Here is a 69,507-nt window from a genome sequence, read left to right as displayed (position 1 = left end):
CGGGGAGCCTGCTTCCTCCTCTCTCTCTGCCTGCCTCTCTGCCTACTTGTGATCTCTGTCTGCCAAATAAATAAGTAAAATCTTTCAAAAAATTAACTTTCTAGCCGTGTGCTCCCTGTATATGGAAATGCAGTTCAGTTTCAGACACTGGTGTCCAACAACCTTGATAAATTCAGTTAGTGATCCTCATGGCTTTTAAAAGTATTCTTTTAGGTTTCCCATGTTTACGGTCTTTTCTGTCTGGAAGGCCAGCTGTGTTTGTCTGCTTCCAGTCCCCTCGCCTTGCTGGGTGCCTTGCTGGTCCCGGTGGTCTCTCCATGGCACGTTTCCCTCGGTGACCCCTCGCACCTCAGGCGGCCGCTTCACACTCACACAGGTGCCAACAGCCTGCGTGTCCGAGCGAGCACCAGCGAGGCCCCGTGGAGATGCGGGGGGGCTCTGTGACTCTTCTCCCCTGTCCCGGCTGCGGGTTTTGGTTTATTTCCTAGTTTAAAAGTCTTGGACTCGATGTGTCTTCTCGGTTGACAGTCCTCCACATTTGCGTTATTTCAGTCCTTTTTCTACTGGTTTTAATCATCCTTATCAGAAAACTGAGCCTTGATTTTGGGCAGAAGTGGTTTTCCTGGTGACTTATTTCCCGTTTCCCGGGAACACATGTTGGCTACGCCCAGTTGGAGATGTTGCGTCCATCATCCTCCCGGCAAACAGCAAAAAGTCCCACGTAGAATTTCCTGTCACCGTGACTCCCTCCCCTGTGTGTCCCTGGAGTTTGGGGGCTTCTCTCTCGGGGCCTGTTCTCTTTCCTCTGTCCATGCCCGGGTTTTCCTGTGATTTGGTCGCCCTGGAATTTAGTCACCTCAGCTGCATCTCATTTCGTCTCTGGCTTTTCTAGGACCCGTGAGCTCGCGGACGTCACATCTGTCTTGGGTACCAGGGTCCCAGGGGGTTAGAATTGTGACCGGTGATGCCGTTCGTTTGTTTTGAGGGAAGCGTGTGGGGTACGGTCCCTTCCCCTGCCCTGCCCATCCCTCCGGCCCGCGTCTGGGGGGCTCTGCACGTCTGCCTCCCACACGATGGGCTCCTGTGTCCCCATGTCCAGCGCACTCTTCCCTTTCCAACGCTCTTGCCCCGCGTCCGCCTTCCCGCCCGTCCGGGGCTGCGTCTCTGCTGTGGCTCTACTCATTCTCTTTCTCAGAATTTCCAGGAACTTGTGCCAGTTGCTCGTTTCTTGGTATTAATTCCACAAAATCAAACCCACCTTCCCCGGGTCTTGTACGTGAAACCCGTAAGAGCGAGCAACCAAGAGAGCTGGGAAAGCATGTTGTTCCCGGGGTCACGGCCACCTCTCGCGGGGACAGTCACGGTGTCACGCTGCTGATGAGGATGCCATGCCCAGGCCCTGGAACCCCCGTGCACACTGAGCAGAGAAACTGAACATTTCCTCTTCCTTTGGGTGACCAAGGTCATGGTGTCCTTGTCCCCAGGACCCCACTCTCCTGAGCTCCGCCGGGGTTTCTCCGCCAAGGGTGCAGCCCGCAGGGTGTGGTGGGCCAGACCAGGGCGGGGCCCTGGTGGTTTCCCGCGGCCCCGGTTTCCACGTGGAGCCTCCGGTCAGTCCCGCTGGGGGAAGGGGCACTTGTGTGCCCATCCGTGAACTGACTCTGCGCCGCACGGCCCGTCGCCCACAGCTTCACCGCAGGCACACAGCGAGCCCACATTCTAGAACCTTCTGAGGGCGGGTCAGCTTCACTCCGGGGATGAAGGCCGGCGAGCTCGGCTTCTGCCTCACCCACAGGTTGACACGGCACCTGCCTGAGACGTGTCCCTGTTGAGGCCCTCATCCAGCGCGGACCGTCACGCGTCACGCGGGCTCACGGCCAGCGGCGCCCACACCGGGAGGAGGCGCGTCTGACGCATGGGTTTCTCCTGAGGCACCGCATGGCCGTCCTGCCCGGAGCCGCCCGCCGGGATCTCAGCCCTGGGATGCGGGGCCAGTTTAACCCGAGAACCCCGCCAGCGGGCACAGCGCTCTCCGCCCCGCTCCGCGGTTCCCAGGAGGCGGCTGTCTGCGTCCTGAAGCAAAATGACGCTCGCTCACGCGGGTCGTCTTCTCCCATCAAGTGCGACGCCGTAGCTTCACCCGCGGCCGCCCGCCCTCCCGCCTCTCCCGGTTCCGAGCAGGTGCATGGGCGAGCGGGCGGGTCCTGGGAGGCCACCTGCCGCCGCTCACCTCCCACCGGCGTGTGGGTTCCTCGTGCGTTCGTGACACACGCACCACTCCAGACCTGGGGGACATGGGCGTTCGTACACTGGCGTCCACGCTCCGTCCGCCCGGCCCTGTGTTTCCGGCTGCAAACCCGCACCCTTAGCTCCTCACCGTCCCTCAGTTTCTGGGGCTCGTGCTCGCTGCTGCTGTTTTTTAAGGAACATTTTTTTCACCAAAAAAATAGATTTTTTCCCTAACAATTAGACACCCAAATGCCTGAGTCAGGGGGCATCACCGTGGACACGGGGCTCGGTCCACGCAGGGTGCTGGTGGGCACAGGTGGCACGAGGCAGGTCACCAGCAGGGCCGTGAGAGCTGAGGGGCAGGTGACCCTGGAGGGCAGGTGACCTGAGGAAAAGCACCACGATCAGCATCTCCCTATGGGTGAACCCGGGGCCTCCCGCTCACACTGATGGACACGCACGCGCTCTGCAGCCGGGCCTTAGGATGTCCTGCCTCACGTTGCAAAGCTCCTGTCCTCTCCGACTGCCTCAGACATGCTGGGACCCTGTGGGGGACACCAGCCTCGTGGCTCACCTGAGTGCTCCCTTCTGTTCTGGGTCGGCGGAGACGCTTCTGCCGAGGACGAAGCCGTCCTGGTCCCCGCCCCAGGCCTGGCGCACTGGGCCCCACCTGGCCACCCAGAGGTCAGCGCGTGGCCAATGTAGCCACAGTCCCGGGGAGTGGGGGCCGCTCTGATGAAAGCCTCCGGCTCCCGGCACGCTCTGGGGCAAGCTCCGGCGGTTGCCAGACCGATCTCCGGAGGCCTGCGGAAATCTCGTGGCGCGTTCTCCACCCTCTGAGAAAACAGCTTTTCCAGCTTCTGTTTTCATTTTCAGCAGGGCCAAGTCGTAGGACGGCTCGGCTGCCGCGGGCCACTGCGGGGTGCCTGGGAGAGGCTGCAGCAGGGCCCGTAGGTGGCGCTTGCGGAACGGACCTGCCCTGAGCCCCGGCTAGTACTCCATAGGCACCGGGCTCGGCCCCACACACCCCTGCACTGCGGCTCTGCACCTGGGTTTTGCAGACGAGCGAACCACACGCAGAAAAGCAAAGCGTCCGGCCCGAGCGAGGCCCAAGCCTGGGAGGCGGCAGCCCCACAGAGGGGGTGCTGGTCCGTGCCCACGGCCGGCTCTCGGATGGGGTCTGATCTGTGGCGGCTTCCGACTTCAGTCTGCCCGACCAGCTCACAGATCTAGAAGTCCAGCTGCAGCTCACCCTGCGGGCCGGAACCCCAGCCCCGGAAATGCAGGCCTCTGCGACCCCGGGCTCAGCCCTGGGGACTCCCAGCGGAGGCCGAGGTGGGCGCAGACGCAGGCCCGCTGCCTGCCCCTGACCTCTCTAGCCTGAAGACCTCCCGGGCATGCAGGTGGATTTTCCGCACCCTCTGCTGTGGGGTAGCCGCGGCCACAACCGTGGGACCTGGGGTGGACGTCGTGTCTCCTGGGGACAGGGCGTGGGCTCAGTTCCAGCTGCTTTGGCTTGTTAGCAACCGGCAGGCCTGGGAAGTGGTGGGAGTCAGGGGCGGGAGGGAGGGAAGCCCATGGTCGGTACCCCACGCTCCACCCGAAGCCCAGAGCAGCACCAAGCAGGCGCGTCCCAGAGGGGACACCTAGGCGGCTCTGGAGAGCGGCGGAGGCACTCTGTGCTCTGCCAGCAGCACATCGGCGTGCCCACCGCGGCCGCACTCTGGGCACAGGACTCTGGAGTGCCCGGTGAGTGACCACGCGTGCCGGAGGACTGACCGTCTGGAGCAAGGGAGATACGTGAACGCCGGACCCGCGATGCCTCGAGGAGACACAAAGTATCTGCAGGAAACAGAGAAACAGCCTGGGGGGAGGTCACACGGGAGAAGGTGCGATGGGACACTTCCAGGCCGTCCCGGACCCCCAGGGAAGGAAGGGAAGGAGGACGTGCTGGACAGGGGGGTCCTGAGAGAAACCCCGGGCGTCGGGACCAGAGGGCGCTCAGTCCTGGGGCCCCCGCAGCTCCTCCAGTGGACGCTCCCGCCCCTGACCAGGACCCGCTTCTCCGAGCAGTGGTGCGTGCCGGTGGGCGTGACTGGCCCCAGGGAGAACGGTTCCCAGCAGGAAAGTGCCCGGAGCTCTTCCTCCACAGCAAAGCGGGCTCCGCGGGGCCAGCCTTGGGGACCACACACTTCCCGTCTTGGCAGATGTGAATTCGAGGCCACTCTGGGTTCCCCTTACACTCCCCGGAGTGGGCAGGACTCAGCGTTGATTGCAGAACCTTCCAGAAGGGAGGGTGAGGTGTTGAGAGCGGGGTCTGGGGGTTTGGGATTCACGTGTCTTCCCGTGCCTCAGTCTCCTCTTGCGCCAACGGGGAGGCACGCGACTCTGTGTGCGTCTCCTGCCCGGAGAGCGGGGCCTCTGCAGCAGCAGGGAGCACGCGGAACCCCACACCTCGCCCTCCTGCCGTGAACAGGGGGACGGTGAGGACCAGGGTGAGTGCTGGGCGCCCCGCCCCCACCTGCCTGCTCACGTTAAAGCCCCTGTGGGAGCAGGAGCCCCACTCAGCGACCCGCCCCTGAGCAAGAAAGCATGGGGTGCCCCCCTCACCCGCCTCGGCACCTTCCTGCCAGGGTCCTTCCCGAGGGCCACCAGTGGCAGAGGCCCCGACTCCAGAACAAAGCCCCCCTTGCCGCGGTTGCAGTGGTGTTTGCCGCGGCCCCCCTGCCTCCATGGCTGGAGGAGCACGCGCTCCCGTCCCGCCTCGTCTGTGGGGAGGATCAGGAGAGGAGAGGATGCGAGCCCCGGGGAGGTCACAGCCCCTGTGGTGGCGGTGGTGGGAGCTCGGCCTCTCGCCCTGCGGCAGCTCTGCAGACAGACCGGGGCGTCAGGGGCTCTCCCTGGCAGAGCAGGCGGAAGACGACGGATCACACAAGGCCCGGCGTGGGGGCACAGGGACCCTCGCTGACCCAGCCCGTCCTGACGGCCTCGCCGGCCCCTCCCACCTTACCTGTGCGTCCAATCTGAGCCTCAAGCCCCGGGAGGTGCTCATTTCCTAGGCGGCCCCGGGTGGGCAGGAGGCAGTCGTGCTGACAAAGGTCTCCTGTCCTCCTGTTCACCTGCCTGTTCCCACGGGCGGCGGCCGAGAGCCCAGGGGGGGCGAGGGACAGCAACCGTTCCTTCGATGGGGACATCCTCACTGGCAGGACACATGCGTGCCGCTCACAGCCGGATGCTGGCCACCCCGCGGTCAGGACAGGGACGGCCGGGTGCTGGGCAGGCTCTGACCCGACAGGTGCGGCCTCCCCTGTTGGATCTGTGCGGCCGGGCCGACGTGGTAGAGGACCGGCCGCCGTCCTGGGCCCTGATGAAGTGAGGTGAGCGAACTGCTCACCGGCCTGGGCAGCGCCTCGTGGTGGAGCCCAAACCGGTCATTTTTCCTCCTCTCACGGGGAGAGGCCAGTTCATGGGGTCAGAGGTGGGTGACCTTACATCTGGGCTTGCAGCTGGGCTCTGCTCAGACTCCAAGGCCCAGTCCACCTTCTGGTCCCGCCTGGAGCGCGGGGGGACCTGCTCCGGCTCAGCAGCACGTGGCGTGGGGAGGGCCCGCGACCACGCCGCCCTGGACACCCGTCTGCCCACGTGCTGTCGCTTCCCTTGTTAGCACAGCCGCGCGGGGACCACCTCCGGAACGGTCAGCCGGCACCTGCCCGCAGCCTCGCACACGGGCCGTGCTCTGGGGGCGCCGGGCGCAAACCCCAGATCAAGTCACACCCAAATTCCTGCCAAACCTGTGAACACACGCACGCCCCGGAGAGTCCACCCTTCCTCTCCGGGACCCAAAACAAGCCTGCTGCTGGGGCTGGGAATCCCCTCTCCCTCCCTTCCCTCTCCTCTCCCCTCCCCCTTCATTGGGGCGTGGCCTACCCCCGCCCCTCCCAGCCCCGCCCCCGCATTCCCCATACCCCGCCCTCCACTGGGCGTGGCCTCCACAGCCCCCGCCCCCCCGCATTTCCCACGCCCAGTGACCGCCCCGCCCAGCCCCGCCCCAGTATCCCAGCCACGCCCCCCATTGGGCGTGGCCTCCACAGCCCCGCCCCACCCCGCATTTCCCACGCCCAGTGGCCTCCCGGCGCCCCCCCCCCCCAGAGGCCGCGGGTCCCTCGCGCGCAGAGCCCGGCCAGCGCTGGTCTCCTGGTCGCCGGCCCCGGCCCCGCGGAGGGCCCGGGAGTTCCTGGGGGCGCGAACTTGCTGCGCGGCGTGGAGGACCCGGTGCAGCAGGAGCTGGAGCTCTGGGCAGCGGCAGAGACGGGGAGCCTCCCGCGGGCCTGCCCTGGGGTTCCAGGTGCCAGGGGCGTGCGGAGGTCGGGGTGCCCGGAGGTCAGCGGACCTGGAGGTCAGGTCAGGGTCGGCGTGCAGTGAGTCTCCGTCCCCGCCTGGTTTGCCCACGGAGGCGGCGGCGGTCCCCGCGGGTCCCCAGCGCGCGCAGCTGTGTCCACCCACTGGACCGGGAGGGGCCGCTGGACCGGGGCTGGGTCCCACCCTTGCAGGCGGCCGCACCGGACGGGCCGCGCCCTGGGTCTCCGACCGACGCCGGCGTCCTCAGTGCGGCTGCTGCAGCGCGGGTTCCAGCCCCACGGCCAGAAGCAGCAGTCTGTGCCCCGGTTGCTCCCTGGTCAGATGGGGAAGGAATGAGCTGGGAGGCTCTGCCCAGACCACGTCGTCTGGTTGTTCAGCCAGAGGTTTGGAGCCTTGTTCCCATGGTGGGTGCGGCCATGGGTGGTCAGTGCTGGAGGTCGGGTGGGGTGACCAGTGCGATGTTGGACGTGTGGGATCGGCACTGAGAGCACACACTGACCAGGGGTCTGGTCCTGCCCAGGAGGCACACTGGTCACTATGTGCCCCCTCACCCGGTCATGCTGAGCTCTCCAGGGCTCAGTGCCTCAGGCCTCCGGCTAGAGCCCTGAGACTGGAGAAAAGGTGAGTCCGCACTAGGGACATCTAGGGACAAGTCTGTCCCATGTCCCGGCAGACCCGGGCGGGGTAGAGAAGTGGGGGGACCTGGTACCTTGCACGGCGACAGGTTTGATCAGCTCGTGCTTCCCTTGCGCTCCTGTGACGTGCAAGCTGCTGTTCTCAGAGGTAACGTCCGAACCAGGCTTTGCTCCAGAAGAGCTGTGTGCACGTCTGGGACTACATCGGCCTCAAGAGTCAGTCCAGTAGGGGCGCCTGGGGGGCTCAATGGGTTAAAGCCTCGGCTACGGCTCAGGTCATGAGCTCAGGGTCCTGGGATCGAGCCCTACATCGGGCTCTCTGCTCAGCAGGGAGCCTGCTTCCCCCTCTCTCTGCCTGCCTCTCTGCCTACTTGTGATCTCTGTCAAATAAATTAGTAAAATCTTAAAAAAAAAAAAAAAATGGAAAGAGTCAGCCGATTACTGCGATCGGTGGCTGGAGCTGGCCTGCCCGAGAAGTCCTGCTCAGTCCTGGACGCCCAGCTCGGAGCATGCTGGCCGGTGTGGAACACGCCATCCTGTCGACCGTGGGCTGGGGGACTCCTTTCTTAGGGGATTCCAGGTTTCGTGGGGGTGAGGACCTTCCTTGGGGTGGGTCTCTGTCACCCAGGCTTGCTGCTGAACTTGGGAAACACACTCTGCTCCTTTCAGAGACCTGGGCCGGTGTCGGGCTCAGCCAGGGGCAGGTAGTCCACAAGGGCAAGGTGGGCGGGCTCCTTCCCAAGCCCCAGCTGGGTATCCTAGAGAGATGAGTTCCGGGCGGGGAGGCAGGGGAGGAGGGCGTGGGGAGGTTGAGCGGAGGCACCTGACTCTCCTGGATCTTTGGTTTCCAGATTCCGAGAAGTTCCAGCCCCGCCAGGCTCTGCTGTCCGGCTGGGGGAGGGTGGCCTCGTAGCTTCCTTCTCTTTTGCTTTTGCACCAAAAGCAGCTGCAACAAAAGTCAAACATGTTGAGGCTGGAGACCAAACCCTTCGTCTGCCCGGACCTTTGGAAATAGGTCTACAATAGACATGATTTCGTTCCTCTAGTTTATAAAAAATGTACATTAGTAAAAGCAAAACTTTCCAAGAATCACATTTTGAAAAGAAATGGGTGTCAAGCCCGAGTCGTACATATTTGCTCCGCTGGGCAGGTGAAATCCTACCGATTCGCGCCTCATGCTACGCTACGTGGTCTCCGTGGGGCCAGCCCAGGCCGCGGGTAGACGCTGTCCTCAGGGCGGCTGGACCCCACCGCTCAGGGCACGCTGCCTTGGCCAGAAGCCACTACAAGGTGAACTTGAAGCAAGAAGGGGCAGATGTACTTTGTTGTGAAAACACTTTGCAGGCTGTTTTGGTAAGTCCTTTATTTCCCTTTCTGACAGTTTTTGTCATTGTCCCCCAGGGTCGCCTCCGGGGTGAGGGTTGCCACAGTCTGTCCCTCCCCAGGCACTTAGCCCCCCAACAAAGCAGGTCCAGGAAGTGGCTGCCTTGCACCTGTCCTACACGCCGCCCCGCTGGGAAGGCGCCGCGCAGGGTCCCAGATAGCAAGGGGGATGGGCTGTGTTTCTCGCTGTGCCCAGCAGGTGGGGCTGTCGGCCAAGGAAAGCGGGACATTCCAGCGCTGCGCCGGCCTGTGTCCCCAAGCAGAGGTCTAAGCAGGGGTCGTGCCCCACCCACAGCCCTGGGCTCCCGCTGGGGCGCTCCCGGGGTGAGGCTCACGCGATGGGCACGCCCAGCGAGGGGGACCTGGCTGCCACCGCGTGGTGCAGTCTGATGGCCCAGCCGCTCCCGCAGCGTCGGGAATCCGGCTTAGCTGGAGATGCTGCGGGCTGGTTCGGGTGGACGGGCAGGTGGACGGGCAACGAGCCCCTCGCGATGCAGAGCGTTTCCAGCTCGCATCCAGGACTCCACTGCTCTGCTGTGCAATGAAGGAGCTCCACAAAGTGACCTTGGGGGGGACGGCCAGGGCTACGTTGCATGAGGCTGAGTATCCCAAGGAGGCCGCCGGTTTGCACGGTCACCCTCCTGGGAACAGCCAAGGAGGAAGGGCAACGAGCCGGGGACAGTGACGCGGGGCCTGGGAAGGGAGTGGACGGACCCCAGCACGCTCCATCCAAGGGCTTCAATCACAACGACCCTGTCGTCAGTCCTGACCGCGCGTCCCCGGACTTTGCTGGCAAAGCCCAAACAATCCGACTGCACGAGAGTGAAGACTCCCTACAAGTGACAGGGGGGCACAGAAGGTCCTGCTCGGGGTTCCTGGGGTCGTGGCCCGTCGGTACTTAATTATCCTGGGACCCTCACGATCCGGACTGTCCCTTCCGGTCCCTGGTTGGTCATCAGGAGCTTAAGAGGCCACAGTAAGCACGTGGGCACCACGGCACGAAAGACCAGCTCCCAGAGCAGCGCAGGGACTCGCCGCCACGCTGCGTCCTGGCCCTGATGCCGGTGGGGGTCGGACCGGCCGCGGAGGGAGACAGACCTGAGGGCTCTCTCCATTCCCACCGTTCCTCCGGAAATCCCAGGAGTCCGAGCCTGGGTGCCTCGTGCCTCAGGCCCTGGAGCACGTGCGCCGCGATGTTTGCGGGCTCCGAGGGGGACGTGGGCTCCTCGCGGCGAGGGGACCCGTGGGCTTTCCCCAGGGAGCCTCTGGCGGCCATTCAGTCGCTGTGACTGTCACACTGACAGAAGTAAGATCTGGTCCCCAGCTCCTGTGCGAAGCAGCGCTGTGGGCGGGTCACAAGCAGTGGGACCCGTGTCACAGACGTTCCCGTTTCCTCCGCCACGTCCTCCCTCCTGCTGCGTCGGGAAGAGCAGCCCCAGCTGGAGCCTGTCTCTGTCGCTAACTGCGCTCTGCGTCCCGGGGCAGGGCGGGCTTCCCGTCTCCCATCTTCCCATTTCCCGGCGGGGCTGGCAGGGACAGGCCACCTGGGCAGGGGACCCAGCCGGCCACTTGGTCATTTGTGTAGAAAACTAGGGCCACGACGATCGCTGCTCTGGGGGGTTCCGGTCCCTCGATGCCGCTGAGGCCAGAAACCCTCAGAGGGGCTGTGACCTGCATGCGGGGAGCAGGGATGCGCCGGGTGTCCGAAGCGGGACAGTCCCCTCGGGGCCACACAGATCCGAAGAGCCAACCTCCCTCACTGCGGCTGCCTGGGGGGACGTAGCCAGGAAGGGACGCTGCCGCAAGGAGGACTGCCTGTAGGGGACACTGCTGGGGGGGACGCCTCCAGGAGGGGACACAGCGGGGAGGGGACACGGGTGTGGAGCGTCCATGGCTCGGCGGTGGCTGAGATGCAGGACGCAGGGAAGGGGGTGGGTGGCAGGAAACAGGAGGAGGAGGAGAAGCGGCAGGACCCCGGGAGGACAGACGTGAGTACAGGAAGACGGCGCGTCTCGGCATGTTGGGTGGGATGGAGCGGCTTGTCAGCGCGTGGACGCGTGTGGGGGCCGCCCCGGGAGGAGCGGGTCAGGCGGGTGCGCACAGCCCGTGGCCACGTGTCCTAGGATTTACTCGCTGGTGCCGGGTCGTGACTCAAGCAGGCGCTAGGTCAGCCTGGATTTGGGAAACCGCCTCAGTGGTGATTTTGGAAACACGGAACTGTTGTCCCGCAGGGACCCGGGTCAGGGCGTTCTGCTTGGCGTCCGACAACAGGCAGGGCCGCCGCCGTCCACCCTGTCACCCCCGTGAAAGCGAGCATGAAGGACACGTGACTCTGGCTCGGGGAGCAGCGCACACTTTATTCAGGAAGGAAACGCCAGGATCGAGGTTGTTTCCAGAGTGAACCTCCTCCCCCTTGTCGTGCGGAAGGGGGTTCCCATCCCGAGAAGGAATCAGCCCGCGGCCGCCCTGTCACAGCCGCTTCCACGCGCGTCACTGCGGTTCCTACTGGCAGAGAAGGATTTGGGATCCGCCGGCCGGGTCCTGCGGGAGAGAACTGGCTCTCAGCTGTGGGCAGACTGGGCACCCCCCGGGGCCCACGTCTCAGTCGGTGACTCGGGGGCCCGGGGACACGCAGGGTCTCAGGGTGGCTGGAAGGGTCCTCGTGTGTGCGTTCCACCGGGGCATTTCCTTTCCCTGCTTCGGGGTGGACGCCGGTCCTGCTCTATGGTGGGACGCTTCGGGGTCAGGGCCACCAGCTCCGAGCGTCCCAGGGCCGGCCGCCCACCTGGGACTGGGACAGGCGTGCGCTCGCCCGACTTCAGTGTTGCCCGCCCTGCAGCCACACACAGAGTAAAAACAGCCTCGCGCAGCCTAGACCCGTTGTCTCCACACTACTTGGGATGACGCCATTTTTTTATAAAAAGTGCTTTCTGGGGGCACCTGAGTGGCTTGGTGGGTTAAGCCTTTGCTTTCGGCTCAGGTCATGATCTCAGGATCCTGGGATCGAGCCCCGCATCAGGCTCTCTGTTCGGCGGGGAGCCTGCTTCCTCCTCTCTCTCTGCCTGTCTCTCTGCCTACCTGTGATCTCTGTCAAATAAAGAAATTATATATATATATATAAAGTGCTTTCTGGAAGTCAACATTTCCTTTCCGTTTCTGGCTGTCGTGTTCGGCCGAGACTTGGGGTGACACGGAGGCCAGCGTCTGCCATGGAGTCAGTTCCGAGCCGGTTTGCACAAGCAGGAAGCATCGTCCCGGCTCCTGCCCGCTTACTCGTTCTAACACGCCTGCACTCTCTAGACAAAGTCGGTTACACTTGTCACAAGTCACCCTCCTGGAAGACGCAGCTTGCTCGAGCCGTGAACGCACCGCGAGCATGTGCACAGAGGGACCGGACCGGTGTGGGCAGCCACGCGGGGTCAGGGGACCAGGGTCTCCGTGAGGGCCTCCTGGTCTGAACGGGAACGTGGACGCATGCGGACCCTGCGCCCACCCAGGCTGCACCCACCTGCCCTGCGCCCCGAGTGGCGGCAGCAGACTGTGACACGCTCGCGACCCGGCGCGTGCCGAGACCCGGCTGGCGGGCTCCTCCTCCACCCGAGTCTGCGATGCCCAGCGAGGCTTCCCGGCCGGCGTGTGCCCTGCGGACAGAGGCCGTGACTCAGCGAACGCCCAGGGCCGGTCACACGCATTGTCATGCTGTCATGGTGGCTGGAGGCGGTGCTGGGACCCCGGGCGTCTCCTGATCCACCCGGGGGAACCTGGGGCCGCTGTGAGCTGAAAGACAGCGCCGGGTGCAGCGCGGCCCGCACCGTTCTCCGCCGGACGTCAGGAGGCCTCGCAGCCCGTCCCGCGCCGGGAGCCCGCCGCAGCCCGCAAACGCCCTGCCCAGAGACACCCCTGCCCCGGTCCCGCCGAACGCGTCTGCTCCCATGTCTGATTTGCGCGGGTGGGTTCGGAGAGTCACCATCCCCCGGAGGAGAACTGAACTGGGGCAGCCGCGTGCCCGCTGTCCCTGTCCTGTTTTCCAGCGACTGCACGCACGTGGCGTCTGGACGCGGATTTCCCGAGCCAGGGCCGTCTGGGAGCGCGCTGTGCACCTGTCCGGGGAGCTGGTCCTGGCTGTGCCCCCCCTCACCAGACCCTCCCAGAGCGGGGCTCCCAGGGCGAGAGCGGCACCCCAGGGCGACCCTGGCACCAGAAGGGAAGTCAGGAAACGTGACGGGAGGAGCGGACATGGACAGGATGCACCGGGACCCCCGGGCGCACCGAACGCCACACGCAGAGGGGATGAGCCAGCGACGCGTCTGCGTGGAAAAGAAGAAAGACTTTGGCTAAACCACGTAACTTGGCAGCCGTGGGAGTGGGAGCGGGAGCGGGAGCCCGAGCTGCGGGGAGAAGGACAGGGACTCCGGAGCAGCGGGGACGCAGGGGTGCGGCTTGGCCTCGCCCCGCCTCCACCTCCGCCCGTGGCCATGAGCGGGAGACACCCCGCTCTCTGTGGGGTCGGTGCCCCGTGGGAGCGGGAGCGGGCGCGTCGGCCACGGAGCCAGGAGAGCGGCCGGGCGCGTGCACCATCCTCCCAGGAGCCCACCAGGGTGCTTCGGATGCAGCCACATGGCCTCGCAGTGAAGGGCTGGGCGGGAAGCGGGTGTCCCAATGCCAGGGCGTTCGTGGATTGTGGGCGCGGAGTCCCTGGTGTGGACACAGCGGGCCGAGGGGCCGGGGAGCCCCACCCACGGGCTGTCCCCCGAGAGCTCCGCAGAGGGCAGTCCCTCGGGGCGGCCACCAGGGCCGGGTCCCCTCCCACGGCACCCTGTGCCCCTCCAATCCCAGAGGACAAATTCCTTCCCTTCCCAAGCGTCCCTCTCCCTGGGAGGACCCACAACCAGGAAGCTTCAAGCTCTTGACCAAACTCAAGACCAAAGGCCTTCTGCTGTGGGGGGAGCGGATCCCGGGCGGGGCGCGTGGGGGCACTTCTGGGCGTGACTGCAGGCTCGCCTCCCCGAGGGCTTAGGTGCTGTCCGTCTGTCCCCACAGAGGCCGTGGGCCAGCAAGTCAGTGTTCGCCTCTCCGTGCCACTCTGAGCGCCTCTGCGGCCCGACGGCTCTGCTCTCCGCCGCCACGGGTGACCAGCGACCCAGCCGAGCTTCGGGGCGGGCATGAAGGCTCCAGAGTCCAGACTCCAGGGCAGTGGACACTGTCTTCCCAAGTGCCCATGGCCGTCTGTCTTAACAAGAACCCCTTTTCCTTGTGTGGGGCCTGAGGCATCTTTGCATCACGGTACGGCGACCGAGGTCTGACGGAGACGTCACGTGAACTTAAGTCATGGCGATGTTGGGTTTACACAGCGTGGACGTTCAGTCCACGGGATCGCAGCTCCCAGCCCCTCCGTGGTGCGTGCCCGTGGCCTGGCTCGTTTTCACCACTTTGTGCACTGGGCGGCCAGCAACGGGTTTCGGTTGCCGCCCGTGTCGGAGCTTCTAAGACCAGGCGGTAAAACGGGCTCCTTCCTGCCACCAGCCCCGCCGAAAACGCTGCTCAGCAGTTGGTGTGATGGCCCGGCAGTCGGTAGGGCTGTCCCGAAGAGGATGGTCCCGACGGTCCAGACGGTGACGGTCCCGACGGTCCAGACGGTGACGGTCCTGACGGTGTAATCACACTCGGGGCCAAAGCAACCTGGGGGGAGGCCAGGGGTGCAGTGGCCAAGGCCAGGCCCCAGACCTGACAGAGCCCGGGTCTCGTCGCTGCTCTTCCCAGCGCAGGCAGGTGACACCTTCCACCAGCAGACGCCCAGCACGGCTGTATGCGATTCCTGGGGCATCAGTGACACCGTGCCATGGCCCCACGGGCTTGGCCACAGAAACCTGTTCTCTCCCCTTCCTGCAGTGTGGACGTGTGAGGTCATAATGTCAGCAGGGCTGCTCCTTCTGAGGTTTCAGGGGGTTTGCTGGGGACCCTTGGCCGGTAGACATGTCCCCCGGTCTCTGCCCTGGTCTTCACCCAGGCTTCGCTCTGTGTGTGTCCCCGTCTGTCCCTACTCCCCCTTCCTGCGAGGACAGCCATCCTGTTGGACCGGGGACACCTACTCTGACACAACCTCATCTCAACTCGTTATTTCCCCAACGACACAGCTTCCAAATACGGCCGCATGCCCGGGTCCCAGAGGTTGGGTCTCCAACATGTGAATCCAGGGGACGTGTTTCAGCTCGTAACAAAGACCTCGTATGATCGAAGGGAGAGTTTAACGACATCACGACTCAACAAGCCCGTGAGACACGCGGCCATCGCGCGATCCCCTGAGCTGGTAGGTTGAAGGGACTCGCGTCTGAACTGAGGTGTGCGTTGGTTCTGCCAGAAGTCCCGAGTCTGTTGAAAGTGTCACTTAAATACCATTAACCAGGCAGATACCCACGTGTCGGGCGAAGAAGTGGGGGCAGGGCGCTCTTGGAGTCCAAAGGATGTGGGTGACGGCTTTCCACGCCGTCCTGTCCCGGAGCCGCTGCTCCCAGGGGCTCGGAGAGGGGCCAGGCTGCGGCCAGCCGTGGTTGGGGACACCACGTGATGGTGACCTCCTGGTGGTGACAGCTGGCCACCCGGGCTCTGGGTTTGAGTGTGGCATCCGGTCGCAGCTGCAGAGGGGCGGGGGGTGTGGGCTGGCCCTGGCCAGACGGGGCTAGCAACGGCGTCTTGTAGTTCACGCCGCCGGGAAGGTTGAGCAAGATTCCGAGCTCGAGTCCTCGGAGCTGCTGGTCAGGCAGCGGGAGGACGGGCGCAGACCCACGTCTGCAGAGACGCCCGGGTCCGCTCCGAAGGGCCCACCCCGTGGCCGGTTCTGACGTGAAGGTCCGGCTTTACGTCAGCCCCAATTCCCGATTTGCAGGACTCTGCGCCGGGGCCGGGTGGCTAATAGGCCGGTTTGTCCCCGGGGAGACCTTTACTCTCCGAGACACCTGGGGACAATCTTGGCTCCTAACGGGAGCGTCCCTGGCAACCCACTGCCCTGCCAAGCCCCCGCCCCGAGTCTCTAGCCACAGGCCGCGGACGCCCCGAGGTGTGTGGGCTCGAGGCATAAGAAAGAGCCAGAAACCTGAGCTTTGTGCAAAGTCGCTCTGGGGCTACAGGGGTTCTAGGCACCGAGCGTCTGCACTGGCTTCTGGAACACACCAGCCTTGCCACAGGGGAGGAGACGGCCTCTGCCAGCTTTGGGGGGAGGACTTACCACCGGCAAACCACCGTCCAGGTGAAACCTGCCAGGCCGCCGACCAGCAGGGCGCCCAAGGCGATGGAGACCCAGGAAGCCTTCGGGAGCCTCCCAGAGTCTGGGGAGAGGGAGCGGGTTAGTGAGCCCACCTGCGGAGGGCTGCGGCCAGCGTGCCCCGAGCCCCGGGCCAGCCCGGTCCCGTGGGGCTTGCCTCTGCCGGTGACTACCCGGAGAAGCCATTTCCCAGACGAGCTCTCACGGGTGCGAGGGGTCAGGAGCTGCCGGGAAGCACCGTGCACGCCCAGCCGCGCACGTCGGTGGCGGGACACACACGGTGATGGGCGCAGTGCCGTGGGGAGGACGACCCTGCTGCCATCCGTAAGGCATGCACCGACCCGCCCTCCCGTCCCGCGGAGGGCGCACGCGGAGTGAGCTTTACCCACGCACGCCGTCCCGTCCTCCGCCGGCACGTAGGGGTCAGCGCACTCACAGCTGAAGCCACCCTTGGTGTTCCTGCACTGGGCCGACGGGTGGCAGGGAGGCGCTGTCACGTCTTCACACTCATTGACATCTGCGCAGACCACACGGAGGTCAGGCCGTGTCCCTGTCCTCCCTGGACCCCTGCAGCCCTCACCCTGGAGGCACCTGTCCTCTCCCTGCTCTGTGGGCAAGAGAATCGAGAACCCCCAGTCCCCTGGCAGCCGTGTCCCTGTTGGGCCACGTCCGTCCCCGAGCACCCGCTTCCTTGCCGCCAGCGGCTGCCCGCTGAGGTCAGCCCGGCACACAGTCGGCCACGCCGTGACCATTCACAGCTGTGTTCAAGTTCTGTGCCAAGGGCTCCTGCGTAAGCGGAGGTGACAGGCGTGGGCGGGTCGTGCCGTGGGGCCACCGGCAGCTCACGGCGAGCGGGGCACACTGGGCAGCTGCGCCTCATTCCACACGGGGCCAGAGCGTCCCCAGGAGGTAGGCACCTCCGCCCCCCCCGCAGTGGGACGTGGCCTGGTGTGGGACAGGGTGGGTGGGAGGGGGGTGGCCAGGACAGGGCTGGGTCTGTGCATCCACGCGGACGCTTCCAACTGGACGGCTCAGCCTTGGAGCCCATGTGAGGCCTCGGGCCGCGACGCCGCGACCCTTGACCCTGGCCCTCAGGAGAGCACAGGCTGCCAAGTTGGAGCTGAGGCTCCCGGGCCAGAGAGCCGGTGAGAAAGGGGCGTTGCCCTCACGTCTCCTTCTGCCTGAAACCCGGGACCCTCCCTGGATTCCTGAGGCCTGTTTCCTGGTGACTCGCCGAGTCCATTTTCCTTCAGATAAAATGTTTCTTTTCTGGCCAATTCCAGGAAACACCGAGGTCTTAGTGTCAACAGATGCCGGATTTAACCGGTCCCTGAGCACGTGCTGGACGACACGACCAGCAGCCCTCTTGGGCCGTCCCGTGTCCGAGGAATGACGCGGAGTCACAGAGGCCGTGGGTTCGGGAGGCAGACGGGGAAGCCTCTGAGGCGGTCCAGGCCAGGCATGCGGGGTCACGGACCGGGTCATGGCCAGCGGGGAACGAGGTCCAGCGAGAGCGGGTCGGCCAGCCTTCCCAGGCCCGACCCGCCCAACCCGTCTCGTAGCCGTGCAGGTCCCGACTTGGGTGTGCGGGGGACCCGGAGCTGCTTCTCTGCGGCCAGAACCCCTAGAAGCCAGGAACCATGCCCACGCGCGGGCTGCGCCCCAGCCGTCCGCCGGCGTCACCCCGTCACCGTCAGAAGCAGCCGTTAGGCTCGGGAGGCTCAGGGCTAGCGGTCAGTACGAGCCAGGCACGTGCTGGCACCTGGTCACTTGTGGCCCACTTGAGGGGAGAGTGGCGGAAGCGTCTGTAACTGGGCGTGTGGTGACGGTCATGCAGCTGTTACCACGCCCGTGACCAGACAGTCATCATCCTCCTCCGTGGAAGCCCCGGCGTGGGCGCGTCTCTCTCCCTTGCGCCCCGCCGCACGCGTCTCCGCAGACACCCGGCTCTGCCGCAGACAGCCGTGGCCGTGGCCGTGGGCCTGCAAGTCGGGCGCGCGTCCAGCTCCCAGCATGCTTCCCTGGCCTCCACCTCCTGCCGCTCTCAGGGTCACCCGTTCTGGTCCTGGGTCCTTCCTGTGGGTCCCAGCCTCTCTCGCCAGGAACCCCAACCTCAGGGTTTGGTGCTCAGAGGGCCCCCGGGGGCGTCCCTTTGCCCGCTTCTCCGGAGGAGTGACTTGGGGACCCAGGCCCGTCACCTGAGCGGCCCCCACCCCCGACACCGTTCTAACCAGCAGAGTGAGGCACGGGGCCCCTGGGACGGACCCTGGAGGCGCCCACTCGTGCCTGTGACGGCCGCATGGACACACTCGGACACCTGCAGGGATGAGGACGCGGCCGGGATGAGCCTGCTCCGGGCCGGTCCAAGCCGAAGCCGTTCTCTTGGGCTTCATCGGAGAAGGCGGCTCTGGAAGCTCTTTCCGTGAGTCACTAACGCGTCCCCTTCCCGCCGGCGTCACCCCGATGGCCGCGCTGGGACGCGACTGTCTCGGTGCTTCGTTATCTGGCACGAGGTCTGCGGGGCGTGTCGGCCTTGGGGACGCCGAGTTCGGAGCCAGCGCGGCTCCGCGGAACAGGACGGCGCCCGCGGGCCCCTTCTCCCCACGACACTCGTTCCCACTTCCCGTTTGCAAACCGCGGATCTGGGGGCAGTAAAGCCGGCGTCTGTGGAGCCACTGACCTCGGCACACGGGCGGCCGGAGCAGGCCACGGGGGGCACAGGCCACCTGCTCCCGGCCTTGCAGCTGGAACCCGTGGCGGCAGGAGAACACGAGCACGCGCCGGCCGGTCTCGCCGCAGAGCGCGAAGTCCCCGTTGTCCACGCCGTCGGGGAGGCCGCATGCGTCACCTGCACCAGACGGCGACAGACCCCACCGGGCACTCACTCCCGCTCGCCTCCCCGTCTCCGTGGCCTCCGGCCGCAGCGACCCCACGTCCCGTGGACCCGTCCAGGCTGCGCACGACGGGCAGCAGTGGCAATGGGGGACCCCGACCCCCGCGTCCCTCCCTGCCCTGAGCGACCCCTCCGGGCGCCGCCCTTGCCCAGCCCGTGCCTTCCTCCTGCTCCCACCTCTCTCCTGCCTAACCCTCAGGGCCTCACCTCCTCACCCCTCACCCCCCCACCCCTCACCCCCTCACCCACTCACCCCTCACCTCCTTACCCTCCACCCCTCCCCCTTCATCTCACCCCCTCACCCCCTACTTCTCTGATCTTCACCTCCCCACCTCCTCAACCCCTCACGTCCCTCACCTTCTCACCCCTCACCTCTCCCTTCCCTCACCTGCTCGTCGCCCCCACCCTCTCACCCCCTTGAACCCACCACCTCCTCCCCCTCACCTCCCCATCTCCCTCGCTTCCTTCACCTCCCCCCGCTTTCTTGCCTCCCCCCACTGTCAGCCAGGGCGTCTCTCCCGCAGCCTCGTGGGCACACGGCTTCTCAGCACCGGGCGTGTCTGTGCGGACAGCGTCACGGAGGCCGCGGACAGCGTCACGGAGGCCGCGGAAGCGCTGTGCCCCGATGCCGCGTGCTCATCCACACACCTGTCCGCCCCCACTCGGGGGTCCCGGCTGCGGGGCTCACCTCCCCCTTCGGGCATGCCTTGTGGCACACGACCACACGCTACGACCTAATGTAAAAAGGGCTTCACGTCACCTTGAGGAGGGGGCTCCCTCCACACGTCCAGGTTCAGACCCGGAATGTTCTCGCACGCCTCGAAGTCCCGCGGGAAGCTTCCGGTTTGGAAGGCATCGGCAGGCACGCTGGGGAGGCCCGTGTTGTCACAGATGACCCGGGACAGGGAGTGCCTCGCCAGCTCGCGCCGCTGGGCCGCGGAGAACACCCCGCCGCTCTCCCACCAGAACCTGCGCGGGAGCGGAGAGCCCGTGGCTGAGGGCGCCTCCCTTCGGGTCGGACGGCGTGTCCCGAGCTGTCGCCCACGTCCCAGTGCTCCCAGACCCTTCCCTCCTGACCCACGGGCCAGGAACGAGGGTCTGACTTCCTGACTCCCTCGGGGGCCCTCGCGGGACGGCGGCCAGGCTACGCCGACAGAAGGGCAGCAAACCCACCCGCGCTCGGACGCCGTCCCTGGGCCTGGGCCTCCTTCCTCGTCAGCGGCCCCCCTGCCCGACTTGGCAGACCCGTGAAAGAACACACACAGGGGCTTTCTGGGCGTCACCACGGGATGGCTGCCCAGGCGCGAGACCGGGCTCACAGCCCAACAGAGACAGCCGGGCCGCGTGAGCACCCACGACAGTTGTGCTGGGGCCTGCGTGGCTGGGGGCCGCAGACGTGTCCGGCTGAGGCACCTACCGGTCTCCGTCCCTCAGGGCCTTCATCTGTCTCCCAATGAGGCACGCGAACAGCGGACCCGTGCGCGCCCGGGGCAGGAAGGTCTCGGCCAGGCCGCCCAGCCAGACGTCGATGTTGTCGGGGTGCCCGTACAGGTCCATCATCCGGCCCGCGATGCTGGTGTTGGCGAAGGCGGTGCGCAGGTCGGCCGGCGTCTGCAGGCGGGGCAGGCCGCAGAACTCCCTCCATGCATTGTAGCCTGCAGAAACCACCCCGCTACCTCGTGCCCAGCAGAGCGGAACGTGCCAGAGTTTCCAGCACCACGGCCGGGGCGTACTGGAGAGCTTGTTTGAGACACAGTAGGAAGGCACGGCATTGTGCGGCGTCAGGATTCGACCTCCTGACCGAGGGGGAGGCCAGAGCAGCTCATGTCCTGACCAAGCGCCTGGATCCCCGGGTGGGTCCGTGAGGGGCATGTGCGGGTGCGCCCCGACCTGGAGGAGCGCCCCAGGCGACCGGCAGGTCTGCACTCGTGGACCAGCCGGCAGGGGCCTTGCAGGGCTGGCAAAGCGGACCAGACAGCTGAGCCGCGGGGGCCCCGGGAGGAAAGGCCACGGGGGCGGGGCGTGAGGGCCGGCCTCCGGGAGCGCTGGGGAGTGCTGGGACAGACGGAGGGTTAGGGTTGGAGTGGGCACAGCAAGTGGGAGGAGGAGTGGGGACTGGCCCGAGAAGAAGGTTCCAGCTCCCAGAGTGGCCCAGCAATGGGACCACTGGTGGGAGACAGCCTGGAGGCAGCCAGAGGCGTGTGCTGGCCTGGGGGCGGTGAGGGGGCAGACGGGCGGGACAGCGGGCCTTCTGACTTCCCAATGCGCACCGGCCAGACCGCCGCCTCTCCTGTTCGGAACCGCTCCCGCCCCACCCCCGGGTCTCTGTCCTCTAAGCAACACTGATCGGGCTCGCCATGGACGGACCAGAGCCCTGGAAGGTGACCGGGGATTGGAGACACTGCTTCCGATAGAAGAGGCTCTGGGGGCCGGCCCGCAGCCCACGCAGGACGGGAGCAGGGAGGAACGGGGCGGACGCACCTGGCAGGCCGTGGTCCCGGCCCCGCTGCAGGTTGATGGACGCCAGGTCCAGCCCGCCCGAGCTGCCCAGCACAAACAGCCTCTCTGTCAGCTCCTCGTTCATCAGCTGCTCCGGCTCCTGCCGCTTGGCCGGTCTTGCCAGGAGGCCCCTCACCAGGGGGTCCAAACCCCCTGGAAAACACCAGGGACGAGAGGCGGTCGTCCCACGAGTCCTGGTGGAACTGTGCTTGTCCTTAACGGAAAACCCTTCAAGATCACGCATGTAAGGTCACGACTTCACTTTACACGATTCTAGGATTTCTGGGTGCTGTTTGGGTTCTGCCGTGGTGATGGGTGAGCTCCAGTCTGGGTTCCCGGGGACAGACCAGCAGGTGCCTCGGGTCCAAAGGGAACCCAGAGAAGGAGCGCAGCAGTCCTGAAGCTTTCGTGTTGTTTCCCGCAGCGGATGCCTGCAGGAGGCGAAGTTGGAGTCTAACGGGCAGGGGTGGGGCTGGACGGGGGTCAGTCGGGGCACCTGCTCCCTCACCTCTAAGGACCAGCCTGCCCCACGGACCCTTTATGGAGAAGCCCAGCTCTCGGTTCCCTCCCACCCTGATCACAAGGGTCTTTTATCATGACTGTCTGGCCTCCAGGGACCCCCCAGAGAGAAAACGGGGTGGCCCAGGGCCATTGATAAACAGGGTCGGGGCGTGGTCCAGGGCAGCCACGGCAGGGAGGCCGAGCCCCGGCATGAAGGGAGACGCACCTTCCTTGAGGAGCCTCCAGGGACTGAAGAAGGCGTCCCGCAGCCGCAGCGGGGGGAGCCCCGGGGGCTCCTGGAAGTGGGCGTCCAGCCGCTTCACCAGGGGGTGCACAGTGGCGTGGCCAAAGCGGAAGGCAGCCGTGGAAAACACATTGGACACGGTGGGGTCCACAGCAGGGTCGTAACCCTCATAAGGGCCCACGTGCTTCTGGAAGGCCTCGGGGCCCAGGACTTTGGGGACATAATCCCGCATGGTGATGATCTACGGAGAGAGGAGAACAGCAGAGCTTGTGAGCAGCGGCGGCTGGCAGCAGAGCCCACATTCCAGACTTGGGCCACGTCCAGCGACAGGGAAGGACTTTCTCCTGCATATCCGCGGGGGCCAGACTTGTCCCGGGAAGGACACGTGTCCTGGTCAGGGAACAGGTGAACAGGTGAATGGATCCCAAGAACCCCCTCACAGCTCTGAGACTTATGGGGCTTGGAGGGCATGTCAGCGACACCCCCAAACACCCCCAGGGCAGGGCAGGGCACGTACAGCTTGGGTGCACCATGCAGGACTGGCTGCCATGCTGCACCCTTCCCCCAACCTCCTCGCCCCCTTCGCCGCGGGCCCAGCAACGCCTGAGCTCAGGAGTCAGGGATCCCGGTGCTTCAAGGAGCCTGAGCCGTGGAGGCCCAGGTCCCGACCCGGGAGTTCCAAGCCCCCCAACTCCGTGGCTGTGCAACTCTGGTGCGTGCGGAGCTGGGTGGCCTCTCGGATCTGGCTTCCTTTTCTGGAAAACTCTTTTTCACGGAGTTTTTGTGAGAGTAGAAAACATACAGGATTTTCTCTGTTGGGTCTGTTGTGTGGTCTCCGTATGGCAGATGGATTTTTACCCGGTGGGTCCCCTCCCCAGAAGCTGTACGGAAACGCCCCCTGTTGAAGGGCACCCGTCGTCTGCCTGGCTCTGGAAGACTGAAAGTTACGTTGGGACCCTGTGCTGTTCCTTCTTCCCCGATGCGTGTCTGCCAGCTCGTGAGCTCGCCAAAACAGACGGGAAGGAAAGGGGCTGGTGGGGGTCTCACAGGAGCCCAGACTGGCCCTGGGTTTTGTGACCGAGGCCTTGTCCGGTTTGGTCTCAGCCTGGAGGAGACAGCGTGCTCTCTGAAGGGACAGGACGGGCGTGGTCCACAGGCCGCAGCGAGCATCTCTCCTGAAGGCAGCACCCCGCGGTCTGCTGACGGGATCGGCTCTCTGTCGTCGCCCCACCCCGCGCTAGGGCCTCCGAGTGACTTCTCAGAAAGGTGCTGGTCCGTTTGTTCTGGTCCTCGGGAGTCTGCGAGTCAGATGCGGGCCCTTCGAGGGACGGGGGTGGGGCTGTGGCCTCCCAGAGGCTACTCGATCCGAGGCCTCCGGGGGCACGACTGTGGGCGGCCTGGGTCTCTGATTCCCGTGCCGGTGCCTCCGCGGAGCCCCATCAGCGGCAACAAGGCCACCCACCCTCGTCCTGTGGTTTCTGTTCGGTGCCCCCTGCAGGTCAGGGACAAGGGCTCTGCTGGGAGGTTTACCAGTCATGGTCTTTGCTGTAAAAATCAGCATCAAATTCTTCCAGGATTAAAGGGATTTGGGTCGATACGTGGCGTCCGATGAGGTAAAAGCCGACAGGAACAGTTCTGTCGAGAACACAAGGTCTTTGCTCGCAGCTCTCCGTGCAGCTGCTCCTTCTCCGGCCGCTGGGAGAAAGCTCCCACCTGTGCCCTCAGAACAGGTCCCCTCCGAGCGGGACGTGTTTTCTGATTTGCACTCCGCGGGCGCGCAGCGGGGAGCGGCTGTGCGGCCTCCAAGCCGGCGGAATGGCAGACGCGCGGAGCCCTGGGCTGCCGCTGAGCCTGCTTTCAGCTCTGGGGTCTGGAGCCGGGTCAGTGCTCCTTCTCTGGCGGGTCATCCCCGAGCCGGTTCAGGGATGAGTGAGAAGCACCTGGCCACTGGTGGGCATGGAGTGGGGATGACCCGGCCCTCAGCCCAGACCCCAGCCGTGTCCGCAGCCCTGCCTGCACGGGAGCTCAGTGTGGCTTGCTGCCCGGTGTGGGTGCGGCTCCACGTCTGCTTCTTGTTCCCACAAGGGAAATGGCCTTCCTCTTCCCCGCCAGGAACGCGAGACAGCTTTAAATTTAAATTCCAGTGCAAGAGATTGCTTCCCTCCCCCCTTCTCTGAAGCTTGCCTCGGGGTCCCAGGGGGTGTAGGGCCCATTGTCATGACCCGTAGGGGCACCAGTGTAGACATAGACCCTGGGGACTTGCCCATATAGGGCTGTCTGTCTGGGTCAGAGGGGGCTCGGGGGATGAGCTGCTGAAGTTGGGGTAACTGCCTGGGTGGGGAGCACCATGGGGCTCTGTCGGGCCGAGCGGGGCTGTTGTGGGACTTCGCGGGTCAGGAGGCAGAAGGCTTGTCTCTGCTTCAGGGCAGGAGCTAAGGCCAGGCCAGGCCTGGGCCTGGCTGCTCAGAGCTGAGGCCGCGGCCGTGGGACCGGGCGTGCTCTCCATCTTCTGACCTGCAGATGTTTCTTTCAATGCCACGAGGCTTTCCAGGAAGGGAGAGATCCAGACCGCAGAAGCAGGGAAGATGGACGGCTGCGAGAACCCCTCCGATGCAGCCCACCTCCCGGCAAGCATTTATCAACCCTAAACACAACCTCTCGTTGTTTTGGGGTTTCCGAGATATTTGCAAAAAAACACCGAAGAGAAGCTATTGACTGAAAAAACACTCCAGAGAACCTGAAAGTGAACAGTGAAGCCGAGAAATGCGGCCCCGTCCTGGGCGGACGAGGGCAGGGCTCCTGGGGTGACGCGGGACTGGACGGCACACACGCCCTCCGCACACACTCCCGAGCGTCCACTGTGCGCGGTCCGGTCCAGTGGCCAGAGCGCGGTGCGAGGTTGGACAGCATGTGTCCCCGGAGCCCTCTTCGGGGGAGGGGCATGGGCACAGCCCAGCCAAGCACAACGCCACCAGGGGGACACAGCCGGGAGGCCCCCCACGGTGGGGGAGGGGTAAGACCCCCACAGGGAACCCCGGGAGCCACACCCCCGCCCGGGCCCCGGCCACCTCGTTGGAGTTCGGAGCGGGTCTGACGGGCTGTCTGAAATAGGGACAGGTTCCTGCCCTCCAGCCCTACGGAACCCTGTTCGCACGTCCCTGCCGTCCCCTTTCTGCTTCACCGGCCCCATGTGTGCTCCCCTGGGACGCGAGGTCGCGACTCGCAGGGGCGCATCCAGGCTGCGGCCTGTGTCCCGGAAGCCCCCGCCCTGTCTGCCTGTGGGGCTCCCCCATCTGCTCCGACCCCGCCCCCATGCCCCCGGCGCCCCGGGGCCTCGCACCTGGTGCAGGGCGCCCACCACCTTGCGCGCCTCCTGGTAGGCCGTGTGGGCGCTCCAGTGTGCGTTCAGAGCCTTGAGCGCCGAGGCCAGCCGGTTGTGCTCCCGCAGCCACAGCGTGTGCAGGGCCGTCAGAGCGGGCACCTCACTGGCTCGGCTGTCCCCCGCCAGGAAGCAGGGCACGGCGGCCGTCCCGCGGGGGCCGGGCTCAGGTGCGCAGGCGCTGGGCCGTGCGAAGGGCAGGTAGGCGCGGCCGGCGTCCTGGTGGCGCGTGTTGACCCGCAGCAGCCCCTCGGGGCTCGTCCAGTTGCGCAGCTGTTTCTCCAGGGCCAGGGAGCTGCTGTACACCGTGGACGCATCCAGGAAAGACGTCAGCCCGTTCATCTGCTGTCGCGGGTTGGCCGAGCTCAGGTTCCCGAAGAAGGCGCCTTGCATCCCGGTGCCGCAGGCGGCAGAGGACCGGTAGAACGGCAAACAGGAGCCGCCTGCGCTCCCCGAGGTGTTGCTGGGCAGCTGCGGGAAAGGGGAGACGCCGTCACAGCCTCTGCGGGCACCCGGGAAGCTCCAGGCTGACCACAGTCATCGGCCTGGGGGGCATTCTCTGACCCGTCCACTCCTGTCCCCTGCTCTCAGTCCTAGCCTGCCACGGGCTCCTGCCGGGCTCAGCGTGGTGAGAGGGAAATGAGAACCGTATTTAGGGAGACCCGTTCTGCAGTATCCACGGCAACCGCCATGGACACTGCCCTCTAGCTCTGCAGCCGAGTCCCGGGCACCTCGCCCGACAGGAAGACACAGGGGCGCTGCGGCTCATGTCCAGAGGCAAGCTTCGCTTCGCTGTCTGTGTCGGTGCGAAAACAGCAAAGCTTGAAACTTAAATGCTCGTGAGCAAGCAAATGGGTTAATGCGTTACCGTGCAGACCTTAGGATGTCAAATGTCTGTCCACTTAACGATATGTACGATGTTGGCTGATTACAACAGGTTCCCAACGACACACAGCGGGATGCGTCAGCTGTAGGGGTCAGAGCACGCACACGCGCACACGCACACACGACAATTCCTGGACAAACGCACAAGATGCTCCTCATGGCGGTGACCTCCCCGTCCCCCGCACAGGACGATGGGGATGTGGACCTTCACTTTCACTCCCCTGTTTGATTTCTAAAATGACATCTGTTTCTTTCATAGTGAGGAGTCAAACAGTTTCGGATTTTACCTGTATGGGGAAACACGGGTTCTGGTTTTCACACGTCAGCTGGCAGTCAGCTCCTCCCCCAAACGCAGCTTTGCTGGTGCTCTGGGGGGTGAACGCAATGTCGTGATCAATGTATTGTCCCCACGCCGTCAGGAGGTCGGAATACTGCTCGTCCTCAGTCACAGCCTCGTTGGGGACCTGAATGACTTGTCTTGTCACCTCCCGGACCTGTGAGCGAGACCAGCGTGTCATGTGGGATGGGAATCTGCAGAGAAGGAGGACACAGGGGAGACCGTGGGTCAGGGCGCCCGCTCACGGACGGGGAGCCGCTGGTGTGATAAGGGCCATGACCCAGAGGGCGGGGCCGGGGGCATGGGGCTGTGCTCAGGCCCCCGCAGGTCTGCAGATGTGATTACTGTCCAGACCTTGACACAGGGGCTCTTCTGCAGTTCCAAGTGGGTCCAATGCAATCACATGGTTCTTAAAATCTGAGAGCCTCTCCTGCCTGTGGTCAGAGGGGACGTGGACCTGGGGGCCAGGGAAGAGGATACCCCACAGTCTCGCCCACGCGTGGCAGCAGCCCGGTAACCCCCATCTCTCCTCCGGAACTGGAGGGTGGCGACGTGGAGTAGTTTGTGCAGGAACCCAGCAGCCCATGTTGACGATGTCTGAGCACCGGTCACTGCAAGTAGCCACGTGATTCTGGGAAACACGGGTTTACAGAATCTAGTCCCTTCCCATGGAGCCCAGAGAGCCTCGGGGCATCAGGCAGGATGGGGAAGGTGTTACTCTGTCTGTTAGGGACAGTCCAATGGAGGCCGAGAGTGTCCTGCAGGAGGGGACGGGGACGAGTGCAGCCGGGGGGACTGAGCCCTCCCCCCAGGGCCCGGCCACCAGCTCTGATGCTGCTCCCAGCTCGAGGGGCACCTGTCGTCCTGCTCGGCGCCGTCCACGAGAACCGCCCAGGGAAGCCGACTGCCTCGGTAGGGGTCTGGGGACAGAGTACCGGTCCCTGAGCATGTTCACACGGAACAGATTGTCACTATCGTATTTCTGGAGAATCCCATTGTCATACATAGTTTAAGACCCGGCAGTCTGATTTATTCACGAAATCAAATAGGCAAATTGAGGGCAAAATATCCACTTTTTAACCAAATTGATCAGTGGATTGGATACGAGTTTGCTTAGCAAATATTTGCCTCTGGGAGTAAAGCAGCAGCCATCATTTTGCATAAATGAGTGAATTACTTAACTTTTAAGTATCTTTGATTAGACCTCCTCCTCTGCCAATGGGTAAAAGAATGTGTATCAAAAAGCCAAAATAAAGGGCACCTGGGTGCCTCAGGTGATCAACCAACCGAGCCTCAGTTTCGGCTCAGGTCGTGATCTCAGGGTCGTGATGTCACAGGACATGCTGGGCTCCGGGACCAGCGGGGTCTGTGTGGGATCCACTCTCTCTACTCTTCCCCCCAAAGTGAATATATCTGTAACAAAACAAACCCCAAAGACCGAAATGACTGCGAAGAGACGAGAGTTAGCTGAGCCTTAATCTAAGTCTGCATTGTTCCCGTCACTGCTGGTGATGCTCATCTCTCCGCCCGTCAGCCCCCGAGGTGGGGAGGGGGGCGCAAAGCCACCAGGCGCAGGCCTGTGGGGACGGAGAGCACGGGGCTCTGAGCCCGCCGCCCGGAGCCTGGGCGCAGCTGAGGGCATCCTCCCGGGTGGGGGCGGTCTGGCAGTGTTGTGGGGACCATGTCCCAGGTGCGGGGACACCTACCGGGGGCAGCGGGAAGCCGCGGTACAGGAAGTGAGGGTTCCACCCCCGGGGCTCACTGATGCCATCTTCGTAGGCCGGTGGCAGCCATCTCGCCAGCGCCGTGTTGGACGCTCCCCACCGGGGGTGGTCTCTGCGGAAACAGACGAGAGACTTTCAACCGTAAGAGCCTACATTTGGGGAAAAATAGAATGGAAATATCCGTTTGAGAGCAAAAAGAAATGAGAATCTCCTGTTGGGAATTTTTTTTTTGACGGATAATTTGGGCATAAAATCCTGACGGTGTTCGTGTTCTCTGGGCATTTGTGCGCCGCGTCCACGTGGGCACCAGCCACGGGCGTCTGCAGGGTCTTTGCAAAGTGCGTGAGGCCGGTTCGGAGGCTTGCCGTGGACGAGCGTCAGAGTTGGAGAAGGTCAGGTCTACACTCTCCAACAAGCCCCCACATACCCCAAGTGTTGACACTTGGAACGTCTAAGTCACGAAATCCAAGAGAATTGTGACAGGCCGCATGACTTCGTGACGGCTTTGGAGCGTTCAAAAATATAAATGTTTGAAGATCCGTTGCTTTGTTTCAAGACATTATCAGCACGATTGAGGACGCCGCCCACGGGGACTGGTCCTCCGTCAGCGTGGCTGGTGGAGAAACTCTGCCTCGCACGGAAGGGCCGGGAGCTGCCGAGACCACGGCCACACTCACGACACATCCGCACACCAGAGGGTGAGACGCCGTGTTGGCGTCGGAAAGACGGAACAGACGCGCTGCTCCTAGCGGGGCCACAGCCCCCGGAGACGGGGAAACGCGGTCACTCATGTCGCCGCTGCCCCGGCCAGGAGCCCCGGGGGACTTGCCAGCGGGAGGCGGGGTAGGGACTTGGGAGGGTCTGCAGGGCCACGGGGTGGGTCCTGTCATCAATCCTTCCGAGAGCTCCCACACGCCAGCCTGGCCCCGTGTGTGGAATGACGCGGGACCACGGCGTATCTCGTTAGCGGCAGGAGGTCCTCGTGGGGAGACCGTGTGCTCTCCCCGACGGTAGGAATCTTTACAGTCGGTTTGTGTCTGTGGAAATTCCACTGCTTGGGGGAGGTGCAAATTGACTTCGTGAAAAATAGCGAAATGTTCATTCAGCTGCTTAGGCCACGATTTCTCTGCTGACTGACTTGCATTTCGGGAGCTTATAGACTGTCCCCAGAGCCCAGGGGCTTGCGGTCCGTGTGGACACCAGGAAAGGGTGTGCCGTCGGCCTGCCTGGCGGGAGTCCTGGAGGGAGAGCAGCCGGGGCCAGGGCTGGTGTTCGGTGCCGTCGGGGGCCTGTGCACGGCCTCCCCACGAGGCACCTGGCGCACTGTCGTGTCAGAAGACCCTCGGCCCAACGTGGGACCGACATTAAGGTCCGTAGCACCTGTCCACTGGGTTCTCGGCTGCGGGGAGGACAAGGTCAGGAGCTGACGGGGTGAGCAGACGGAAGCCTTTCTGGACAAGAGGTCATGGGGACGCAGCCGTTTCTGCTGCGATGTTCGGAAGCGCGGACTCTCCTCTCCGAGGCTCCAGCACCCGATGCTGAGAGAGGCGCGTCCAATGTCCAGCCTGAGAGGATTGTGGATGGAAGTCCACGGTGGAGGCTGGGTGGCTCCCGTGGGTGTCCTCCTGGCTGCGGACGGATGTGGGCGCGCGGGGGCTGTGTGTGGGGTCTGCTCGAGGAGCTGCGGCGTCACCGAGAATGAGCTCAGAGCTCCATGGTAGCGCGTCCTTCCCACACCCCATCCCCAGGAGGTCCCCACGTGGCCCGGGACCTGGTGTGGCTCCGACCGTGCCCCATGCCCCATCCGCTGGCCGGGAGCATGAGGACGTTCAGCCCCTGGCGTGCAGTCACGGCTGGAGCTCCCTGACAGCAGGCGGCGCAGACCCGGGTCGACGCAGTTTGACCAATGCTGTGCTTTTCCCTCATGGGCTTGGACGCCATGTGCTCCAAGAACTCTGGAAACTTCCCTGTCCTGGTGTCATTCGTGCCCGTGTTGTGGTCTGTGTGTTTCATGCAGGAGAACCACCCCAGCAGCATCTAGGTTGCCTCAGACACGCGAGCGTCCTGGGGCCTTGGGGGCCGCGTGCACCCATCAGGGGCTCCCGTTTGTCTCTGTTCAGGTGTCAGAATTGTGAACGACCTTAGTGCTGCCCGGGCTCTGCGTGGCCCCTGTCTGTGGTCTGGAGATGACAGTTCGAAGCAGGTTAAACGCGGGCTTCCCCACGGGAGCCACCGTGCGGAGGACGTCCCCTCCAGTGGGATCTGCAGGGTCATCTCTGCCGGATGGCTTCCCGCACTCCATCAAAACACAAATGAGAGGACACGGCGGGTGTCCCGACGGAACAGGAGTTTCCAGGGAGCCCGCGGGAGCCGGTGGACATACGCCTGTTCTCGCAGCTTTGGAAGACTGACCCCACAGTTAGTTGGGCTTTGGGCAGGAGTTTTGACAAATTAATGCAGGGAACGTTATGCACAGCGAGTTACACACTAAACCCACGGAGGCCAGGGGCTCTGCGGCACATCAAACACAAGAACCAGATTTTGCCGGCGGAGTGCGCTGCCTCCTCCAGGAGCTCGCGGGTTCTGAGGTCAGAGACTCTCCGAGGGCGAGGAGGCTCCACGCAGAATCACGCCGTGGTGCAGACGGGCCACGTCCCGCAGCCCGCAAGGCCATGCCTAGCCTGCCTGTGTCCACGCGGGACGCCAGCTTGGCAGCCCCGCGGTCCTTTCCCTCCGCCGAGAACTGCCGTGTGCCGGACACCGCCGGCGACACGAGCTGACGGAAGTGCAGGAGGATTTCCGCGGCCTTCGGTCTTTCCTGTCGGGAGGACGGTTTTGCCGCCACAAGCGCCGTGCGTGCGTGGGGGCAGGCGGGGCATGTGTTTCCCCCCGACTCCGCTCTTGAGTCCGCGGCTTCTCCTGAGGCAGGTGAGCCCGTCACTCTGTGGGTGCAAACGTCGCCTGCGTCTCCCTCTGTGGGGTGCAGGTCGGAGACGGCCAGGCCAGGCTGGCGAGCAGCTGTCTGAGCCGCGGAAACTCTGCTGCCTTCTTGAGTCCGGCGTCTCCACACGGGAGTCCCGGACCGCGGCCTGAGCGGGGAGCCTTGCTCGGGGAGGAGGTGCCTGGAGCTCTGCTCACGTCCTCTGTGGCTAAGGCCCCGAGCAAGTCCCAAGAGGTCAGATACTGTCCGGTCATCTGCGGTGACGTCGCGGCATCGAACACCACACGCGGGGCCTCCACGAATCCTCCGAAAAGGCAGGAACGGCTCTGTCTGCGGAGCGTCCTTCCCTCTCGCGGAGGCAGAAACAGGGCCCAGAATGCCGACAACAGTCGTCCGATGGTCACCGTCACATCCGGCAGCCCCCGCCGAGACCCGAATGTGCCGTGATGGATGAGAGCAGCACGCACGCCCATGTACTCATGCCCAGAAACCCGGGCGGATGTGGGAGCCTGAGGACCATCGAGGGCAACGCGCCCGAGAGTGGCGTCGGCCCGGAAACAGGCCCCACGTGCCTTCACGCATGCGCCACGCGGGTAGTGCCGATCCCGTCCTCCCGACAGGAAGGACTGTGGGGCGCAGAGATCCTTCTCCACTCCGGTTACCCGATTTCGCGGGCTGTGTCCCAGCACTCGGCATCGTCTCAGCGAAGGGGAAAGGGCCGTGAGGACATCCTGCAGCCGTGACGCCCGCCTGTCACCCCACACGCAGGGAGACCGGCGGAAATGGTCTCCTTCCAATGCAGCATTTGGAAATTCAGACGTTACACAGTCAAATTCCAAATCACATTTGCTTAAAGACAGAACATCGGCCGACATGCAGCCGACAGGCGGGCCAGACCCCGCAGTTCGCGGCAGGAGCAGCAACGAGCTAAGAAGGGACGCGGTTCGGGAAGGAAAGAAAGTGGAAACAGCCGCTGTGCGTCCACGTTCGTCGAGAAGAAAGACGGTAACAGACAAGCCCCAGGAAATCAGAAAGAAGCGCTGGTGGACACTCAGTCCAACGTAGGAAACAACACGGTGGTAAAGGCCGACGTGTTGGAGCCTGAATCCTGGGAACTTTGCAAAGACGTCTGACCACGGGCGCGACTCGGACGAGCGGCAACCCCGGCGTCCGGCCCAGGACAAACCTTCCAAACGGAGCAGAAGGTGACCCTCTGACCCGCAGTGCCGCTGCTGCTCAGCGCAACAACCAGAACTCTCCGGAAGGAACGGGCTCTTCCTCAGGGAGAAAATGTGCATCCGCAGGAAACCCCTGCCCTGTCTCTAGCCCCTCGATCAGCACGAACCGGGTACACGTGCCGGGGGGCATGGCACAGACCCCTGCGAGTGGGCGGGCCCCAGGCCACGAGAGCACACGTGTGTGGCGTGTCGCGCAGACACGGCGCAGGAGCAGCCCCGAGCGGGGTGTCGTGTGCACAGGGGACTCCCTCCCTCTGTCGCCTGGGCCTCAAGGGTCGGCGGGGACAGAGCAGACGGGCCCGGCCGGGAGAGGGGCCGAGACACAATCCCTGGACGGGGCTCCCCAGGTCTGGGCCAGGGGACGTCCTGCCCCTGCCGAAGGGACCTGGGCGGCTGAGCTGAGGGGCCCAGGCCCTCCTGGGGAGGCGGCTGGAGGGGAGAGGGGACGCGCTCCTGGCGCAAGCAGCGGCTTCAGCAGAGTGCAGGAAGGAAGTCTGGGCATCTGGGAAATCCCGCATCCCGATGGTTTGGTTCACTCAGGCATTACCTGTCCTGAACCACAGATGAGACCACACGCTCCTGCCTGTTGGCAGCAGCCCCCATGAGCCCTGTGACCAGCCCCGTGACCAGTCCTGTGGGCCCCGTGACCACCACGCGGCCAGCACCGTTCTGGGTCCTCTGAGATCTGCTCCACGTTTCTGTTCAGTCCGGGACTATGGTCATCACCGGACCTAACCTTCAGACTGTGAAACTCTTTGTAACAAAAATGGAAACCAGTCCTGTTTCTGCTGGATGCACTGGGCCAGGGGTCCCACTCACCAGCGGGGGGAGGACGGGGCTATCGCGTTCCCCAACACGTGTCATGGTTCCTGGCTCAGAGCAGGCGGGAGGGCGGGCGGGCGGGCGGGCAGGACGACGGCCTTCTTCCCCGGACCCCACTGCGGGCACAGCCACAGCTGTTCTGCCCTCTGGTACCCGGGCGGCTGCTCTGGTGCAGACTTGTGTCGCGGGTCCCGTGGCCGTCCTCCACCTGTGGCCCAACGGACATCCGGGCCTGATGGAGCCACATTCCTTGGCCTGTAGCCTTCTCAGCGTTCTGATCTCAGTCGAACCCACGGCTCCTGGGCCTTCCCAGAACCCGATTCTAGGGGACACTTTGTGGAAGGGGAGGGGCAGTGTCCAGAGGATGCCCACGGACGGCGTGGACAGGTGTCTATGGGACACCTGCAGAGGGGTTGGGGCAGCGTCCAGGGGACACCAGTGCATTGGGTCACGTCGGGGACACACCTGCCGACAAGCGGGGCAGGTCGGGGGTCCAGGGTGCTCAGATGTGGGACAAGCCCGTGGAGGTCTGCAGCCCCTCGGGATGGAATGCCACTGCCCTCCACCCCCCCGAGGTGGGGCCCGTCCAGAGGACACGCTGACCTGTTGTTGCAGGCGCCCGTGATGAGCCGGTACTTGTTGGCCAGGCAGGTGTCCGGGCACTCGGGGGGCAGCATGTACGGCAGGCATCCGGACACGTTCGCGATTGTGGTCAGCACATCTTCCGGCAGGACATCTGGGGAGGAAGCCGTGTGTGAGGACGAGCCCACCTGCTGCCCTACACGGGGCAAGGCGGTCGCAGACGGCACCCACCACGTCAGCCGTGTCTGCCCCGGGGCCAGGGCTTCCTTCTCCTTCAAACCAATGCTCTCCACAATGCCCTCGCACGCCCTCCACGTGAGGAAATGGGCTTTTAAAACCCATGTTTGCTGTGACGTTCAGGAAAGACGGTCAGCGCTCTGGGCCCCCGGAGACAGGGCACCCGCGAGGTCGCGTCCTCGACAAGCCTCTGCGCCCTGGCGGTGAGACGGGGCGGCCGGCAGAGCTCGGCCCCCGCGGCTCCAGCCCCCGGCCGGTCAGGGGTGCGGGCAGCATTCGGGGCCAGGCTCTCTCCAGCTGGACACTGGCTCCCTCCTCGCTGCTCTGTCCGGGTTGGGGCCCAGAAAGCTTCTGTATTTCCCCAAGGCTGTTGCGTCCCTGTGTGGTTCTAGAAGGAAACTTGGGTCACTTCTCCAAGACGATTTGTACGATCTCGGAGATAATGCCGTAAGGACGACCGAGGAGGGACCAGGGAGATGAGTGTCGCTAGAGGAGCCCTGGGAAGGACGCCTCCGTTTGACACAGAGAGAAAGCGAACGAGTGTCCCGGTCAGTGGACGGAGCCGCAGGGCTTCATGTTGTGAGTCCGCAAGAGAACCACAAACACCGTGTGGTCTCACTCGCGCCAGGAATTTACGAAACAAAACAGACGGGGCGCCGGGCAGCCCATCCTTAGACGACTGCCTCTGGCTCGGGTCAGGGTCACGGTCCCAGGGTCCCGGGATGAGCGTCGGGCTCCCTGCTGGGCCGGGAGGCTGCTTCCCCCTCCCCCACCCCCCCGCTGGTGCTCCTCTCTTGCTGGGTCTCTCGGACAAATAATAAATAAAATCTTTTACAAAACGCAGATGAACACATGGGAACGGGGAGGAGAGAGAAGGAAACGAAACACAACACGGCCGCGGGGGGAGGGGCTGCCAGAGGAAGGTGGGGGATGGGCCAGAGCGGGGAGGGCATCGGGCAGGCCCCTGCTGGGGCAGGCCGGGCGCTGTCGGTGAAGAATCACTAAGTTCTACTCCTGAGACCACTTTCACCGTACGTGTCTCCTACGCAGACTTCAAATAACAACTTGAAATAAATCAAAAACGTAAAACTCAATAGAAGAAACAAGGCTCAGTCGGCACGACGTGTCTACGGCTCTTTTGGGGGAGGAACCCGGGGACCGCGCGGCCCGTGACGCCGCGCTGAAACGCCCGGGTTAGTCTGCTTCTCACAAACCCGTCTTCCCATGCCCCGTGCAGGGCTCATGCACCGCCCCGAGGTCCGGCCGGCCGCACTGCGTTTGCCCCAACAGGCTGCCGTGCTCGGAGGGGGCCGCTCCGCCAGCAGCCACTGCCGTCCCCGTTCAGAGTCCAGCAAACTGGTTCTCAGAGGCCCAGAGGAAGTCATGGAGGCCACGGCCACGCAGCAGGGAGGGGCTTGCTGTCCTTGCCGGCTGCTGGCTGCTGCCACGGGAACGGGCCTCCCCGGCACAGCCCCGCGCACGGCTCCCACGGTCTGCGCCACCCCTGGCCGCCCGGTCTCACCACCAGGGCACGGCGGCTCTTGGATGCCATGACGCAGTCTGCCAAGGGCTTGAGCGGCCACCCCTGGTTCAGTCTGGACCGCAGAGGGACCGTTACCTCCCAAGTGAACCCGGACACAGCCCACGCCTGTCGGAGCAGCGGTGCAGACCCACCGCGTCTGCCAGGAGTGAGCAGGGAGGCGAGTGAGAAGCGCTCTGCGCAGTTCCCTCCCAGCCTGGGGTCTGCCCCTTGGGGCCACTGCTGGGGGGGCCCCTCGGGGGGCTCACCGGTGGGAGGCCAAGATCCCCGCAGCTTCCCGGAGACTCTGGTCTTCAGGGCCTGCACGGAAGCTTCCATGATCTCAGCCGCACGGGAGACGGCTCGGCTGGTCGGCTCAGGGCGTTTGGAGAAAGACAGAAGCTGTGACGGAGACGGGATCCCTCTTTGGCTGAGGTCTCTACGGCACAAGGGGAAACGTAAAGAGGGTTATTCGTCTGGGGCTGTTCGCGTAAGGAGCCAGAACTCACTTCAGCAGAGTATGTGCAGGGCCTGCCCGTGCGGGTTGAGGACAGGCACATCCGGAGGCCATGAGCCCGACGGGACTTGGGGGGATAAGCCTCGTCAGCATTGAGTCAGACGCCTGCGCGGTGCTCCCGCTGGTGGGCCAGGGCCCTGTGTGTGCTGCCTCTGGAGCTCCCGGGTGAGCCCTTGCTCCCGGGCCCACCCCGTCCCCCTGTCAGAGAACCGGCCCCCGCAGGGCAGGACAGGGCACCACTTTGTGGTGGGACAGAAAGCACCGTCCTGGGTCGCCAGCGCCCTGCGTCCCGGGCCTCGTGCATCCCAGCAGGTCCAGCCCAGGGGATCCATCCAGGCCCCTGCCCATGGCACTGTGGGGCCAGTGCCCTGTCTGAACTGGCCTCTGCCCGGGCGGAGCTGCAGAGTGGACCCGCGGCCTCAGGCAGAGCTGGCAGGAAGCCCCTCCAGCTGCCCTGAGATGTGCGGCTCACGACGCGGGCGACTTGGCGGAATCAGCCAAGTTCCTGCCACCAGCTGCGACGCCGCGGGCCACCATGTGTCAGTAAGAAGCCCGCGTGTGCACCGAGGGAACGGGGCGGCCGGTGCTGTGACGAGAACCGCTCACCACAGGCTGTCACCCGAGAAAACCTCGGCTGCCGAAGGCCGTAATTACGCTCAGTTGACAACAATCCCTCGTCGAGAGCCTGCTAGCTGGCATTGGGGGCACAGCCAGGGACCGACACGCGAAGTTTCCTTTCTTTTAAGATTTTATTTATTCATTTGACAGAGAGAGACAGTGAGAGAGGGAGCACAGCAGGGGCAGTGGAGAGGGGAAGCAGGTCCCCGCCGAGCAGGGAGCCTGCCGTGAGTCTTGATCCAAGGACCCCGAGATCACGACCTGAGCTGAAGGCAGAGGCTTTAACCCACGGAGCCCCCAGGTGTCCCCGTCATGAACTTTTGGTAGAAGCTGCCACACCAGCCGGCAGAGACACGGGACCAGGGCCGCAGATACGGCCACCGCAGTGCCAGCCGCGGCCTTTCTGGGGCTCCCGGAGACCGCGGGGGCAGGAGAACAGTCCCCCAAAGAAGTCCGTGTCCGAATCCTCGGCGCCGCGAGCAGGCCTGGCTGCGCGGCGAGGGCATTCGGCTGCAGGCAGGACGGGGATGGCTAATGGCGGAGGCTAACAGGGGCTACTCCCGAGCCCTCCGGGCGGCCACACAACCACCGGGTCTTCTGAGGGGAGGAGGAGGGTAGGGAGGACAGGAGACGTGGTCAGAGATCTGTCGCCGCCTGAGGACAGGGGAAGGCCGGCCGGCAACACGGGCTTCTCTGGACCTGGGAGGGGGGTGGAAAGGGAAGTTTCCTGGAGTCTTGGGAGGACCGCTGTCCCCGGACGGCGACTCTGGCCCAGCGAGGTCCGTGCTGGCCCATGACCCCTGATGGTGTGACGAACCACGGGTGTTGCGTTAAGCTGCTGGGTTTGGGGCCACGTGCTCTAGCAGCTCTCGGAGGCAAGAACCCCAGTCTTCACGGAGGCCCTGGGCCCCGTGTGGCCGCCTCGGAACAGGGGAGCAGGCACCCCAGGGGCCCTCCTCTGTCACGTCAACAGGGAGCAAACCCTCCCCCTCTGTGCGGGGAGGCGCCCTAGCTTCCGCTTTGCCAACGTCCTTGGAACGTTGTTCGCCGTAAAGGCAGCTGGTGCCTCTTCTCGCCGTGGTTACGCCAACAGACAAGCCGGTGAGCAGAGCCTCCCGGGGCCCCAGACCTCCGCATCGCGGTCTCCGGGCCGCAGCCTGTGGTGTGGACGTCCCAGCACGAACCACTGAGATGGAGCCCGAGGCCGCAGACCTCATGGACACGGCCACATGAGGGGCCACGTCCCCACGGGCGCGGGGCTGGACCCAGCACCGGCAGAGTGGGCCGCACGGGCTGCCGTCCGAGGCGCCGAACTTCACGCCCCTCTGCCCGTCATTCCGCGGAGCCTGGTGCCTCCCACGCGTGCACAGCAGTGACACGTGTCGGTGTCCGCGTGGCTCTTTAAGCAGGTCTGGACCCCGGACGTGACATCAGTGGACGGTATTCTGTGTGGCTACGGTCGGCCGGACTTGCGGAATCACGTCTCTAAACACCGTAAACGACTCCCTCCGTCTTCTGGTGTGTGGGGAGCTGCACAGACGTCCGGAGCCCTGACCCAGCACGCGTGAGCCGCCGTGCACGGGGAGGGAAGCAGGCCCCGCTCGCGGCCCGGTTTGCATCCGGCGGCGCCAGCGTCTCGAGCACGAGGCCGCGCTTCTTCCCGCGAGGAACAGAGACGATCGCAGTCCCCCAGAACAGCGCGCGCACACCCATCTCCTTTCTCTCGCTCGCGGAGAAGGTGAGAGGGGGCTCCTGGTCTCCCCTCCAGAGAGCGAGGAGCAGGCCTACACCGCGGCCAGACCCAGCGACCTGGCGGCCCGTTCGGAGGCAAACAGACACCGTCACCGCCGACTCATGCCCGCTCCAGGAGAAACGTTCACGTGCAGAAACCAGGGTGGTCGTTGCGGGAAGAGCCGTGGAGGTGTGCGGCAGAGGCGAGCAGGGGAGGGGCGCCCGAGGCTGAGCCCCCGGTCCTCCAGGGAACGAGGGAGACAGAGCTGGGGTTGAGGACTACCCGGGGTGGGGGCTCTGCACCCTGAGCTTGGGGCCGGCAGGCCAGGAGCCCCAGGTGTGAGCAGGCGCTCTCCTCCTCCCCTGTGCCCCAGGGTGAGCCCTGGGCGCATGGGGACACACGCGCGTTTGGGCCCAGCCCCCCGGGGAGAAAGGCCCCCAGGAGGTTCCCACACGGACCTGGTCTCCATGAGAGACGGCAACCTGCGCCCCAGTTTGGCCCAGCCCAGAGAGGCCCAGTAGTGTCCGGACCCCAGCAACACGGGCGGCCCCGACTCCCGCTCCCCGGGGCCCGACACAGGCCGGCGGCCTCCACACCCCGGGCTCCGCACATCCCAGGAGTCGTCAGAGGCGCAGCAGCCGTGGACGGGAATTGTCTCTGGACTCCTCCCTGCCTGCCCTGGCTCCCGGGGGCTGCATCTCAAAACGCCTGCCTCCCCCGCCCCAGCCTGGGCTCCGGTCGGGTGGTCCCTCGCCTGGGAACCCTTGTGCCGGGCTGGCAGCTCTGGCCACGGCCGGCTGGTGACGGCTGCAGGGAGAGCAGCCGGCCCGGGTCGCTCTGGGCACACGGGTCTCCCCACAGAGAGGCTCTCCCTGCGGCCACCTTCCCCCTGGAGCCACCTGGCGAGGACGGCGGGGATCCCTGCACGGCTCACGGTCCACACCACCGGCCACGGCTGCAGGGCGTCCCGAGGCCTCAGCTGTAGGTCAGTGACAGAACTTCGCTCTCGTCTGCAGCACAGAAGAGCCGGTTCTGAGCTCCGACGGGAAGGTTGGCTCTCGCTGGCTCCGCGTCCCCTGCGTGATGACCGCCTCGCAGCCCGTCTGGCTCCCACCATCTCCCTGGTGCCCGGGACACAGAAGCATCTGCTCCTGACGTCCCCAAGCGTCCTCGGTCCTCTCTGCGCCGGGCACTGCCAGCACCGTCTTCACGTCCACAGCAGACGGGACCAAGGGCGGGTGCCGACGCGGGTGCCGAGGCACGGTAGCACACGCTGAGCCCCCAGCGAGCCGCGAATGTGGGAAACGGCCCGATGGCCGGACCGGCAGGATGTGGTGCCGCGGGATGAGAGCCGTGGCAGACCGGTGGTGGCCCCCGGCACCGCGCCGTGTGGACTCGTACAAGCCTGCCCGGCGTCACCGCCTCCCGCCCTGCCGAGGCATCGAGGAGCGAGGACGGCTTCCCCCAGCGCACACGGGCCGCTCGGGCCGCTCACGCACACCGGCTAGGCACAGGCTCACCCTGGGAGCGTGAGGGGGAAACAGTCCTTAGAGGCAAGGCGGTGAGCGTTGGAGGCACCCAGGACCCCCCCACCCCCGGGAGCATCTGAGGACCCGCAGGGAGCCGGCAGGGCTTCTCCCTGACATGAGCACCTCTGGGCCCCCATCTGCTCCCCGTCCTCTCACTCATCTGGCCCTTTCCGGAAGCACCTCCAGGCCAGAGCCCGGGTCCCCGCCTACCCCGGACCCTGAGACCCAGCATTTCCCCGCCTGGCAGGAGAGATCTGCTGAGCCCTGGGGCAGCCCCCCCACTCCGTCCCAGCACGCGGCCCCCGAACGTGGCCCCGAACGTGGCCCCTGCTCTGCTGCAGGACGTCCGGCCCACATCCCAGAGACCACTCCGAGCACCGTCCTACTCCCGGTTGCCTGCGGCCTGCGCCCGGACCCCCGGGGCCTCCCCGCCACTGCATGTGGCCAGTGCCGTCCAGCCCCCGAGGGAGGGGTGGGGCTCCCCACGGCCAGAGGCCACGCGGTCACACCCTGGGAAACGGGCCATGTCCTGCGCAGGTGGGGTCCCAGCCCTGAGGATACAGGGTTACAGCCCCAACCGTCCGGGCTCACAGCTCGGACACGAGGGATCCCAGCCCCGAGCACGTGGGGTCCCGGTCTTCAGGACACGGGTCACAGCCCCGAGGTGGCATCACCGTCTTGAGTCCAGGGGTCATAACCCCGAGTGTGTGGGTCACAGCCCAGAACATATGTGGAAACAGCCCTGAGCACGTGGGGTCCTGGCCATGGGCAAGGGGTCGCGTGGTCAGTTCGCGGCATCTTCCTTCTTCCTCTGGGTCTTCCCCTCTGCCTTCTCTCCCCTCCGTCTGCCTCCATCTGTGTGTCCTTCTCTGTCCGCCTCGAACCAGCGGGGCCAAAGTCGCTCCCCCGTCCTCCAGGTGGCCCCACGGCAGCCGGGGCTCCTGCATCCGGGCCACGGGGCTTGTGCACGTTCGCGGAGTGAAGATCTCGAAGGTGTGCGACCCGCCTGGGGCTGCCGTGCACCCCACAGACTGGTTTTAGAAGAACTCAGAGAAGCAGCAGGCACCACGTGCTCCATGGACCGGGTTTGGAGTGGGAAGTGCTTTCGACCTTCTCAGCGACCAGGGTAGAAAATACTGAGAAACTGCAGGTTTTATTATTTCATAAATAATGAACAATTATTGGGGATTCTTGCTGACATTTAATTATTTATTGAAATGTAATAATCCGGGGCACCTGGGTGGCTCAGTGGGTTAAGTTTCTGCCTTCGCCTCAGGTCATGGTCTCAGGGTCCTGGGATCGAGCCCCGCTTCGGGCTGTCTGCTCGGCTTCTCCCTCTCCCCTGCTTGTGCTCGCTCTGTCTCTCTCTCAAATAAACAAGTAAAATCTTTAAGAAAAAAAGAAATGTGGTAATTCATTCTATGATTACTAAGCAAATAGCAAATGGTTCACTAGTTCATTAATCCTAAGTGAGACACAATTACACGTAAGGGGAACACATCTTAGCATTTCCAGGGGGAGGGCGGCTTGGGAGGCGAGGTCAGGAGCTCACGGGCGGGGCGGATCCATGAGGGAGGCTGCTGGGGAGGCGGGACGGCATCCGCCTGGCCCGGACGGGCGCGAGATTCGTGGTGCCCGCCAGCCTGCGCCACACGGCCCGGCACGCGGCTTACTTCTCCGGCCTGCAGCCCAGCGCCCCGCACGCGCCCTGCCCCGCCCTGGGGGACCCACGGCGGCGACTTGGTCAGCGTTCCCCCGGCGAGCGAGGAGGGCCGCGGGCTCGACCCATAACCACCGCCCACCCCCAGAGCACGCCTCCAGAGGCTGCGTCTCCCGGATTCGAACCATAAGGACCTCAGTGAACTGTGGGTTTGCTTCGCAGCCTCAGTGCCTCCTTGTATGATGCTGGTCTTCGAAGGTCTCTTGAAGAAACTTCTAGAAACAACCTCAGAAGACCTCACCGACGACCTTCCTGATGGGCTCTCTCGTCTTTGCGTTTCCACGAACATCACCACCAAACCAAGGGGTGAAACGCATCTGCAGCCTCGTTTTCGGCTTTTGCTCCTCATGAACCAGGAGACCCGCGGCCTTGACCCTGACCGAGGACCCCGTTTCTTTGTCCTCAGAGTTCGATGGCGGGAGGAGCCTCAGGCCAGCCTCAGCTCGCCGGCAGACCCGTGGACGAGACTACCGGGTCGGGGGCCCTGAGACGGCAGACACCATCCCCTCCCCGGGTGACGCCTTGGCCGAGGGCAGAGCTCAGCTCAGAATCCAGGGAGAAGCCCGGGCGTCCTGAGGAAGACCTCGGGGAACCTGGTTTGTGCTGGAGGATGTCACACGCAGGGCCTCACCCGTAGCCCAGAGTCATGGGGGCGGCCGCCGACCCCGGGGAGCAGGATGGGGACAAACGGATGTGGTCCCAGCCCTGCAGGTCAGATCCACGGTCTGACCATGGTCCCTGGAAGGACGGGGTCGTGGAAAAGGTTGCAAGACGCCAGCGTGGCGTCCACACGGGGCAGATACTACTGGGGGGCAATGTCCACGGCTCTGGGTTATTTCTTGACACCTCGTGAGACAAAGGGCGCTGACTGTCTTTGCTCCCGTCCACCCTCCAGGATGCTTTGAAGGGGCCGCTCTGAGGGCGTCAGGCGGGCTGTCGGCAGAAGCCCCCGCTCTCATTCCCAGGGTCCCGAGTCCAAGCGGCACGCTGGGCGTGGAGTCTGCTTGGAAAGGGGGCATTGCGGGAGGCCGGAGTGGTGTCTCCCTCCGTAGGGCGGCCCTACTGCCCGCACGGCACGGACGCCCTCCTCTCCAGGGCAAAAGACAGGGCGTGGACCCTCCCTACACCGGCGTGGGTCCCGCGCCCCCATGGCCAGTGTGCCCAGTGGCGGGTCCGGGAAGGGGCAGGAGCTTTAGGCGACGGGGACCACAGTCCCTTGGGGACTCCGGATGCTGCCTCCCTGGCAGGCACGATCCAGCAGAACGGGAAAGAACCGTCAGAGGGAGCGACAGTAAGACTGTGACTGCGCCCACCGCCATTCCAGACGAGAAGGACCCCACGGTGCAGCTGAGACGGAGCAGGGCCTGGAGCCCGGGCCCCCCGCACGGCCCGCCCATGGCAGCAGGGGGCACGCGGACCAGCCACGCTCAGCGGCGCACGGCCCGAGGGAAGGCTCCCCGGCAAGCGGACCAAGGACGGGTCTGTTGTAAAACAAAGTGTGGGTCCACGAGTGCTGGGTGGTGACGCCCTGCGGGGCATCCAGGAGTCCAGGGAAAGGCAGGTATCGTCCTGGGCCCGGGTCTCTGCAGATCTGGCTCCCGGGACTGCACGTGGATGCCACCGTCCCCAGCGAAAGCGTCTGTAACCGTTAGTCAGCCACCAACGAGATGAGCTTGTGAGGACACAACCCGCTCTTTAGCTGTTTTGTTTGCTTTACACACATCTCATGCGAGACCACCATGTCCTCAATACTGAGGTCAATTAGGTATTAAAACCAGGGGTTTCTCATGACTGAAGCCAGAAGGATGGGTGGGCTTGTCCTGCACCGAATGTCTGTGTCCGTGGTGTCCTCTGTCCCTGCTCTGGTCTCGGCTCCTCCCTCCTGCTCCCGGACGAGGAGCCCCCTGTCCCGGGACCCCAGCCCACCGCCGGGACCCCACCCCCACCACCGAGACCGCAGAGCTGTGTCCTGGCAAGATCACCGTGGTTTGCTCTGGGCTTCCCTAGAGACAGAGTTTGGGACTGGATACCGGTTCTTTCGGGATCTTGCCCTGGAAACCAGGAAAGGGAGAAACGCACAGGAGTTCCCGACTGGTAAAGTGGAGATGGCGAGGCTGGCGGCGAGGCCCGGGCACCAGCCCCTAGTGACTTGCCCTCCTGTGTCCCCCGGAAAGCCTACCTCTTCACGGTGTGGTAGATGGCTCGGTCCACCATGCGTCTGGTCTCCTCCACGACGCTGAGGACAGGAGGGTCTCCGCTCCATCCTGCGGCACAAGACGGTACGGTGAGCCCGTCCGAGCGTGGACGCCGCTGACACGTTCAGTGTCCTCCAAGGGCAGCGCGAGGCAGTGACAAGCCATGGCCCCTGAGCCCCATCTGGGGGTCCTGGGTGGCTGCCCCGCAGGCCTGGTTTCCACATCTCACAGCAGGCATGAGTCCCCACCACCCCGAGAGCTGCCCGCGCAGCGCAAGGAGCACAGGGACCTGCCTGCTCCCTCCGCCTCCCGCGCAGTCTCGCTCCCCTGGCCCAGACCCCCTCCGTGACTGCAAGGAGCCGAGTCCTCCATTCCCTAACCAGGACACAGAAGCTCGTAAACTCTCCCCATTTTACCTTGTGCACTTAACAAAGGACACGTTACTGAAATGAGCCGGCAGTCTCCAATGACAAGACTTCGCTTAATTTTATTTCATGCTTGAACTGCCTCACAGGTCCCACGTTCACCTCCCTCGAAATTCGTACGCGGAAACCTCGCCCAGCGGGACGATGCGAGGACAGCCCTGGGGGGACCCCGTGGTGGGATGAGTAAGACGGGCCGAGGGCCCCTGCTGGCAGGACACGGCCCGGTGCGTCTGCCCGCCGCCTCACCCCACACGAAACGCACGGGCTCCGGGTCTGCACCTGCGGCGGCCGGAGCTTGAGACGCGCCCATCTGCGGTCGTGCGGCTTGTTAGCGTGGCCCAGACTAACCCGCAGCCCAAGGTCGCGTTCCTGGGTTCAGACGTGAGGCTCCAAACGAATGATGCAAGGCGGGCGCCTGCTTCTAGGGGCGCCCGAGTAGCTTCTGTTACTAAGGAATCTTGCATGATCGATACTTCATGAACGGAAATGCACAATTTGAAAAAATAATCGACTCCCAGAATACTTTCAAACACAGACAGCGTTGTAGGAATCCAGCTGTTTGGGATGGAAACGTCCGTATTAGGAGGCAGCAGCACAAGAAAACCCAGAAAATCTACTGACGCCGTGAGTGCGCTTCCCAGCTCTTCTGTCCTTTCCGTCCTCATCTCCGCGAACGACCCCGTTGCAGGAAGAACCAGTCTCTGATCGGGGAGCGGCGTCTACGCGGCCGAGACCACAGGTGCTGGAGGCGGAGACGCCGGCCGCCTCCCGGGTCTGGGGGGCGGAGCCCGGCACAGACCCCCCCACGCGCCCTCTCCAGCCCCCCGCGCCCCCCGCGGCCTCTGAGTGTGTTACGGGAAAGACACAATCCCGTGCATCGTCCCGGGACTCTGGGAGACGAGACTGGCCACTGAGCGCTGGGGGACCTCTGTCCGCAAGGGCCTGGGGAGTGCGCCACGGGGCAGGTGCCGCTCTGCCCGGGCCCAGGCCCGCGAGCTCAGGGGCTCTCCCTGTGGGATGCGCACGAGGAGCCCCAGGAAGGAGGCAGAAACCCTCACAACAGGCAGGGCTCCAAGGACCACGCTGGGCTCGCAGAGTCTCTCCTGGACCCGCAGGGACAGGGACACCCCACGAAAGCAGGGGCACAGGGCACGTGTGAGTCCAAACCTCATGGCCCGCGTTCTTACCCCCGAAGCCAGCACTGCCCTCCCTCGCTGAGGCAGCATGGCCCTGCTCACGGACTCTGCGCCCCAAGGTGGCTCGCAGGGCTCGGGACACAGGCCGCCGTGGAGCCTGCCTGAAGCTGTCCCCTCCTCCTTGCACACAACACCGGGCAGACGCCGAGCGGCTGAGATCTCCACTCCCAGCCGGTCCGCCCCAGGTGGCCTCATACCCAGGGTCACAAGCCCCGGGCTGGCACCTGCCCTTCTGGCCAGAGGCTGCCCCAGGGAGGTTCTAGGACCCCCTCCTCAGCTCCTTGGCCGTCCAGAGGGGCCCAGGGAGCTCAGGGGAGCACGGCCTTTACGGGTTCACTTAAAGGTGCAGACCAATAGCCCGAAGGAGAGACGTGTGGGGCGAGACCCACAAGCAACACGCGTCTGTCCTCATGGCTCATGGGGCCGGTTCCGTGGCATGAGGGGACGTTCGGGCTCCCCAGCCTGAAGCTCTCGGAACCAGTGCTTCTGGGCTTTTACGGAAGCGTCGTCACAGAGGCAGAGAGACGGAGACCCTGGAGTGGGCATCTGATCAACCTCCCGCCCTCCCCTTGTCCCGAGGCCGGGCTGGACGCCCTGAAAATTCCGACCTTCCGGTCCCACGGCGGGTGAGCACACGCTTGTGAAAGAGCCGCACGTCCACCGTCTCCGAAGAGCCCTTGTTCGACACACAAACGCCGGGTCTTCCTCCCCTGGGGCCACAAACCATGCAGGCCCCGGGGGCCTGCGGACTGACTGCAGAGCTGGTTGCTCGGAGCCCTGTGCTGGGATCCTGATGTGCCTGACCCCCTTGCCGAAACCTGATCACCAGGAGTGAAGTCGGCCAGCGTTCCTCGCTCCGTGCGTCTCCGCCCGGCTGGGCCCAGACGTCTGGGTCTGCAGGCCAGTCCCCGCTTCCCACGCTCCTCGGCCGCGTACTTTCCGCAGGGGCTGGAACTTGTGGGAACCTTTGCCGTGAAGATGCCTGTGCGTTCGTCTCGGCTTTGCACAAACAGTGCACACGCGTCCCCTCCGTGCTGACGAGCACACGGCTTCCATGAGGACCTCAGGCTCCGCAGAAGGGCCCCGCCTTGCTCTTGTAGACCCTCAGGGCCACGTGCACATCTGTCCGCAAACACGGCCAGCTCCTTCGACCCAGAGCCTCCGGCTGCCTCCGTTTGCTCCTCCCTGAGCTGAGGCCCGGGACCCTACTCTGGAGTGAGACAGACTCTAGCGGCACGGACGTGCAGGGTGCCCTGGCCTTGCTCCCGCCCCCCACAGGACCACTACAGGCCGCAGCCTGACCGTCAGGTGTGCATGTCCAGGACCTACATGTGTCCTCGACTGTGCCCCATCCAGTCTCCAGTCCGGAGTGTGGGGCTTCACGGAAGGACACGGAGGGATAGTGAGCTTGGACACAGCTGTACCTTGGGATCCTGGGGTCCTCCCGGGGGTGACCAGGCCCTGAACGCAGGCCTCTGGGGCCCTCCTGGGGCCAAGCCTTGGCCAGACATGCCGGGGCGAGGGCCAGCCGCGAGCCCGCCGGCGGCCCCCCCTCCCGGCTGCCACCCCCACAAGGATCCCGGCGCCGTGACAAGAATGCAGATCCCTGAGAACACAGAGCGGCGTTGCGACTTGGACTGGGGGCTGTGAGACGTGACCCGTGACAGCGATCTTTCAGCGGAGCTGCGGCGAGCTGGTGGGCGGCCGGGAGAACGCTGTCCTCTATCAATGAGCGTGAGACGGACACAGCGAGAGAAATAGTCTCCAAATAAGTAATTTGTAGACGATTAACGAGCCAGCCTCAAAATGCTCCCCTTGACGCTAAAGCGCCCACGACGTGGCATCACCGCCCCCGGATAGAGCCTGACGGGATGCGTCCTCGAGCGCGATCAGCGTGCAGGCCCCGAGCCCCAGCGGGCGCCAGTCGAGCCCTCCGACGGGCGGTGGCATGCGGGGCTCCGGCGAAGCAGCAGACCCCACACCCCGATTTTGTGGACTGTGACTTCCACAGCTGACCGTGTGCGTGACGGTCCGTGGGCGCCCCCGACCCATGACAACTCGGCCGCAATAGCCACGCGACTCCTAACTCGTGGAACCGTGGTTTTACACAGGTGGGGCCTTAATGACTACCAGACGGAAGGACAGATGAGTTAATTCACGGGACAGATGCCGGACAGCACGGGGACCGCAGGCTCATGTGGGCGAGATGAGGCCACCTTCCCCGCGGTGCCTGAAACGCGCGTCTGCTGTCCTTTCCCGCTGTCATCCAGACGCAGGGCGCTCGGCACGGCGTGGCATGTCAGGGGTCCCCGCCACGGATGACTTCCCAAGCTCCTGCGTGCGGCAGGCGTGGCGAGGGGAGGGGCGCGTGCAGACCCGTGTTCTCTGAGCCCAGCGCTCGCCTCCGGCTTCCTGCTGCCTGGGACGCGTTAGGCGCTTTCTCAGGGGCACGGGGGTCTGTGAGGGACGTCGGTGCAACTTCCCACATAGTCACAAAGCCCCGAGCCCAGTGGAATTGGGAGACGTGGGGCCCAGCAGGGGTGGGACGGGGCGGTCAGCGTGAGGGTCCTCCCACTCCCGAGTCTGTAGATAGCCCCGCCGGGCTGCGGGGACGCAGGAGCCTGCTGGGGCCAGTGTGCGTCCTGGGGGGGCAGCCAGAGGCACCTCCGACATTCTGCTCAAGGCAAATGCCTTCAACGTGTTTGGTGCCTTTTCTTTTTTTCTTTCTTTCTTTTTTAGCCAAACAGATGCAGAGCTTGAGGCGAGGCCGTTGCAAGCTCCGACCACACTCCACACTGCAGCACCGTGCGTCCCCGACACACACCATGCCCAGGAAAAGGAACAAGTGGTTTCTCCCAAAGACAGTTTTTTCAAATAGTCAAGCAGGTGAAATGGAGAGTCTCGTGGGTAGAGACCCCGAGTTACTCTTCAGACAGGATCGAGCTGCGACCCGTCCACCCTCCAGAACCACGGCTCCCTTCTCGGGACGCAGGAGAAACACGGCACGCGCCTCGCCTGGCTCTCAGCGCGGCCACGCCGCCGTTTCCGTGGCTGTGGATAGTGGCTTCCCGAGGCCGGAGACGGTATTTGCTAGTTACTCACCCCACAGGAGGTCCTGGCCTCTCCGGAGGAAGGGGAAGAGGCCGTGTGCGCAGGCCACCGCCAGCGTGACGCCCAGGATGGCGAGCGCTCTCCTTCTGATGGTGGAACCGGCGGAGAACAAGCGGCCCATCAGGGCGACGTCTGCGCAAGCTGCTTCTCTGGGACCTTGTGAGCTGGACACGCTGTTATCGGGCTCTTCACGACGCGTCCAGCACCGCACTCAGCGTCCCCCCAGCTGGGTCTGAGGCCAAAGGCTCTGACCAGCCTCCCAGACGGCTGCTGCTGCCCTATAAACCCTCCTGCACTTCCGTGCCTGCTCGAGCGTCCGCGGCCGGGGCGGCTCCCATGCCCTTGGGTTGGCACCAAGCCTCCAGGATGCTGTCACGAGCAAGCGTCCCCGTCCAGGTCCTCACGAGTGGAGCCCCCGCCCCCGCCAGGAAGAAGGAAAAGGCGTGTGTGTTGAGGAGAAAGAAGCCAGCTTCAGTCACCCCTCCTCTCCTTCCCTTCTAGAATAGGACCTCGACCTTCGGAGTCTTCCCAACCATGCCGGTCTCGGTGGACCCTGGGGCTTGGCCGCTGGGGCCGTTATTTCCTCCTGCCTTGATGGTGAACAGGCGCCCGTCCCGGGGTCTGGCGAGCAAGGCATGTGCAGGAGGCAGGGCTCCCCACGCCGACCCCAGCGGGTCTGCACCACCAGCAGAGACGGGCACGGGGCTCCCTGTGGACGCCGAGGGAGGAAGGGTTTCCGTGGTCAGCCTCCTCTAAGGCTGTGCGTCTCGGCGGGAAGGCGGTCAGCCCGGCCGAGTCCACAGTGGCTCTCTGGCTGGCGAGGACACCGTTGTCCAGCCTTCCGTCCCGGCTGTCTTACGGAGACGCAGACGCAGTCCCCATCCAAGCCTCTCGGGTTTCCACTACATGAAAACGGTCTCCTTTCTCCTTCTCTCCCTTTTCTCCTTTCGCATTTGCTCCGGCAGGACGGCGCCTTCTCCAGGAGCGCAGCCCCCTCCCCCGATAAGGAAAACACAGGCAAGAATTTCCACGGGAGACAAGGAAATTCCTGGTGAAACACAAAGCAGAGGTGGGAAGTGGTGGGGGTTAGAGCAGGGCTGAGTGAGGAGGGACTCAGTCCCGGGACCCCACCCCCACAGCGAAAGCCAACCAGCGTCGCCTGTGACCGTCACAGGGTCCCAGAGCTGACGCCCAGTGGCGGGGGAACAAGCTGCTCTGGCTGGCGTTGAGCCGTCTTTCCCAGCGCGAGCACTGAAGGGCCGGGGCAGCGTGGGTCTGGGCCCCCATCCTGGGCCCCATCCCAGGGCTCCCAGAGGGCACCCCTTTCCCCGGGGCCAGGCTCTTCCTTTTGGGGTTCCACGGGGACGCTACGGCACTCGACACGCTCAGACCAGGAAAGCTACTTTCAGAGAAGATGCTGGCACCCGGAGGAGTGTGGCCGGCCGAGAAACAGCACATTTTTGGTACACGTGTCAGATGTATTTGGGACTCACTATACTCAGAGCTCGTCCAGTGCTTTTTAGAGACTCAGTATTAGCAGAAATCCCGGGCTCGCATTCGAGAAACCCAGCACCCCGCGGTCCCAGCGGGGGAGCGCGGGCAGACTCGAGGTCAGCTCCGCCGTCCAGCTGTGCGGATATCACCTGCCAGCGGGTGAGGGGCTGAGACGTGTGTGACGATCACCTGGGTCTATGCCGCAGTCCCTAACCCTCTGGACGTGCCGTGAGCCCTGCTGAGAGGCGCTCCGCGGGGTGGCTGGCTGGGGCTGGCGGCCGTGGAGCAGAGTCCTGTCGAGCTGTCCCGGGACACTCACGGCCCCGTGCACGGCTTCTGCACGGCTCGTCCGCTGGACCCTGACAGCTTCCCTCTAGCACAGCGAGGCATGTGGGGATGGGGGAAGACGTGTCCTGAAACTCTAGGGTCCAGTGCAGAAAAGGCCAGGCCTGGGGACGTCCCCAAGGAGCTCACACGTAAGTCGCAGCATTGAGCAACGCTGTCAGATGACCTAAAGACCTACAAGGGCTGAACTTAGGTCGAGAAAGTTTGCTTTTGGGAATGAAGGGAAGGAAACGTCCTCCTCTAACCAGGGTCTGCCTGCAGGACGAGGAATCACATGGACGTGAGACAGATGAACAGGAGAAACACAGAAGCTTTACTCGCCGTGCTAGGAGGCCCAGCGGTGACCATCCGCCGAGGCCGGCGGCGTGCGGGCTGCGCAGAGAGAGGACAAGGACTGGCGAGGAGCTGGAGGACAAGGGGCTTCTGACTGGGGAGTTTCTGGTCGTTCCACACGACCTTCTCGTGGGGTCCGTGTGGGCTCTGCCCTCACGGTCATCCAGGGACCCAGGCCGTCAGGACAGGTGCTCGACTCCTGCCACTTTCTCCTACAAGCGATGCGTCCGCCCCAGCCCGTCCCTGAACTCCCCGCCCCCTCCAGCTGCTCTCACGTCCCTCGGGAACGAGGGGCTGCCCGGCCTCTTTCTCCACCAGAACACGGGGTCGGTGCTGCTCTGCCTGACCCCCTCGCACGCGGGCCCACGGGAACCAGCCTGTAGGGGATATCCCCGAGTCTCCATTCCGGCTGAGGCTGGGACCTCCACAACCGGGGGTCTTGTCAGGCGAGAGCCCACAGGGCCGCTTAGTGCAAACCGGAGTCCCCAGGTGGACACAGGGCTGGGGGCTTCTCACGTGCACCCCAGGCTCCTAGGTTCACGGGAGGAGGCTCTGATGTGCGTGTGCCCGAGGCCCTCGCCGCCTGCCCGTCCACATGAGCTGCTGTATCTGCTCCTCTTGGGGTCTCCGTGCCCGTGGTTGACTTGGACTCCCAGGTCCCTCCCGACCCAGCCCACACGGGGGGTTCGGGAAGGGCCACTGTGCAGGCTCAGCTCTGGGGGAGACCCGCCGGCCAGGACCCGGGGTGCACACTGCCTCGGGAGGGCTGTGTCTGACTGGCCCTGTGCCCCGCTCCCCGCAGGGGCCTGTACGCGCTGCCCTCCCCGCTGCAAACCAGGAGGAGGAAGGTGTTTGCTGACCAGCAGGAGAAGCCAGTCCCTTCAAGGTGTGCAAGTTGGCCGGGTCGGGATGAGGGGGCAGGGAAAGGAGACCTTCCAAAAGGGCTTCTCTTTTTACCTGGATTGCTTAAAAATTGAGCCACGAGGGTGTGTATTAGAAAACCGTCTATATTTTTGTAAGCGATAAAAGGGATTTCAACAAGATCTCCTGCACGCATAGTCGTTAATGACTGACTTGCCGAGACATGAAGACTCGACATGGAACCAATACTCAGTTCTTCTGAAACCGCCGAGTCCATTCACACTTTCACAAAAGCGCACGTCGGCTCCCTCGCGACTGAAGAGACGCATTTCTCTTGGTCTGCGTGGCTGCTCTCACGCCTCGTGGCAGGGAGGCTCTTTCTCTGAGACACGTGCAAGCTCGGGTCAAGATATTTTGGGGTTTTGCCTAATAGCCAACCACAACATTGTGCGAGTTCTGGATCCCAGGAGTCTCCCTGCTGGTTTTTAATAATATTTCAAAAATGAGTTTTCCGAGTGTGAGAAACGTAGGACACAACGTGGAGGGAAGGAAAGTCTGTGCGTCCGGCAGGGAGGGCATCTCGCCTCGCCCCGTGGTCAGGTGTGTGTTTCCTCGTTCGCGGGTGGGACACAGCGCAGGCTCGGGGCTCAGGCTCCGTGCGCAGAGACAGCCTCTGAGATGACCGGAGTCTGTGGGCTCTGCACACGTCCGTCCCGTGGCCTCTGCAGAGCGTCACCGTCCAGCTGCCCCCACATGTGAGGGCCAGCTGTGACTGCCGTGTCCTGGCCAGCTGCCGAAATCGGCCGGTCCCGCAGGGTGGAAAGCCATCCTACCGCCGACGGGGCATGTGGCATGGCAGAGTCCGCGGACGGTACCCGCGCAGGCCTCCGGGGCTCCTCCTGCCGGGAGCGGCGCCGCAGGGGAACCGGGGTGGTCACGCGCACAGCGCAGGCCGCCATCCTCAGACGCCGCGTCCTGGGGTCCGGGTCCCGAGCTCCCGCTGTCTGTGAGGCGGGGCCTTGTTCGTGCACCTGCCACTCCCGGAACCCGTGGGCTTCGGTGTTCCGGAATGTTAACTTTCACCCACGCCTGGTGGATCTCAGCCGCCGCCGTTGCCTGGTTTTGGGAGAGTCATCCAACCTTCTTCCAGACCCCCGGGATGCTGGCTTCCTCCGCCCCTCCTCCTGCGGGTCTCGCAGCCGCCGTCCGCCTGGCCGGGGAGCTGGTCTGGGGCGCACCGGCCGTGCAGACCCCCATGGGCTGCTCTCTTACGGACACCGTGAGTTTTCTAACTAGTGAACATATTTTTTATCAAAGAAGAGCTCAAAAGCAATTAACATAAAATATTCAGATTACGGACGAACTCACTCTCTTCTTGCTGCCCAACGATACATGATCCATCCTGGACAAAACCACCTGTTACGTCTTGTACCTCCTTACAATGAAATCATCAGCTTCGTAAGTCTGTCAAAAATTGTATGTTATTTCCTCGGATCTTTTCATGCTAGACTTCGTACAAGAAATGGTCCACCGGTGCCCGGCCTCATTTCATTTTGCGCTGGAGGTGTCCCCCTCCGTTGCCTGCTCGAAGCAGATGGTGCCGAGTGAAGGGACACTCCAGGGCTGTGTGCCCGTGTGTGCGGCTGGACACGGGCTGTGTCATGAGGCCACGGGGGTCAGGGAGCAGGACACGGAGGGACTGGCCGCAGGGACAGAACGGAAGCTGAGAGGGAGGACAAGAGCACGCGGGGCTGGGGGACGTGGGCAGGTGCAGCTGGAGTGGCCGGACGGACGCGGACAGACGGACGCAGGACCAGGGAGCAGGGAAGACGGGGAAGGTCGGATAATAATGAGAAATAATGAGAGAGAGATTCTTACTCAGGTAAGAGCCCCTTGTCTTTCACAGGAATTCCAAGAGTGTTCCAGGACGTTGTTTTCCTTGCTTGTTTACGGTCTGTTTGTCCTTTATGCGTCATCATTCCTATGAATTTCCAGAAGCTTCATCACGAGAGCCACTCACAGGCTCAGTGAGGCCAAGTGCCCCATGCCCCCAGGGCTGGCTTGCGTCCACCTGCAAAGTGGCACACACCCTTCTTTTCATGCCATCACTGTGTTCCAGAACATTCTGTTTCTTCTAAGAAAGCCTCTCTGAGGTCCCCGACCTTCCCGCTGGCGTGTTGCCAGTGCTGAGAGAGAACCACGCAGGAGGTGCCCGGGTGGACCCGCGGTGGCCCTTGCAGGAGCCTGTGGGAGGGCGCCTGGGGCTGCTTCCACACCCTTCGGGTCAGAGTCTGTGCGCGGGAAGGGCTGGGCAAGGGGCGGGCATCTCGCCAGCTCCGGGCGTCTTCCCGCACACGCTGGCCACGAGCAGGTGCGTGTGGGGCAGCCTGGCCACCCGCGGGATGCTCATGCTGACTCACCCTCCGCGGCCTCCGGGGTCAGAGGCTGCCCCGCGGCTTTGCCCATGCTTCAGTGGCGCTCAGTGACTTCTTGCTGGACTCAGGCGTTCCTGACGCTTTTCGTCAAGGTGGGCGCCGGTCCAGTCCCGTCTGGGAGAAGACGCCGGTTCCTGCGCTCACGGCCTGACGCGGGCTGACCCGGGAGCAGCCTGGCCTGGGCTGACCAACTCCTCTTCCTCCGCGTCGGCCTCTGGTCTGCAAACGCCCCACGACTGACTGCGCACCCACTGTCGAGGCAGAGCGGCCGCTGGCGCCCGGGGCCTGGGGTCTCCGGCTGCGGCTGCTGCGGGCCCCGCGCCTCTGCCCACTGGTGACGCCCCAGGCGCATCTGGGACCCCTGGGGCGAGCAGCTGCGCGGCCTCCCGGCTCTCGTGCTTGGGGACAGACGACAGCCGGCCGTGCGTGCCCGGTTCTAGGCGACCGTTCTGCTCGCCACGGCAGCACCAGCGTGTCGTGGGACTGAGGTCTTGCCCCAGATGGGGTCTGTCCTCCTTCGGGTGGGCTGCAGCCAGGGACGGCCGGCCTTTCTGGCCACGCGAGCTCTGGCGAATGGCCCGGCTCCTGAGCTGTCCTGAGGCTCCTCCCGACCTCGTCCCCACAGCCGCACTCCTGGGCTCCCGCTGCGCCAAGAGCGCCGGGCCGCGTCCACCACGGCCACCGCAGTCCGCACGCCCGATCTCCGCGGCCCTCAGTCTCCTGACATGCGCATGGGAGGCGGCTTTTCCCGGCTCCGGCTCCGGGGTCCGCGCCCTGGCGCGCCGGGGCTCCCAGCTGGCTCTCAGCGTGCGGCCCTCACGGGAGGAGCGCGGAGCCTCCTCAAGCCCCTGGGGGTCCCCCAGCCGGGACAGGCAGCTCCTGCTCTGTGTCCACCTGTCCAGGGGGCCTTCTGTCCCTCTGGAGACCTGGGATGCACAGGGCTGCATCCTCCGTCTGCAGAGGCTCAAGGACTGGCCTGCGCCCACGGCTCTGCCCCTCTCTGCCCGCTCGCGCCCCGCTGCCCTCCCCGCCGCGTCCGCGCTCATGCACCTGCCAGAGGAGCAGCCCCGTGCTCCGTGCCGCGGCCGAGGCTCCGCCGATTTCTAGAGCCCCTGGGACCACCCTGGGCCTCCCTGCCCCCCGGACCCCTGCGGGCACAGCACAGAGCAGCCTCCCTGGGCCACGAGGGTCAGGAGGCTCCGGCTCGCTGTTAACTATGCCCGGGGGTGAGCGGGCGCCAAGGGCACCTCTTTGTCCCCAGCCCTGAGTGTGTCCACGCACGGCACGTACTCAGGAAACGCTTTCTGACGAAGCAGGAACACGTCCGCGGTGTTTGAGCGCCGAGCCCCCGGCGCCGGGTGTCCGAGGCCCCCGTGAACCCACCAGCCCAGGTCTAATGAAGCCGCCCAGATAAAAGCCATCCCCGGACCAGATGCGGCCCATGGTCTGTGGCCTGCAGACCGCTGCTTTCAAGAACTTAAAGATTCCATTAAAAAAGCAGAGACAGCTGGGCCAATTATTTACATGACACCTGCCACGACCCCAAAGTGCTCAGCCGTGGGTCCAGCCCACCTTCTGGAGCTTTTCCTTAAGGGCAGGAGAGAGGCTCAGGCTGAAGCCGGCACTATTTCGCCGGTCCAGAGGACGGAGGATCTAAAAACAGTTAGTGGGGGACCGTGGCCCAGGCCTGGGGCCCGACCTGGTCCTTTTCAGACGGGTCTGGGTTCACAGTGAGCTCTTACAAAGGCACAGAAAATCCCTCACTCTTCAAAGAACATTCCATAACGCCGCCAGCAAGCCTCTTGGCTCTCAGGCTTCAGTGAGAGGAGGTTTTGCACAGAAACCCCCGGATCACCTTGAAGCTGATCTCAGCAGCCGTGACGGGCAGTGGTTCTCACACCTTAATCTGTAAAGTTCTCGGAATCTACCCACCATCGCGTCTACGAGGGTCAGGTTCTGTTCCAGGGTGTAAGTCAAGGTTAGACAGAGCCAGACTTGTCTACCGGAAGGAACACGGCAATGCTGGTTTCCCCCAGGGAACATTCTGGATGATTTTTTTGGTTTGCATTTGCCTTGATTCCAATTTTAAATATTTTTTTTTTTTAAAGATTTTTTATTTACTTATTTGACAGAGAGAGATCACAAGTAGGCAGAGAGGCAGGCAGAGAGAGAGGGAAGCAGGCTTGCTGCTGAGCAGAGAGCCCGATGCGGGACTCGATCCCAGGACCCTGAGATCATGACCTGAGCCGAAGGCAGCGGCTTTAACCACTGAGCCACCCAGGCGCCCCCTTGATTCCAATTTTAAAGGAAAAGTTTATTACAGGAGAACGGTTTTTCTCAGGATAAATATATATTATTTAATATTCTATAATCTGGTGTATATTTATCGTTAGGGACACAGGAAAAAGTGCTCCACTTTTCTTCATGACTCTTCCTTTTTTAAATTTCAAATGAGGAAAAAAGGAAAAAAAACACAGTTTTTGTTTGAATTTTTAAAACTCAGTAACGTCCAGTTCAAAGACAAACCTACAAGTTAAAGGTCTCACCTTTTCAGGTGCGGTGCTCTTTTCAAGGAACTCCTTTGTCCGCGTGTTTGCACAAACATGTTCAAGTTTCTGTGAACACTTCGACCCCAAAGGGCCAACGTGCCGTGTTACTAGACGCCACTGAGCAAAGCGAGAGTCGTTTCCTCGACAAGCCGCGGGGACGTCTCTGAGAGCGGGACATCCGCCATCTGTGTCTGAGCGTCGGCAGCAGGTCAGCTGAGCCCCAAGTCCAGCCCCAGAAGAGAAAGAGAAAGTGGAACAGAGAAGCCCAGACTCGTGTTTCACATGAAGCCCCTGACACGAGGGGACATTACCTGCAGCCGGTAGGTCCGTGTCCTTCAGAGACGCGGCCCGGGGCTGGACGTCCACACCCCTGAGCACGGACCCCACGGGCATGAACCTGCGCAGGACACCCACCGCCTCCGTGCCCGCGTCCTGACCGCACACCCCTCCGCTCCCTCTAGCCGTGGGCGCCCCTCGCTGCCCGGCACCCGATCCCTCCACAGATCTTTGCTGAATGAAGGAATCCAGTGTTTGCCTCGATCGTCCACGTTCTGCTCACGGAAGCCACCGGGGAGCCTAGCTCGGGTCTCCTTGCATCTGCGGACGGAGCGGGCCTGAGGTGACGTGGTGTGGTCGGAGATCCATGTGGGTTCGCTCGTCCCAGGCTGTACCCGTCGATAGCCGGGCACTTCCATCCGGCTCCGCGGTGCCCTTCCTGCGAGCCTGTGCCACCGGCCCTGACAGTCGGCCCGCCGAGCTGGGGCTTGACCACCCGGTGCCTCTCAGACACGGAGAACTCGTGGCCCGTGGCACGCTCACGTCCGTCAGAACGTTTACTCCAACAGAACGAGCTCTTTGTCAACGGCCTCACCCCGGCCGTCCGCACGGCTGTGTGTCCCAGCCGTGTGCATGGACGTCATGCGTGAACCCAGGAGGCACATGGTTTGAGGGCGAGAGTGGACAGAGCACGGCCGGCCCTGGGCTGGATGCATCCGGCCTGACAGGGTTCACGGAGGGCCGGGGCCCAGGATGGGGCTCGGGGCCGTTCGTCTCCGTACCTGGAAAACACAGTGGCCATTTCTCTCAGGGGTCAAGCTCTGCTTGCTGTGAAGTCCGGGCCGGCGCGGTGCTCTATCCCGCGTGCACTCCGCAGCCACCGAGGCCCGATGGCGGCATTCCACGGCGGTGCAGAGGACGCCCGCCAGCACAGAGGACCAGCCACGTTGTTGTGACTATACCTGAGACTAAGGTGACATCGTGTGTCAGCTGCGTCCCGATGAGAAGTAAATACTCGATAAATCCATCATCTGCCTGTCAAACCATGAGAAAACAGAGTCTGGATCCAGCGCTGAATAAATCGTTTGACTTCCAAGACCCATCCTGTTGAACCATGGGGGGTGGGTTACGGCTGTCTCCACTGGTTCTCTCGCTCCGAAATCGCGCAGAGCGAGACGATGGTGGTAACGACCAGAACCGGCAGGAGCTGCCAGGTCCCATCTGCTTGGAGGGACCCAGCCTCCTCCCTATGCACGACCACAGGGCCGCGGTCCCCCGGCGTCCGGCAGGGGATGTAGATGGTCCTCGCAGACCCACCAAACCACACGCCTTCGGAGTCGCTTCCCACACGTCGTCCGCAGGGACAGAGAAGCAGGACCAGAGCCTTGGGGTCCACGGACACGTCCCGGATGTCCACTTCGGTCCTGGCAGGCGTCAGGAGTCTGCTGCTTCTGAAAGGCTTCCATGGGTGGGAACCGCCGCATGTCCACACCACGGAGCTCCGCTGCGGACAGCGAGCGGCTGTCAGAAACGTGCTTGTGCGGCCGGAGACCAAACGCAGCCGGTCCCCGGCTTCGATGTGGAGATGCTGGGGCTCAGGCGGACAGTCCGACCCGGAGACAAGAAAAACGAAGTTTACGGGAATCCTGGAGAGCTGTTCCCGATGTTCAGAATCGCTCCCTGCAGCAGGGGCGGGCGGTGGCCGCACGGCATCCTGCCTGCCGCCCTGTCCCCACACCGAGCTCAGCTCACTCACGTCTGGTCCCCCCGTGGCTCCTCCAGCGCCAGGACCAGCCTGGCCTCAGACCTGGGCAGAGGCTCGGCAGCATGTTTCCTCACCTGCGTGGCGAGGAACAAAGATGCCTCTACGCCAGGTAGGACGTGAGCTGAAAGGGGTCCCACGGGCCCAGCCCTCAGCACAGTCTCTATCATCATCGAGTTTCCAGTCAAAGAGATCTGCGGTGGGTCCTACTGACGCCTAATTAAAATGCAAAACTGAGATTTTAGGATCAACCACATCTCCTGAATGAAAATAAAATAATTTCCGACCAGCACCCTGAGAGCCTGGCAGGAGACACCGTCCAGGCCCTTGACAAGCTTCCGAACCGGGGCAGTGCGTGTCGTTTTGCCCCCCACCCCGGTCTGCACGGGGTCCGAGGGGTGCAGCCGGACCCGTGGGGGCAGGACAGGTGCCGCGGGAGTGCACAGGGAAGGACAAGGGATGCGCGGCCGCTGTTCACTTCACACAAAAAGACTCTTGCTGTTTTTTAATTAAAAAAACGTTGTGTATCTTTTGAAAAAACTGTATGTGTACACACGTAAACATTGGTATCGAATCTTCCTGGGAAAATATTACTGTTTTCATTATGATCTAGTAAAAGCACTCTTCTAAAATCGACAGTTTCCGTGAAAACAAACAAAGAATAATCATGATTTCTTTTCTCTTGAGTGCAGAGGAAGGCCTCCTACGGCAGAGCGAGTTAGGCTCTTCGGCATAACACGTGGTGAAGCTGAGACCCCACGAGATCCGGAGAGGCATCAGCCGCACCCGGAGACGCCAGCAAAGCCGGGGGTCACCAGCCTGGGGCCTGGGTGTCCGCTCTGCTCCCGCTGCCACTCACCCTGACATTGACGGGGCGTGTGCTTCAAGGGAGAGGACAGACAGCTCCAGAGGACGCCGCCGCCTGACGCTCCGTGAGCCCCTTCTCTTGGAACACGGTTAAAGCCCCTCAGTCTGCCGGGCTAGCCTTCCGCAACAGCCGGGACCACGTGAGCAGGAATTCCGTGTATCCCGCGCGGCACCCACGCTACCTGCAGACGCCCTCTCCACATCACCGTGTCTGGTAAGTGATCCTAAGTACTTGATATGCTACAAACCCAAACAGGCCTTCTCCCCGACAGACCGACAAGGGCCGCGTGGGCCGTAGGGGGCAGGCGGTCGTCGCCAAAGCCGGCCCTGGAGGGACGCTGGGCGCTCGGCGCCGTGCACCTGCTTTCCTGCAGGAACCATCTGCCTGTTCTCCTGAACCAGACAGTCCGAGGGTCACGCGCCTCCTGTCCTCGCAGCCATGAGACGTGAGGACGTGATCTTGGACCACAGTCTGTCTCTGTGCGATTCAGGAGTCCATGAGTCACTTTTAATGACAAAAACGGAAAGACGACCTTCTTAGAAGTGGTAAACAGTACAAAACCCGGGAAACTATAGTAAAGGCTGTACTTCATGAGTTGGGAAAGTCATTTAAATTAGCCCTTACATGATGTTACTTAATTTTATAATAATTTATAAAATTTCAGGATTAAAATTAAGTAATTAAAATTAATTTTCTTTCCAACCTATTTCTCCTACTCATTTCTCAAATTAACACCTTACTGAGCCCCTCCTTGAGGGAAAGGGGACGTTAATGACCCAGTGCTGATGAAACGCTTCCTTGCAGAGGGGACTCCAAGCGACGGGCTCTCATGATCTCCTACCGCGTGTTTTATGGGAACGCGGCCCGGCTGTGCCCATGCGGGAGGAGGAGCGTGTAGTGCCGAGTCTGCTCTCAGGGCTCGGGGAACCCCCAGCGATATGCCCGCTCTGCGTGAGCAGCACTCCGGCCTGCCAGCTCTAAGAATGACCCGTCTCTGCAAACTGGTGACGTATTTTATTGGTCACAACTACAGGCTCGTTATAAAATCACAGAGTTGCAACATTTGCAGGAGAAAGTCATTCCTTAAGAAAATAATTTAATGGTCAGCGCTCAACAGAAACCCTTTCCTTGCAATGCTCTGGCTGTCCATGAATGCGGCGTCCACGGAGGCCACCTTGGCTGCTAGGAAGGCGTGAACGCAGTGCAGGACGGCCGTCAGGTCTGGGAATTCTAGTTCCTGCAAGGAAAAATAACATAAAATGCTGTAAATCTTAGAAAAGCATATTATGAAACATTTAGTGGATTCTCTGCTTTTCGAGCTCCAAGAAAGTCACTCAGGTACAAATACCCTCGACGGAGGACGGTTTAAAGTGAGAGGCAGAGTCCTGTGGTCAACACGACCACAGCCACGAAGATCCTGGTTCGCATGGACACCGACAGGCTCGCCTGACCCTGTCATCTCCCGTCTCCCAGAGGTAACCCCGTCTGTGCGGGCCGGGGGTCCACACCTCAGCCCCAGCCCACTGACGCCGGCGGTCAGCGCCCCAGGGAGGCTGTGATGTGCACAGACGGTCTTCCCGCTCCCTGCACACCCCACACGACTGCCCACGACGCGTCCGCGAGCAGGTGGGTGCGGACCCGCCGCCGACACGGACGGGAGCAGACGCGGGTCCTTGGTGCCCTGACGTGCCTGACGGCGAGCTGAGACTCCTGTCCGGCCGCCACCCTGCCCGGCCATGGGGAAGGAGCCTCACATCTTACTCTCTTTCCTTCTCTTCTACTCTGGCGTAATAAATCTCCAAAGTAGTTAAAACCACCGGAATTCCTCCTAGGAGAACTGCTACCCGACTGACAGCTTAACTGAACTTGGTCCGAACCGCCTTGTGCTCTGAGCTGCCGCGCGAACGTCAGGAGAGCCGTGTCGTGACGGCCAGGACCGCCAGCTGGCTCGTCTCGTCCCGGGCGTGCTCCTGTGCGCGCCTGCACGGGCAGGATCTCTGGGATTTGAGTTTGGGGGCAGGACCCCTGGGCCACCGCAGAGCACACTCGCCCCGCCCGTGCCCGACATCCTGCCCGACGCCCAACTCCGCTCTTCTCTTGGCGGTTCGAGATCTGACGTCTCAAAACTGGCTTCGCAGTTCCCTTAAGCAGGACGCCTACCTCAGTGCCCTCCTGGGACTGTGTAGGTGTGAGACTTCCTTCTGGAAGCTGCTCCTTTTGTGGGATGGGGACAGGAGGCAGGTGCATAGCTGGCGTCCTGGGGAGGCGGACGTGGACCCCGGGAGGGGCAGGGTGTCCACGTGGGTGCGTCGGGTGTGGGGACAGCGGCTCTGCCGGCACATGCAGAGTCAGCAGGAAGGCGCGTCCGGCACGCAAGACACCTGCTCACAGAGGGGCGGACGGGGGACCCTGGGTGACCTCGGTCCCTGTGCTCCGAGCCACCCTGACACCAGGTACAGCCACAGGAACCCCTTCACTGTGTTCCACCTTGAATTAAGTTCCTGCCTCGCGTGAGAACAGATCCCGACCGTGACAGCTGCAGGACGGACTGACTATTGGTGGCCGGTCACTGTTCATTTTTGCATTTTCTGAGTGATGAGTTCCAGCAGCTGAGGTGCGTCCTCCTACGGAAGTGTCCCGGCTGCTGCCGAACCACCTTACCCGGCGGCCCTCCCGTCCCCGGCAGGACCCAGGAGCTGCCTGACCCCATGCCAGAAGTCAAGGCAAGCTGACCCCGCGGTTGTGGCCACACCCAGCAACGGCACTGAACCCAGAACGGACCGAACGCCCCGAGTCCATCTTTTCCAGACGCTGAGGGGGGCCCCTGAGAGCAGCTCACGTAACACGGTCGATTCAGGCCGAGACCGAGGGCTGCGTGGGGCAGCTGGCTTCTAGCCACGGGTTCCTGCGAGGCTCTCTGGGAGGCATGTGTGCCGCCGGGCCCGGGTGACGGCAGACTGTGACACCTGCCTGCTGGGGCGGCCCTGCTGAGTTCTGACCGCACGCCCGCCGGGCGATGAAGCCCGACACAGAGACTCCCCCACGCGGGGCGAGAGAGACGTGGGAAGTGACGGGAGTCCCCGAGCAGCGCCTCCCAGAACCATCCGATGCTGACGGGCGCTGCGGAGTAGTTCTCACTCTTCAGAGACAGACTAAGAAGGCGCGGGTCACGGGGGCTCCGGGCGCCCTTACAGGGTCAGTCGTGTTGTCTCCATCTGAGCACGACATCGGCAGCTTTGTCCCTCGAACTGGCCTGACTGTGGAGACGGGGCGGCTTGGTGGCCCACTCGGCTGGTGAACGTGTAAGGGACATGTGGTCTGTCATACAGCAAGCACCATCCGCCTGAGGAAGGAAGGGATCCTGCAGGGACGTGCGCTGGGACACGGTGCTGGGTGGAGTGAGCCTGTCCCGGAGGACACGGCCAGCACGGTCCCGCCACAAGGCACTGAGATCCACAAGCTCCAGACAGGAGGGAACGTGGCCGGCACGCTGTCCCCCAAAACCACGGCCGCAACAGCGCATGGGGCTTACGGCGTCTTGAGGGCTCACCTGCCTCTGGAAGGAGGAGGCCTCTCCAACCGGGGCCCGGTCCCCGCCGTGTGCTCACCCTCGAAACCCACAGCTTCACGGTTCTCGTCTCGTGCATGGTCTAGTTGGGCCGTTTCACAGCCCACAGCCACGCCGGGTGGAGACGCGGTGGGCCTTATGGACCAGAGGGCTGAGGGCTGGGTTAAGCTGATGGAGAGGGTGAGGAGCGACTCTGTGAACGGCACCCTTCTCGTACATGTGAGTCACTCCTGGAGCGGGGGCCTCCTGGCGACATGACTCCCGAGCCCAGCTGCCGTCTGCTGGAGCCGGTCTCCGCTGCGTCACCATCTGGTGACCGAGCGTCAGGCTCGGAGAAAAGGCACAGACATAGGAACGGGGGAGAACCAGCCCCGAACCCCAGACTGGCGGGTTGCTGGCCATGCTTTTGAGATTGGCCCCACCACTCGCCAGTCTGGCCCACGTGAGACACCTGGGGTCACTCTGTGGCCCCTCGCCCCATGTCCCTGTGTCATCAGCCAGGCCCTGGCGCTTCCCCATCTTTCCACTTTCTGAACCGCACGGCCGCCTTCCTGACTCAGAGCATCCCCTCTCACCTAAGTTGTTCCGATGAACACGTCACCCGCCTCGCAGCTTCCAGGACTGGAGTATCTACAACACTGTCTGTGTCACGACCAGACCTATAGGTATTTGAAAAATGAGTTCAAACACACTGAAACCAATAATCCCACTTCCCACAGGACGTTCTCTGTTGCACTGAGCACAGTCTGAATTTCTTAGCAGACCCTACGAAGCCTCATCTCCTGCCCCCGATTACCAATGGCCTCGTTTGCTCCTGCCTCTGAGCATTCACACGCACACTCCACCTGCCTGAGAAACCCTTCCCTGCCCCCCTCTCCTCTTCTGTCTCAGCTCTCACACCCTGCCGTGCAGGGAGCCTGCCCTGACCTCCCAGGTGCTCCAGGGTGTCCCGTCTCCCCGTGGAAGTAGGGGCCACCACGGCAAACTCGGCTCGCCTCTCTGTCCCCAGAAACCAACTCACATACTTCATCTGGCCCCTGTGATGGTTCATTTTGTGCGCAACTTGACTGGGCCATGGTGCCCAGAACCTGGTCAGACATTGTTTGGGATATTTCTGTGAACATATTTTTCTTTTTTTAGAGAAATTTGTTTATTTTGAGAGAGAGAGCAAAGCAGGGACAGTTGGAGAGAGAGAAGTGGACTCCCTGCTGAGCGGGGGACCCCCCCCCAATGCGAGACTCAATCCCAGGACCCTGGGATCGTGACCTAAACTGGAGGCAGACACTTCAATGACGGAGCCCCCCAGCTGCCCTGTGAAAATGTTTTTGAATGAGAGTAACTTTCAAATCAGTGAACTTTGAGGAAAGCAGATTGCTCCCCTCGGTGTGGGTGGGCCTCGTCCAATCAGCTGATGGCCTGGTGGAACAAAGAAGGGGATGTTCTGCACAAGAGAGAATTCCTCTGCCAGATGGTCTTCAAACTGGGACCTCAGTTCTTCCTGCCTTTACACTTGAAGCGGACCACGGGCTCCCCTGGTTCTCAGGCCTTCGGACGCAGCATGGAGCTTACGCCAGGGGCTGACCTGGCTCTCAGCTGGCCGGGGTAGATCTTGGGGATCTTCTCAGCCTCCATAACGACATGAGCCTATTTCTTAGAGTAAACCCCTCCTGTAACCCCTACGGCTTCTGCTGTGTGGGGGACCCTGAGGAGGGCAGCGTTCCCCACCCCGGGTGACAGCATGAGAGATGGGGCCGGAGGGCTCCGGCGCGTGTGGACGGAGGACGCCGGACTTTACTCGTGGTGGTTCGCGGATGTGGAACGCAGCTGCTGTTCACCAGCAGACACACAGTCACCCAAACTGCCCCCAGGCGACCCCTGTCCGTGACTCTGGGTGCTGGAGACCACCCCCGCATCTCCAGGAGCCGTCGCTCCTCCGGGACCCGCAGCACCGCACGCGCAGTCGTCTCCTTAACTGAGGAGACGCTGCTGCCGCGTGACTGGTCAGGAAACACCCCCCCCCCCCCGCCCCGCCCCGAGCCGCTGGACCAGCTCCGGGGTCTGGTGCCACACTGACCCTCCGCCTGCGTTCTGCTAGGAACATCAACTCCATCCCTCCAGCTCGCCCATGCCCTTCCCACTACACCCCTCCACAGAGGGATTACACCCGTCCCCGCGTTGGCTTGCCTCCTATCCACTTACCCCTGCACACGACATCCAGGCCAACGGTTATAAAACGTCAGACGAAGACCAGTGATTGCCTCCCACTGGGAACATAGTCACGGAGTCACGTATGGAAGGAACCAGACCCGGATCAGCACATCCGACTCGGCGCTCAGCATCAGGACGCTGCTCTGAACGGTGGGTTTCTGCTCTGTCCTTCCTTGTCACCCGGCGGGTGGGTCCAGTGGACAGCCGGGCGCCCAGCATTCAGTCTGATTCCCTCAGTCTAACTGCAGGCCCAGACTCAGCTACCTCACTGCTACCCCCCTGAAGCCCACCGCGGAGGGCTGCCTCCCTCAGACTGCCCTGAAGCCCACAGAGCCGCCTCCCTCGGACTGCCCTGAAGCCCACCGTGGAGAGCCGCCTGGCTCAGCGGTATATTCACACAGAACGTGCAGCTTCTCGGAACGAGCGCACACAGCATGTGTCTTCATGTCCCTGGGACCCCGACACTGGCTGGCGGTCTGCCATGGTCAGTCCCGTGGTGGACGGCGGGCTAACACTGAGGTCCCACCGGCAGGCCTGGTCAGCGGTGACGTCACAGACACCCTCCTCCGCAGCCAGCATGGTGGTGCAGGGGTCCCGTCACTGTGTGGCAGAAGGACTGTGACCTCGCGGGCCGTGATCAGACCATCACTCACCTTGGGCCCCCATCTGTCAAGTCTGCGCAGCCCACTCGGAACCGTCGGGGCCTCCCCAGCCTCCCGCGGGTCAGCCTCTCCTCACCAGTGTCCCCTGCTGCTGCTGCTGCGCGGTTTCTCGGGTCCGCTCTGAGCACGGCCCGTCCTGGCCACCGTGAGACCCTCCGTGTTCACCGCAGAAAGCAGGTGTTCCCGTGGGGTGGGCCCTGACCCTTGGGGAACCCTGCAGCAGCAGCCGGGAGACCAAGTCACCGTCCAGCCCCCACAGCTGCCTGTCCCTGCCTCTCCTCCCAGGACGGCCCCTCCCCTGCACCCCCTCTCCCCAGGACTTAAGAGCTACCTCAGAAATCAGCTGCTTTAACAGGATTCTAAACATCGCTGTGAGTTCCTCCCGGTTAAGTTATTAATTATTACATTCCTACCAGTTGTACGTGGCCATCAGCAGAGGCTCCTAACTGTACTCAAGTTCGTACGTTTTTCTAAAGAACTCATTGGCCAAAGCATATCTACGTATGGATCTTTGTGGGTGCCGGACGCCAGAAAAGACAGAAGAGCCCTGCGGGTCGGTGCCAAGTCCAGCGGCCGGGTCACTCTCTCCAGCCACGCCGAGGCTGAGGATGGTTTGAAAGCACTAGCTGACCAGATACAAGATACCAGTGACTTGAAAACCTGCCGTTCCCAGAAGCCTGTTTGTGTCCCAAACCTCCGGGCCTGGCACCACCCACGTGGCAGCACTTGGCTGGCGAGTGCGGAGTTAGCCAGGAAAGAGCCGAGCACGGTAAGACCCGGAACGTTCTAACTAACATCCGCCCACCGTCTTCCTTTATTTTGTGTGTGTGTAAGCTCACGGGCAAAATGTAAAATATTCTGTGCACCCAACCGCACTGGAATTAAAGCGAAAATCTCATTAAAAATAGAATACTTTGTGCATCTCTATGTCCAACACAAGATGTACATAACCTTAACCCATACTCTTGTTTACTTTATAACCTTTATTTATGGAAACATTTGTATACTTTGGCGTGTTTCTAAGTGCTCGTGCGTATGATTTACACGTCCACATCTGCATTTACTCTCCAGTATTTGCATGTGTGTATCCTCGTACGTGTCACGTGTTTGTACTCATGTGTCTCCGTGTGTGCTCACACACACACATTTGCATGTGCGCTCACACGTCCATGCATGTACGCATTTCTATGTCTGCGTGTTCACCTCACATCTCTCCGTGTGCAGACACTCATTCCGTGTGCGCACACACACTCGCTATTTCTTTCCATTTGTTTTTTCTTTGGAAACAGACAGCGAGCGTGCACACGAGCGGGGAAACAGCAGAAGGACACGGAGAGACTCTGGAGCAGGCCCCATGCTCAGCGCAGGGCCCGATGTGGACTTGAGCTCACGACTGTGAGCTCACGACCTGGGCCGCAATCAAGAGGCGGACGCTCAGCCAAGTCACGCAGGCAGCCCTGCACGTACACGCCTTCAAAAACGCGTCTGGGAGCCAACTCCCTTTCCTCCTCAGACTAACCACAGTAATAAATGTTCCACCCAATGAAAGTTTTTATACTCTAACTGCATATTTATGGACAAATAAATCCCTAACGGTAGGTAACACGACCTTCAAGTGTCAGGAAGGATGCGGTACTAGAACGACCTTTGCCGTCCACGTGGCCACCTCAGTGCAGACGTGCGGCCAGAGGAGACCCGCCCTATCTATTCTCACGTCCATGTGGTACTCCATCCCCTCGGGGTCAGGGTCCTGCCATCCCCGCGGGGCAGGGACGTGCCTTCCACACAGGTTAGGGTCCTGCCATCCCCAAAGGCAAGGACATGCCATTCCCACAGGTTAGGGTCCTGCCATCCCCACAGCACCTCCCTGACGGACTGGCCCCGGGTGCACCATCTCCTGGACTGTAATCCGGAGCGATTTCTGTCAGGAACTACTCTGCTCTGATCCTTGATGGACAGGCACTGGCTGGCCCCCAGGGCACGTACAACGTTATGGTTTTCAGATGATGTGACCACGAGCCGTCTGACACGTGCCCTTGCTGAGCGTGGGGACCTCTTGGGCACCCGCGCAGAAACGTACTGTCGCATCGCAAGGCGGCGGCATTTCCAAGTCTCCAGCCAGACTGCTCCGCACACGCTCGCAAAGACTTACAAAGTAGCGTTCGAGTTTCCAGCAACCCATTAGGGAGGCGACATTTGGGAATAACATGTTTTCATTTTGTTTTTCAATCTCGTCGCTGTGAAGTAGTTCATCCTTCATGAGAATCTGCCCTTCCCCGTCCCCGTGAGCCACCGGAGCCTCATCCACGTTCATTGTCCTCGGAGACTTCCGGGTGCTGGACTTCCTGTTCACACCACTGGGTGTTTTTAAATTAATTTTTAATGATTTCTCTACTATGGAAATAAATCCTTTGTCTATTAATTGAAAACATGCTTCTCCAGCATATGGTTTGTCAGTTAAGCTTAGCTCTGCTGTCTTTTTGGGGAAAAAAGGTAAAAATATATCTATGTGTATGTAGATATTTTCACTGTAATGTAGTCAAATTTTCCATCTGATTCTTTACAGTTTCTGTTTTGTAATCTGCTCTAAACTCCTGTTCTCCTGTGAGCCTTTAAATAATCCTTTTAAGCTTTGTTCTGAACATTTTCTGAACACTTGAGTGCAAGCGAGATGTCGCGTCTCAGAGTGTGAGCAAGGAAGCGGTTTCCCAGGTGTCACGCGCCACACAGCCGTGGTGACGGCGGAGGCCGCCTGAGGCCACGCGGAGGGAGGCTCTGCTGCAAGTGTCTCTCCTCTGCGCCTCCTCCCTTGAGTGAGAGCCCCCCCCCCTGCAGCCCTCCAGCGCCAGCACCTGCAAACAGGACTTCCCCACGCCGGGGGGGCCTTTGCTTCTCGACAGCGTGGCCCTGGCGCAGGGTCTGCATGGGTCTGCTGAGCTCTGCTCGGGCCCTGGCAGCTAACAGACTCCTCTCCCATCTCCCCCCGACGGGCTCCCAAATGATTTTAAAACACAAACATGCTCGCGTCCTGCCGAGCCCCACACCGCACACCTCTCAGTGCTTCCTCGCTTCTCGGGCTCTGGCCTCCTGGGCACACGCAGCCTGCACCCCTGCTCACCTGCCTTCTCCGCCCGCTGGCGAGAACCGGCTGCCCGGGGCTCCTCACGCTCCCCTGCCCTCTCCTCCTGCACCCTCTCTGGGGCTGAGCGCAGGGACGAGCAGGCAGAACGCAGCAGGTTTTCAGGGCAGTGAAACTACTCCGCACGACACTCTAACAATGAGCACCTCTCACGGGCCATTTGCCCAAACTCAGGATTTACGACACCACACGGACCGAGGGCACACTGTGGACTTCGTGAGATAGCGATGTAGCCGTAAACATCAGCCACAACAGACGGCCCCTCCGGTCCGCTCGGCTGGGATGGTCAGCATCAGGGA

The 69,507-nt window shown here is 63.2% G+C and overlaps 1 protein-coding gene across 1 annotated transcript; it reads right to left on the bottom strand.

The window, feature by feature from the left end:
- Positions 1-10,064: 10,064 nt before the first annotated feature.
- TPO (thyroid peroxidase) lies at positions 10,065-48,829 on the bottom strand. The gene is given in 18 exon segments (XM_045979941.1): positions 10,065-10,277; positions 10,367-10,511; positions 12,115-12,161; positions 12,163-12,247; positions 15,829-15,928; positions 16,250-16,381; positions 18,545-18,712; positions 19,518-19,726; positions 20,175-20,412; positions 21,239-21,409; positions 21,984-22,242; positions 25,342-25,851; positions 26,553-26,759; positions 28,309-28,438; positions 33,931-34,063; positions 35,935-36,104; positions 43,961-44,045; positions 48,700-48,829. Coding segments are annotated over 18 exon segments (3,132 nt in total).
- Between the last annotated feature and the right edge of the window lie 20,678 nt (positions 48,830-69,507).

This window comes from Meles meles, chromosome 15, assembly GCF_922984935.1.
Source record: "Meles meles chromosome 15, mMelMel3.1 paternal haplotype, whole genome shotgun sequence".
Classification (NCBI taxonomy): Eukaryota; Metazoa; Chordata; class Mammalia; order Carnivora; family Mustelidae; genus Meles; species Meles meles.
This window is presented reverse-complemented; position numbering and strand designations above follow the sequence as displayed.